Source organism: Amphibalanus amphitrite, unplaced genomic scaffold (genome assembly GCF_019059575.1).
Source record: "Amphibalanus amphitrite isolate SeventyFive unplaced genomic scaffold, NRLGWU_Aamphi_draft 001670F_arrow, whole genome shotgun sequence".
Taxonomy (NCBI): domain Eukaryota; kingdom Metazoa; phylum Arthropoda; class Thecostraca; order Balanomorpha; family Balanidae; genus Amphibalanus; species Amphibalanus amphitrite.
The window spans coordinates 1-71,283 of NW_024883163.1; the positions used below are offsets into that span (position 1 = coordinate 1).

Here is a 71,283-nt window from a genome sequence, read left to right on the forward strand (position 1 = left end):
GACTGTGTGGACCGGCTGTGGCGCCCCGGCAGGACGCAGAGCGGCGCGGCCGCCGGCGACTGGGCGGTACCGCAGGCCTCGCGGCTCAAGTACACGCAGACCTTTAACCAGCACGACCGGACCAAGTCTGGCTACCTGTCGGGGCCGCAGGCGCGAAACATTCTGGTCCAGAGCGGCCTGCCCAACAACGTGCTGGCCCAGATCTGGTGAGCACGCGCCGCGCCGCGCCGCGCCGGCACCGGGCGGGGCGGGACGGCAACTCTGTCCGATCGGTGGACAATCCGCTTGTTAACTGGGCGGCTGTAGCTGGGCATGATCTGCTCACTGAACTATCCTGCGGCTCTGTGCTGCCTCACCTTTTGCTGTAATGAATTCTAGTAACGGCGGCGTATGCTAGTTTCTGCGGCGTGCCTCTGTTCTGCGAGGAGTATTGTCACGGTCGGTGTTGGTTGTAACGTGTCATTCAAGTGGGACCACTCGGGATACACTGCATAAACAATACGGGGAACGCTCGTGTGCATTGGCGTATGAAAGGCGTGTCGCTGATTTGTCTACGTCCCTGTCCACGACCCGTGTTTGATCTGACCAGGTGACGTTTATCGTCACCCTCTCACTGTTCAACGCTGTACAGGACATTCCTTTCAGCATCGATAACATGAATCATGTCATATCATGTCAATCATGATTCATGATAATTCATTCATCTTATCCATTCTACTAGCTATCTGTCTAACACTGAGCTAGCCACCTCACTTAGGACGCTCGCTGATGGCGTCACGCCTCCTTACCGTGGACTGGTGTCAGCAGGTCGCTGTGTGACGGGGACCGGTGTCTCTGTGTGACGGGGACCGGTGTCCTTGTGTGACGGGGACCGGTGTCTCTGTGTGACGGGGACCGGTGTCTCTGTGTGACGGGGTCCGGTGTCTCCGTGTGACGTATACCAGTCTCTGTGTGACGTGGACCGGTGTCTCTGTGTGACGGGGACCCGTGTCTCTGTGTGACGGGGACCGGCGTCTCTGTGTGACGTATACCGGTGTCTCTGTGTGACGGGGACCGGTGTCTCTGTGTGACGGGGACCGGTGTCGCTGTGTGACGGGGGCCGGTGTCTCTGTGTGACGTATACCGGTGTCTGTGTGACGGGGACCGGTGTCTGTGTGACGGGGACCGGTGTCTCTGTGTGACGGGGACCGGTGTCTCTGTGTGACGGGGACCGGTGTCTCTGTGTGACGGGGACCGGTGTCTCTGTGTGACGGGGGCCGGTGTCTCTGTGTGACGGGGACCGGTGTCTCTGTGTGACGTATACCGGTGTCTGTGTGACGGGGACCGGTGTCTCTGTGTGACGGGGACCGGTGTCTCTGTGTGACTGACCGGTGTCTCTGTGTGACGGGGACCGGTGTCTCTGTGTGACGGGGACCGGTGTCTGTGTGACGGGGACTGGTGTCTCTGTGTGACGGGGACCGGTGTCTGTGTGACGGGGACCGGTGTCTCAGTGTGACGGGGACCGGTGTCTCTGTGTGACGGGGACCGGTGTCTCTGTGTGACGGGGACCGGCGCCGGCAGGTCTCTGTGCGATGTGGACCAGGACGGCCGGCTGTCGTGCGACGAGTTCGTGCTGGCGCTGCACCTCTGCGAGCGCACGCGGCTCGGCGATAAGCTGTCCAACACGCTGCCGCCGGAGCTGGTGCCGCCCAGTTTCCGTCGGGTGGCGCGTAGCCGCACCATCAGCACGGGCTCACAGCCGGGCGACGCCGAGCCGGTGCTGTCCCCGTCACAGCAGGGTGAGCCGCAAGACACTCTTCCCCTCCAGGCACACCGCCGGACCCCGGCCCGTACCACCGCTGAAACCCCTCCGACTCGCCTCCATATCCGGCCCCTTCTGCGCCCGTCCCGATGAGCGGGCTGTGACGCTAAATGTATCCGATATTCATTTCCTCCCTGCTAGTGCTCTAACGGACCTCTCGGTTCCCCGGGCAACCTTTGTGTTGCGCCTCCCGTCTCCCCCGTCAGTCACACCTCCCGTCCCCTCTCAGTCACACCTCCCGTCCCCTCTCAGTCACACCTCCCGTCTCCCCTCTCAGTCACACCTCCCGTCTCCCTGTTAGTGTCACACCTCCCGTCTCCCTGTTAGTGTCACACCTCCCGTCTCCCTGTTAGTGTCACACCTCCCGTCTCCCTGTTAGTGTCACACCTCCCGTCTCCCTGTCAGTCACACCTCCCGTCTCCCTGTCAGTCACACCTCCCGTCTCCCTGTCAGTCACACCTCCCGTCTCCCTGTTAGTGTCACACCTCCCGTCTCCCTGTTAGTGTCACACCTCCCGTCTCCCTGTTAGTGTCACACCTCCCGTCTCCCTGTTAGTCACACCTCCCGTCTCCCTGTTAGTGTCACACCTCCCGTCTCCCTGTCAGTCACACCTCCCGTCTCCCTGTCAGTCACACCTCCCGTCTGCTGTCAGTCACACCCCCTCCGTCTCCCCTGTCAGTCACCCCCTGTCCCCTCTCAGTCGCGCCTCCCGTCTCCAGTCAGTCACACCTCCCGTCTCCCCTCTCAGTCACACCTCCCCCCCCCCGTCCTGTCAGTCACACCTCCCCTGTGTGCCGTCAGCCTCGTTCGAGGACCGCCGCCGGGAGAACTACAACAAGGGCCAGGCCGAGCTGGAGCGCCGCAGAAAGGTGCTCGAGGACCAGCAGCGACGCGAGCAGGAGGAGCGCGCCCGCAAGGAGCGCGAGGAGCAGGAGCGGCTGGAGCGCGCCCGCCTGGAGCAGGAGCAGCGCCGCCGGGAGGAGCTGGAGCGCCAGCTGGAGCGGCAGCGCGAGCTGGAGCAGCAGCAGCAGGAGGCGCGTCGCCGAGAGCTGGAGACCAGGGAAGCGGCGCGCAGGTCCGTCACCCGACCCGCCGGCCGGCAGTGCTGTCAGGGATCCGACCGGTCTAACAGTTGATGATTGTCTTTCCCACAACGCAGGCTGTTGCAATACTAAGATATTGAAATACTCTGGATAACGGAATAGTAACGAGCTGGAGTTAAGTTAATCCTGAGCGTTAATTCGAAGGAGGTGAAACGCCTACCTTCTTTGCCCTTATTGTGTTATTGTCTATTTGGATCCAAGCCAGCCGATCAGGGGCCTCGGTAGGATCAGCTAGTAGGATCTCGGCTGTACCCCTCTCCGATGGCCACCCCGCCAACTGGATGTGTGTTGCTGCTGGATCCGGGGCCCCTGAGACTACTGACTGGCCCTTAAGACCACTGACGGACTCCTGATCCCACTGGTGCACCCACCCCTGAGACCGCCGGCGGGCCCCTGGGACCACTGACGGGCCCCTGATTCCACTGGTGCGCCGCTGAGACCCCCGGCGGACCCTGAGACCACTGACAGGACCCTGGGACCACTGACGGGCCCCTGATTCCACTGGTGCGCCGCTGAGACCCCCGGCGGACCCTGAGACCACTGACAGGACCCTGAGACCACTGACGGGCCCCTGATTCCACTGGTGGACCGCTGAGACCGCCGGCGGGTCTCTGAGACCCCGGCCTGGGACCGCCGGCGGGCCCCTGATTCCACTGGTGGACCACTGGGACCACTGACTGGCCCCTGATTCCACTGGTGCGCCGCTGAGACCGCCGGCTCTCGGCAGGGAGTTGGAGCGTAAGCGTCAGGAGGAGTGGGAGAACCAGAAACGTCAGGAGTTGGAGTCTCAGCGGCAGCGCCAGCAGGAGACGGTGCTGCGGCTCAAGGCGCAGAACACGCAGCTCATGGTGCAGCTCAGCTCGGCGGTGAGCCAAAACACCGGCGGGGGGCAGCGACTGTGTGCGTGCTCCAGCGCTGGCACACGGCAGCTGAGGGGTCATGCGGCGCTGATATTGCTAAAAATATGCCACCAGAGGCTTGGTTGAAACTTTGCTGCAGGAAAGTCTTGTTGATTAGAGGGTTCTGCGACAACTGAGCGAACGTCATTTCAGCGAACGACATTTGAGCGAAACATTTTCAGCGATTATCAATTTAAGCGATTGGCTTTTTCAGCGATTGTCAAGTCGGCGAATTCAATCACAGCGATTATCAACTTTAGCGAGGACCAGAATCAGCGAAACCAGATTGAGCGAACATATGGTGGTCAGTGGGAGACCAGTTGAGCGATGCAGTTACAGCGAATGACCGAACGCGACGAAAGTCAATCGTTTGCTACTTTTCGGAAATTATTGCACCTCTTCACGTAATTTGAATTTTGAAGAAACATATGTACATCGGACGACCAACAAGGGGTGCATGGGAGGCCGAGGGGAAGGAGGCGGGCAAAATTTGAATTGAAAATGTGGAACGTGAGAGAAAGGGCGACGGAAGGAATGCCAAGGACCAATAACAAACTAGAGAGATGGCACAGGGGAATCCAGTCTATGTTTCAGGGACCTCACCCAAATATCTGGAAAGTCGTACGGTGCTTGGGGCAAGAACAAATTTTACAACATGGGGAACTGATCCAACTTCAAGCGGGGCAATTTCGCGAAAAAAGCACAAGCAATATTGATCTCTGAACAAACGTTTGGTCACCATTATTGACAAAGAGCAGGGTGGGTTAGGGGGGGGGGGGTGAAATTGAACCGTTGGAATTTTTGACAAATGTAGCATTAAAATTGGAGCTCAATGCCTGACCTTTGAACGCGCGACATCCGCCATCCAGTACAGGATAACCATGAGATATTCCGGAAACATTCGTACGCATACGCTCGCAAAAGAAAAAAAATCCACCGTTACAGGACGATGAAATGTTTCGCTGAACTGACAGTCGCTCAAATTGTAGTCGACGAAATATATGTCGCTGAAACATAGCTTTCGCTAAAATTGATAATCGCTATATTTGATAATCGATGAACTTGATAATCGCTGAATTGCCATTCGCTGAAAATGGTTCGCTCAAATGACGTTCGCTCAAATGATACTCGCTTAAGTCGCTCGCACCGGATTAGAGACCTGATAATTATGCTTTTTATGTCATCCTACTTTCTGAAAGTAATATTCAGCTGGTCATGTCGATCACTGGTGTCGGCGCAGCGCCTATTTACAGTGGGGCGGACCGTTGTGCTGGGCTGACGGAGCTCAGTCCGCCGGAGCGCAGTCGGTGGTGTGACTCGCGCGACGCTGTGTGGCCCTGTGTGACCCCGTGTGGCCCTATATAACCCTGTGTAACCCGTGTGACCCTGTATAGTGTATAACCCTGTATAACCCTGTGTTACCCTGTATAACCCTGTATAACCCTGTGTAACCCGTGTGACCCTGTGTAACTCTGACCGGTGCGCCCCTCGTGCGGCCAGTCGGACCGCGTCAAGGAGCTGACTCAGAACATCAGCGACACGCGCGCCGGCGTCACCGACGTCAAGTCGACCATCGACGGCATGCGGGCCACCCGCGACAGTCACATGGCCCAGCTGACCGCGCTGAAGGCGCAGCTGCGCGAGCAAAACAACCGGCTGCTGCAGGTCAACCAGGTGAGCGGCTGGCGGCACATCGGGAGCGGCCCGGGCGCACGGGGCGGGACTGCGGATCAGAACAGTGTGGCCGGACCGCGGCGCACGGGGAGCAGCTGCTGTAGGTCGGGCTGGTCATACGGCGGGACAGGGGCCTCAGAAGTCGACCTACGAGTATGACCGTCGGCCGTGGCGTGGCTGGCGATGTCTGGATAGTTCGTGCTGCCATCACTTAGTTACGCCTAGTTATAGTAACTTGTGGGGTGGTCCGTGCTGTTGACAAACAAGCGATTTTGCCTATCCGATGTTCGTTTGTTTACTAGCGAACCGAGCAGGCCCCCACAGCGCCTGTGACATATCCCGGACAACACTTGACCTCACCTGACCTGATCCGATCCGACCTCGGCTAATTTGAGCCTGTGTTGACCTGAACTGCTCTGACCTGCTACCTCAGGAGCGGGCCAAGCTGGAGGCGCGCAACAAGCTGAACGACGCCAACAACCCAGTGCAGGCGGGCCTGGAGAGCGTGGCCATGAACTACGACAGCAAGCGACACATCATCGAGCAGCTGCGCCGGCGCCTGGAGGCGGCGCAGGACCAGGTCGGTGGCGCCGGGGGGGGGGGGGGGGGGCTCTGCAGCTGTGGGTTGTTGGCTGAGCCGCCGCGCTGTGCGGCCGCTGCCGCTGGTGCCGCCGCGCGGCTGACCCGCCCACCCCGACCGTGCGGCGCCGGCAGTGCTCGGAGAAGGAGTCGGAGCTGGAGGGCCGCCTGCACGACCTGAAGGAGGCCAAGGACGTGCTCAACTCGCTGGTGGCCAGCTGCCAGGAGGTGAACACCCAGCTGGAGCTGAAGCGGCAGGCGGTGCTGCAGCGCCGCCAGGGCCAGCGGACGCCGGACGCCGCCCCCGCCCCCGCCACCGGTGAGTCCCGCGCCCTGTCCGGCCCGACTGATGTGTGCCTGCAGCCTGTCCGCGCACCGCCGTGGCACCCAGACAGAGGGACTGGTCGTCCGCGGCGCGGCAGCACCGGCCCGCTGCCCGCCCGTCCCACCCTGTAGAGCCGGCGCCCGGCGGCGCTCCGTCTGAACGCTCCCTCCCGCGGCGGGCGGTCCGCTGCTCACCGAGTCCATAGTGCGCCGAGTAGCTGCCGGTCCGCGGTCCCCCGAGTCGCCGCACCGAGTAGCTGCCGGTCCGCGGTCCCCCGAGTCCCGACTGCACCGAGTAGATGCCTGTCGTGTTGTCCGCGGTCCCCGTGTCCTGACTGCGCCGATTGGCTAGCTGTCCCCTAGTCCCGACTGCACTGAGTAGATGCCTGTCTGCGGTCGTCCCTGCTGCACCGAGTAGGTGGCCGTCCGGTGGCGGCCTGCACCCGTCTGTAGTGTGTCTGTGTGTCTGTGTGTGAGGTGGGCCGGCCGCCGCTCACCGGCGCGCCGTCCCCAGGCGCCTCCTGGGCCACCTCTCCTCCGGCGCAGCAGCAGCAGCAGCAGCAGGGCTGGGCGGCCGACTTTGGCGCGCCGGCCTGGAGTTCCAGCACACAGCCGGCCGCCTCCTCCGGCGCCGACTTCGGCTCCTCGGCGTGGGCGCCGGCCGCCACCGACTGGAGCGCGCCCTGGGACTCGAACAAGAGCGCCGGCGGCGGCGGCGGCGGCGGTGGCGGCGCCGCGGACCCGTGGGGAGAGGCGCCCACCGGCGCCCCGGCGGCCAGCGGCGGTAAGACGGCGGCCCGGCCCGGTGGGGGCGCCCGCTCAGACCCCCTGCATGTGCCCGCTGTGTGCTGTAGTCAGCTCGGAATGGTGTGGTTAGTTGGCGGCGCCAGCCGCTGCACCCCGCAGGCCGGCGCAGAGCGATCACTCGGCGCGCAGAGTTCCGAGTGGCGCCGAGTGACCAGTCGGAACTCTGCGCCGACCGGTCACCAGGACCAGTCGGCGCAGAGGTCCCGGTGACCGTTCGGTGGCCGTTCGGTCAGTCGGGGCCGGCATTAATCTGGAGCTCACTCTGCTTACTTGCGAATGGTGACCAGTGGCGAACTAATGGGAATAACTAACATGTTTTTAGCCGACTAATCGAGTGATTGGCTGGTCGAAAGCTGCAGGTATAGTTCCGGGAAATTCGGTCCACTAACACTGATAGATGCTATTTTGAAGCTACATTATTTATGCATAACGCCTTGTTTTGCATCTTTGAATTGCGTAACATTGGCGCAACACCTAACTCATTCTAACATGGGTTGTTTTTGTGTGTGATGTTTTTTCACTTATCTCTAACCGGCTTTAAGCAGGACGACTTTGTGCTGATTATAATCGATGCTGAACTTAAGGATCCAAAATGTCTGTAATAACATTCACCTGTTCACAAGACGTGTTCTTGTTGTACGTATACCTTTTGGCTGTAGGAGTCCGTCTGTCTGACCGTCTGACCGTCTGACCGTCTGACCGTCTGTCCGCCGTCAGACGGCCCCCGCAAGGTGCCGTATACGGCTCTGTACGCCTTCGAGGGCCGCTCTGCCGACGAGGTGTCCTTCCAGCCGGGCGACACGGTCCTGGTGAGTGACTGAGAGGGACAGGGAATGGGACCGTTAGGCTGGCCGGGCGACACGGTCCTGGTGAGTGGGGACGAGTCGTTAGGCTGGCCGGGAGACACGGTCCTGGTGAGTGGGGACGGCAGGGGCCGCGGCTGGGGACGTGTCGGTGTCCTTCCAGCCGGGCGACACGGTCCTGGTGAGTGGGAACGGCAGGGAGTCGCAACTGGGGATGCGTCGGTGTACGTACACACGGTGTAATGGCGGGGGCGGACACGTGAGGCGTCTTCGGCTCAACGCAGATACTGCTGTATAACCAGTGTTCTAAGTCTAGTATATGGACGTTTATTCAGTCCTGTTTGGTTGCCAATACAAGCATGTTTTTTACAGAGCAAGTGTGATTTTAGCACAGATGATTGGAGTGGAAACCCTTTCACAATATGTGCGCTATGCTGCTCGCTGTCGCGCTGGTTTGTCTGTATTGGGGGCTGCCCGCTTCCACGGCTGACGGCTGTCCGTCTGTACGGACAGATAAACCTGGACGCCAACCCGGAGCCCAGCTGGCTGGAGGGCGAGGTCAACGGCCGCGTCGGCTGGCTGCCCGAGTCGTACGTCGCGCCGGCCGACGCCAGGTCAGTGTGCACCGTGTACACCGGCCGCCGCGCCCGGTAGTACTGCGGGAGTCCCTCCGTGTATCAGAGCGCGCTCACTACCCCTCCGTGTATCAGAGCGCCCTCCCCCCCCCCCCGTGTGGTGTATCAGAGCGCCCCCCCCCCCGTGTGGTGTATCAGAGCGCTCCCCCCTCCGTGTATCAGAGCGCGCTCACCCTCATTGTATCAGAGCGCCCCCCCCCCGTGTATCAGATCACGCTCACCCACGGCCCCTCCGTGTTTGGCAGCGTCGGTGTCGCTGCGGACGGCTCGTCGGCGGTGAACGGCACCTCCAGCGCCGCCCAGGTGAGTGGACGGGGGGTGCTCCGGCTGCCCGCTCCGTCCGTGTGAGCGCCCCGCCCGGCGGCCGGACCACCGCCACTGACCACCGCCACCGGCTGGCCTCACGGCGGGTGCTAGCTGATTTAGAGGGAAGGTGGCTTTATTGCTGTGTGGCAGAATTGGGGCTCATTATCTGCTGGGCTGCTTGACAAATATATTCCGTCTCACCAATTGGGCTCAGTGTGGCTTTGATGGAGCTGGGTAAAATGATAAAGACGATGTAGCTTTCACGTCCGTCCATTTGGCATGCTGCTCAACCCAAACGCACCATAATTCACGTCACCAGACTTCCTCAGTATAGAATAGACTTCTCGTAAAGCGTTTGGTTTGAAACACAATGAGCAAACGACCCAAAACTGCATGGCATAGCCGTGTTTGTTGGGCCTTCTAATGTATCTAAAGCTCTAACGTGTTTGCTGAGAATCAGCATTTATTTTCCACATCCTTGTTTCAAAGCTCAGCTCGCTTTCCGCACTAGTACGCACCTCGCTGCAGTCCAACTGTCCGCGTGCTGTCCTTGTGGCGTGTGCCGTCTTCGTGTGCCGTGCCGTGCCGTGTCCCCGTGTGCCGTGTCTGACGCGGCTGGCTCGGCCCGCCGGCAGTCGGAGCAGGAGCCGCCGGCCGCCGAGCAGCCGCCAGCTGCCGACGGAGCCGCCACGGAGCCGGTGTCAGCGGCGCCACAACAGGTACTAACGGGGAGCACACAGTGTCCCCCCTCCCTCCCCTCCCACAGGTACTAACGGGGAGCACACAGTGTCCCTCCTCCCCCTCCGTCAGGTACTAACGGGGAGCACACAGTGTCCCATCCCTCCCATCCGTCAGGTACTAACGGGGAGCACACAGTGTCCCCTCCCTCCCCTCCAACAGGTACTGACGGGGAGCACACAGTGTCCCATCCCTCCCCTCCGTCAGGTACTAACGGGGAGCAGACAGTGTCCCCTCCCTCCCTCCCTCCCCTCGACCAGGTACTAACGGGGAGCACACAGTCCGTGTCCCTCCCTCCCCCATCAGGTACTAGCGGGGAGCAGTGTCCCCTCCCTCTCCCCCGCCAGGTACTAACGGGGAACTCGGTCCCACAGTCTCCCCTCCCCTCCAACATGTATCGACTGTATCGACTGGGAATTCATACTACTCTTCCTTCTCCCCACCCCTGTCTTCTACGAGCCGCACAAAATATGCTAATGGTTGACTCCCATCCCTAATTCATCCCTCCGTCTCTCCCTCCCCCTCCCTCTCTCTCTCTCTCTCTCTCTCTCTCTCTCTCTCTCTCTCTCTCTCTCTCTCTCTCTCTCTCTCTCTCTCTCTCTCTCTCTCTCTCTCTCGACCTTCTTTCGTCTACGCTGTTCCCTGGACGTTACTGGGACGATGCGTATGGTGTGGTGTCCATTCTACTTTCGGCTTGTTAATTAATTTGTAATCAGCGTAATGCTATTTATTTGAGTGCTTTCTGCATGCCGCACTATGTAATTGTACATACAATACGTCGCCTATTATTTGTTTTTGTTGACGTCACTTTTTTAATAGACCATATTTATTCTTGTAAATGTATACTAAGGAGTAAAGTGCAACATTTATTTAATTTTCTAGTTGTATTTAAGCATATGATAGATAAGCATATAAATTTTAACTTTGTTTTATGTATGATAAAGATGCCCTCAACAGCCTAATCATTGTTCAACAAACCCTGGACGATACCAGTTATCGTAGAGAGCGCCATTGGACGCCTTCCAGTCACGGTTCGCACACATTGTTAGTGATGCCTGTCCTGTGGCCGGTTTGCGTCTGCCGGCGACTTTATGGAGAGAATCGCACTGTGCAATGCAAGACTACATTGACGCTGACTGATGCGTCTGTCATTGACTGTCAGTGACTCCAGTGACTCTGTCAGTAACAGTCTGCCAGTGACTCGGTCAGTGACTGCCAGTGACTCTGTCAGTGACAGTCTGTCAGTGACTACCAGTGACTGTCGGTGACTGTGTGTGTCCGGTGTTTCAGACGGCGAGTCCGGCGGTAACATCAGGAGGTGAGCAGACCGGGACCTGGGCGTCCACTGTCCACTGGCCACTGGCCACCGTCCACCGGGGTCAGACGTTCACTGTCCACCGGAACCGGGCGTCCACCGGGACCGGGACCGGGGAGTCCTCTATCCACTGTCCACCGGGACCGGGGCGTCCACTGTCCACTGGCCACCGTCCACCGGGGTCAGACGTCCACCTTCCACCGGGGTCGGCGGCCACTGTCCACTGTCCACCGGGACCGGGCGACCACTGTCCACTTGTTCACCGGAACTGGACGTCTACTGTCCACTGTCCACCGGGACCGGGCGACCACTGTCCACTGTCCACCGTCCACTGGGACCGGGTGTCCACTGTCCAGTGTATCTACTATCCACCGGGACCGGGCGTCCACTGTCCACCGGTACCGGGCGACCACTGTTCTCCGGGACCACTGAAGGTACCCTCCCCGCACCTGCGGAGGGTGCGCGGTGCGCAGCCCCGTCTCTGCCGCCCCCGCAGACTGTGACGCCCGCTCCGTTACAGAGCGGTACGTGGCGCTGTACACGTACGAGTCGTCCGAGCCCGGCGACCTGGTGTTCCAGCAGGGCGACACCATCCTGGTGACGGAGAAACACGGCGAGTGGTGGACGGGCACGCTGGGCGCCGCCACCGGCATCTTCCCTTCCAACTACGTCCAGCTGCTCGAGGTGAGGCCGCGCGCCCGGACTGACAGTGTGCCGTGGGGAGACACCGACTAACTGCAGTGTGCCGTGGGGTAGCACTGACCGTCTAACAGCAGTGTGCCGTTAGGATGGCACGGGGTAACAACAGTGCGCTTTGGGCTGATAGCAATGTGCCGTGTACTGAAACTGACAGCAATGTGCCGTGGGCTGAGACTGAGACTGAGACTGACGACAGTGTGCCGTGGGCTGAGACTTATGACAGTGTGCCGTGAACTGAGACTGACTGTGACTGACGACAGTGTGTCGTGGGCTGAGACTGAGACTGACTGACGACAGTGTGCCGTGGGCTGAGACTGACGACAGTGTGCCGTGGGCTGAGACTTATGACAGTGTGCCGTGAACTGAGACTGACTGACGACAGTGTGCCGTGGGCTGAGACTTATGACAGTGTGCCGTGAACTGAGACTGACTGTGACTGACGACAGTGTGTCGTGGGCTGAGACTGAGACTGACTGACGACAGTGTGCCGTGGGCTGAGACTGAGACTGACTGACGACAGTGTGCCGTGGGCTGAGACTGACGACAGTGTGCCGTGGGCTGAGACTGACGACAGTGTGCCGTGGACTCTGAGACTGACTGACGACAGTGTGCCGTGGGCTGAGACTGACTGACGACAGTGTGCCGTGGACTCTGAGACTGACTGACGACAGTGTGCCGTCAGGGCTGAGACTGACTGACGACAGTGTGCCGTGGACTCTGAGACTGACTGACGACAGTGTGCCGTGGGCTGAGACTGACTGACGACAGTGTGCCGTGGACTAAGACTGACTGACGACAGTGGGCCGTGGGCTGAGACTGACTGACGACAGTGTGCCGTGGACTCTGAGACTGACTGACGACAGTGTGCCGTGGGCTGAGACTGAGACTGACTGACGACAGTGTGCCGTGGACTCTGAGACTGACTGACGACAGTGTGTCGTGGGCTGAGACTGACGACAGGGGGCCGTGGACTGAGACTGACTGACGACAGTGTGCCGTGGACTGAGACTGACTGACGACAGTGTGCCGTGGACTGAGACTGACTGACGACAGTGTGCCGTGGACTAAGACTGACTGACGACAGTGGGCCGTGGGCTGAGACTGACTGACGACAGTGTGTCGTGGGCTGAGACTGACGACAGGGGGCCGTGGACTGAGACTGACGACAGTGTGCCGTGGACTGAGACTGACGACAGTGTGCCGTGGACTGAGACTGACTGACTGACGACAGTGTGCCGTGGGCTGACTCTGAGACTGACGACAGTGTGCCGTGGACTGAGACTGACTGACGACAGTGTGCCGTGGGCTGAGACTGACTGACGACACCAGTGTGCCGTGGGCTGAGACTGAGACTGACTGACGACAGTGTGCCGTGGGCTGACTCTGAGACTGACGACAGTGTGCCGTGGGCTGAGACTGCCGACAGTGTGCCGTGGGCTGAGACTGACTGACGACAGTGTGCCGTGGACTGAGACTGACTGACGACAGTGTGCCGTGGACTGAGACTGACTGACGACAGTGTGCCGTGGACTGAGACAGACTGACGACAGTGTGCCGTGGACTGAGACTGACTGACGACAGTGTGCCGTGGACTGAGACTGGCTGACTTATGATAGTGTGTGCCTGCGCGCGAGTGTGTGTGCGTGGGTGGGTGTACGTGCGCGGACGCGCTGAGCCTCGAGTGCCGTTGCCCCGCCGCTCCGCCGCGCTAACCGGTCGGCTGTGCCGCCGTGAGGCTCACTGACAGCACGGAGCCGGCGGCCTAACGCTGCACTGCGACCCTAACGCTCGGCCCGCCGGGTAGCCAGCTTGTGCGCGCAGTCGGGGCGCCGCCTGCAATCGGAGCGGCCGGCCAGGTAGGTGCCCGCTGACCGCTAACCGCTGACCGCTGACCGCTGACCGCGCCGGCTGGTGCCGCTGACTGCAGGAGCAGCCGGAGCCGGAGCCACCGGCCGCGGCGCCCCAGCCCAGCGAGCCGACCACCGAGCAGAGCCAGCCGGCAGACCGGCAGGTGGGTGCGGCGGCGGACGGACGGCGGGGACAGTGGGGCGCCGGGAGAGTCGGGGGAAGGGGGGACGGAGACAGTCGAGCGCCGGGAGAGTCAGCGGTGGGACGGACGCTCGAGGTCGGCTGGAGCGTCCGTCCCATTAGTCGGCTTATACAAGTGCAGACGGATGGGGGACAGGGACAGTCGGGGGAGGGGACAGCTGCCGGGGCAGTGGGGAGACGGGACGGGCAGTGGGGCGGGCGGCGGTGATGGGCTATTCCTGGGGACGGTGGTGCTGGTGCTGGTCGGCTCTGGCCTGTACCTGACCCGCCGTTGGGTGACGGCGCGGGCGAGATTTCGGCGCGTGTGTGCTGCTCGCGGGGCGCGGCGGCGCGTCCACTCGGCTGCGGCTCACGTCTGACCGGGCTCGTTTCTAGGGTGGCGGCGCGGCGCCGGGCCTGCTGCCCGTGCCCGAGCGCAGAGACAAGGAAAGTAGTGCTCTGCGGACCGGCGGCGCGTGCACGGCCGGCCGCCGCCGCCGCTGCCGCTGTCCCTGTCTGTGGCTGCTGTACTTAGGCGGGCCGTGACTGTGGACTGCGCTCTATGGGCCGGGCCGACCTCTCAGCCTCTACCCTCTCCGGGAGAGACGGGCCCTCAACTGACGACCCCCTGCGTCCCCCCCCCCCCGCCCCGGCTCCGCTCTCTCCAGCTGTCGCCCTCTCTGCTGTCACTCACTGTCTCTCTCTCTCCCTCGCCTCTGCTGCTCGCTTAGCGCACGGAATCGGCTGGCCACAGTGCCAGGCCGCTGGGCGTGGGACGCGCGCCCAGTGTCAAGGTACGGTGGGAGCGGTGCACCCCACTGCCGCCTCGCTCAGCACCGCATGTCTGTGTGTCGCAGCGGGCCGGTAGCATGTCGCAGGACTGGGTGGGGGAGCGGGCGTCTCGGCCAGCGCCGCCAGCGCTGCACGGGCCTCCGAGGGTGCTCAGCTCCGGCCCCACACGGCTCCGGCAATGGCTGCTCTGGCTCAGGCGCTTATTGCAGTCATTACGTGCATTGTTTTACTTTGTTATATCATTCAACTAGCAAACGAGAGCACTTGCGCACGTGGTCAAGCACATTCCTCTGTTTTAATTTCATTGTAAAAAGCACACACTCATTAAGCGTTCATTTAACGTTTAGTTTGTTTCCGGGTATTTGTCTTGTATTTTGTATTTCGGTGGTCTCCCATTACGTGTATTTTTCTCGACTTCCGTCCGGTGGCTGCGCCCGGCCTGCCTGAGATAATCAGATACCGTGCGGAGTCGTCGTGTGGCTGACTGGTTAGCTCTCGCCGCCTACGCCGTGCATGGTTCCTGCGCATCGTTGGACGCAAATATCATTTGTGTTCGAATGGAATGGACGGGTGCCCTTCGGTGGGGGTCTTACTTAGTCAAGTTTACATACCTTTTATTGGATAACGATGTAAACATAAGTTACTAATTACTATGGCTCAATAGTCTACAAGTATCATACAACTTAATTTTATATCTTCACAACATTTTTTCGTTGACGCTATCGCATCGACCGGTATGCATCACATTAGGTGTAGTATTCTGGTGATAAGATGTTGCTACTCGAGAAATGCCATTCTGTGTATGTGTTTGCCGGTGTATGCCGGTCATCTGTCAGTCGTCAAATGTGACCCGTGTGTGACCCGTGTGTGACCGTGTGTGACCCGAGTGTGACCGTGTGTGACCGAGTGTGACCGTGTGTGACCCGTATGGGACCGAGTGTGACCGGGTGTGCTGTCGGCCCTCAGAAGCGGAAGGGTGAGGTGGCGGTGGCGATCGCGCCCTACGAGGCCACCAGCTCTGAACAGCTCTCCCTCTGTCGCGGCCAGCTGGTGATGGTCCGCAAAAAGTCCGAAACCGGCTGGTGGGAGGGCGAGATTCAGGTACGTACCGACACGCTGATGGGAGAGGGCGAGATTCAGGTACGTACTGACACGCTGATGGGAGGGGGAGGGCGAGTTCCGCATTGGTATCGTGATTTTTCTCGCTGGGTGTCCCACCTTAATTTTTGTTTTCCGCGGTGGACGTTGACCCATCTGCGCTGATGTGCTGCCGGCGCGGCTCTGCCCCCCCCCCCCGCTCCACTGACGTGTCCCCCCTCTCCCCAGATGCGTGGCAAGCAGCGCCAGCTCGGCTGGTTCCCGGCCTCGTTCGTCAAGCTGAAGACCTCGCGGCGCATGTCGATCCCGGACGAGGCGGAGCCGCCCATGCCAGACGCCCAGTGCCCCGGCGACGCGCCCGCGCCCGATCCCGGCGCACCCAAAGGTACGACACTGAACCCGGCGCACCTAAAGGTACAACTCCGGGCCCCGGCGTCCCCATAGGTACGACACTGGACTCTGGCGCCCCCAAAGGTACTGGACCGGACCATATCCGAGATCCCATTACAGATTGGATCCCGGGAATCGAAACGTGCGTTACTTATACAGCATTGCACCATTGTGCCCCAATAAGGACCACCGAGGACCTCTGCGCCCTACAGAGGGCCCCGGCGCCCCACCGAGGGCCTCGGCGCCCTCAAATGTAGCCCCAGAGCCAAACATCGCCTAGCCTCTCCTAGGGTCCTTTTTCTTTGTTCAGAGCGTCTCCACATATCCGCCTAACCGCCCGGTCCGTGTTCAGACCTCGCCCACCACTTGTCTCAGGGGTGTTCTGCAGCTCTCCCCTCTGCCCCGCTCTCCCCTCTGCCCTGCTCTCCCCTCTGCCCTGCTCTCCACTCTGCCCCGCTCTCCCCTCTGCCCTGCTCTCCACTCTGCCCCGCTCTCCCCTCTGCCCCGCTCTCCCCTCTGCCCCGCTCTCCCTTTGCCCTGCTCTCCCCTGTACCCGCTTCCCGCGGCTCTGCCGTGCGCCCGCCGACTGGCTGCCCGCTGACAGTGTGCGTCTCGCCGCAGAGCGCGTGGTGGCGCAGTTCCCCTACTCGGCGCAAAACGACGACGAGCTCACATTCCAGGCCGATGACGTCATCACTGTGGTGAACAAGGTTAGTGGGCGGCGCTACCTGAGAGGGGTGGGGCAGGGGTCATATGTGGGGAACTGGGTGGGCTGGGTGACGTCACAGGGCGAGATGTGTACCAAAGTGAGCTGTCTGCTGCCGCTCCTCGGTGTAACAGTTCTGTGTGTCGCGACTGCGCTAGGTGCCGCGCTAGGGCACGCTGTGCCGTCTACAGAAGCGTGCAGTTATTGCTGGGTCGGTGCTGCAGCCTGCTGGTCGGATCGGGTCGGGTCGGCTCTGAGTGTGTGGCCTTCATTCAGTCCGGTGTGACCTGCCGGTGTCGGGACCGGGGACGTCACTGTACCGGCCCCTCTGACCCCCTATCTCGTCCCCAGTATCGTATGCCGACCCCTCTGACCTCGCTCCTCCCCCTGTACCGTGTAGTGGCCCCTCTGACCAGTGGCCCGCTCCCAGTACCGTGTACCGGCCCCCTCTGACCCCCCCCCCCCCGCCCGCCCGCCAGGACGACACGGCCTGGTGGAAGGGCGAGCTGCACGGCGTGGTGGGCCTGTTCCCGTCCAACTACGTGGCTCCCCAGTGTGAGTACTGACCGTCACCGCGGCACCCAGTCAGCCGGGGCCCCGGCCGCGCGCACACACACACCGGGCCGCCGACGCTGGCGGTCGGTCCCGTCCGCTGTCCACTCTGTGCTTTGGCACGCATTGTTTGTGATACCGGAGACACCCACAGCAGAGTACCGAACTGGGCGGTCCAGTAGGGACGGTAACGTTCCGGTGTGACGTCTTGCACGCTGCTTGGCCGTCCCGCGACTGTTGTCGTCTCGCCTGTCCTGCCTGTGTGTCTGTGTGTCTGTGTGTTTTGTCTAGCTGGTAGTGTCGGCGACATCCCCCGCCCCGACTGGACCCAGGACAGCACCGATTTGACCCAGGACGGCGCTGACTGCATGGACGGCCGACGAGGGGATATTGGGGACGGAACGAACGGGACGAGACGAGCTCAGGACACGGCCGGCTGGCTGCGTGGACGGGGGGGGGGGGGCGAGACGGGATGGGAACAGGACGGGACGGGCCGTGGCGTGTCGGGCTCAGGAGAGTACTGACTCCACGGACGGGACGGGACGAACGGACCCATGACAGGATGGGACGGACGGACCCAGGACGGAATGAAACGGGATGGGACGGGACGAACGTAATGGGACGGGACGGGACGAACGTAATGGGACAGGACGGGATTGGACGAACCCAAGACGGGACGGGACGGGGCAAACGGTATGGAACGGGACGGGACGGGCCCAGGATAGGATGGGACGGGACAGACCCAGGACGGGCCCAGGACGGGACGGGACGGACAGGACGGAATGGAACGGAACTGGACGGGACGAACGGAATTGGACGGGACGGGACGGGACGGGACGGACCCAGGACGGGACGGGACGGGACAAACCGGATGGGACGGACCCAGGACGTGATTGGGTGGGACGGACCCAGGACGGGACGGGACAAACGGGATGGGACGGGACGGGACGGGACGGTTCGAACCCAGGACGGCACTGACTGCATGGGCGGAGGACGGGGGGGGGGGGGGGGTAGACGGGGCGGGAGGGGGACGGACGCCGCCGCCAGTCTCTGCGCATGGTGGATCGCCCGAACTAGCTAGACGGACTGATTTTTAGCTTTTTTAGTCTCCCTTTTTCTGTGATTAATATGCGAAAACCGTCTAAACACGTGGCAGCTTTGGTGATTTGCTGGTTATTACCTACCACAGTAGCTTAGCTTGGCAAGCTTGCGTTTTTGGAAAATATACTTGTAACCAGTGGATGTTGAATAGAATGTGTGATCTAGTGTCCAATTTTAGCGCAGCTAAACCAAGTTGCTGATAATGCTAGTCTGGCAGGTTGACGTGCAATGAATATATCTTGGAATAGACTGCTACATTGTTTATGTAACGCTGAGCGTAGAACTTAAATGATTTAACCCGGCGGCCGCTGGGCCTCCGCGCCACCCGCCGGCCGCTGGGGGGGGGCATAAAGTTGCCCCCCCCCTTTACTTCTGCGACGATATCGTCGCAACGCGAAGAGACAGAGAAACGAAACTTAGCACACATCTCCCTGAATACCTAGCCGAGGTTGTGTCCAAATTTGGTGTTGATCCCATTTGAAATGACGTCACAGTGACGTCATAAGTGAAATTATAGATTTGCGATTCTCATATTCCTCACGATACATCACATATATGGGACCGAATATAAAGGGCCGATTATTGGTCAGAAACTAGATGGAAGTGTAGTAAGATGTTTTAGGATGACAGCAGGTGCTGTCTAGTTCATTTACAGTCGAGTTTCATGCTCAGCGTAATCAGAAACGGTCCATATCGGAAAACGACAAAACTTTATGACGTCACTGTGACGTCATCTTAGGTGCTACAACCACCAAACTTTCCTCAAACATTGCCTAGGTGTTCATTTGAAGCTATGCCAAGTTCCACGTGCGTAGCTCATCAGGTTTCGGAGATATTTCACAAAACGTAAAGGGGGGGGGCAACTTTATGCCCCCCCCCCCCAGCGGCTCGTGGGTTAATAATAATTCTAATACTGCAACTATTTCAAAACCCCGTGCACTCCGCTGTTGTTGAAAACCAGTGCACTTGTTATTCGAAAACCTACCGGAAGTGGAAGACACTTCGTGGTGTTTAGTTGTAAGTGGGCGGGAAAAGTAACGTTTCTGCTCCATTACTCGTTTCGATTGCACCGTCGTGCGTTGGTGCATGCTCGGCCAGCAACCCTAACCATTGAGAGGGAGCTGCACCTCCCCCTGACCGCCGGGAGGGCGGGGACTGAGGGTGGCTGGGGAGGAAATTGAGGGCGTCTGCGGAGGGGGCTGAGGGCGGCTGCGGAGGGGACTGAGGGCGCCGCTGCGGCGGGGGCCGAGGGTGAGCGCTGGGGCGACCGAGCTCCGCTGGGGAGCCGGACGGCCGGACCGTGGTCTGACGCGCCGCCGCCCCGCTGCCGGCAGGAGCGGCCCGGCCGCCGCGACTGGACTGGACGCGACTGGACCCGACTGGACTGGACCGCCCGTCTCCCCGTCGCCGTCCGTCCGTCCGTCTGTCGTCTCTCGTCTGCCGTCGGCCGCCGCCGCCGCGCGGCCAGCGCCGCCCCCTCGCGCCTCGTCTTGGCTAGTCGTCCGTCTGTCTGTCTGTCTGTTGGTGTCTGTCCGTCTCTCCGTCTGTCTGGTGTGCCGCTGTACTCCAGAGTTTCGTTTCGGTTGACCCGGGCTATGTAGTGCCAGCGGTATGCCGCTGGGTTCTGCCGTCTGTCGGTAAGACTAGGAGGACGCCCCGGCTGTGTGCTGGGAGCTGCCGCGGCGCACTGTGGTACTGTGGTGGCGGCCGGGCGGCCAGTTCCCCTCACACCAGCAGTCAGTGGCGGCCGGCCGGTGCCGGGGTGCGGGTCCGCCGTCTGCCAGGTCTGCCGAACGGTCGACCCCCCCCCCCCCCCCCGACCGACTGGCGGCAGGTGGCACCAGCGCGGCGGTCATCTCGAGCGCGTGATAAAAACATTATTCCATATGTTTGTTATTTGCTGACTTTAATGCATTAGTTGTTTAAAGTTTGTTTAAAGTATATTATATGTGAAGAGAGCTCTTCAGGTACCAAGCAGTAGCCAAGCTACTGCTTGGTAGCTCTACCAAGCAGTATATGGATATTCGGGTCGTGGTTGCTATTTTATTGTACGGGAGTCGGGAATGCGGTGATCCAGTATATTGTTTAGGTCCTTATATGGGATGCTGACATCTTATTATGTTGATATGAAACCCAGTCTGGAATGGATTAGTAGCTATGGCGTGCCGCGCCTACCGGCCTAGGTCTCTCGCTCTCCCTTGTGTGTGTCAGCTGGCCCACTGTGCGGCGTGCGTGGTCTAACGGAGGTAGTGTGTGTGAAGCACTAGAGCGAGGTCCGAATGGTCACCGAACAGCTTCTAGAAGCGGCCCGTGCCGGCGCGAGACGATACCGGGCGAGGGCCGGTGTGGGGTCCCTCCCCCTCCCCCCTCCCTCCCCCTCCCTCCCTCCCTCCCTCCCTCCCTCCCTCCCTCCCTCCTTCCCTCCGCCCGTCCCGCGCCGAGAGCTCGGAGTCTGTGCGGGGTCATCCACACCCACGGCTTCGTCCCGCGGCGCGCGGCCACTCGTGGCATGAATCTCGGCCCGCCGGCAGTGGTCACTGGCCAGCCGGTAGTGGCCCGCCGGCAGCGGTCACTGGTTCCTTGTCAGGTGTCACTGGTCGGCCGGCAGTGGTCACTGGCTCCCTGTCAGGTGTCAGCGCTCTGTACTGGTCTCGGCGGCGTCGCCCTGCGGTTCGCGCGACACCCTCAGAGCCGGGCGGAGCGGCCCACCGACACTCCACCCACCGACCCACACACACACATCGCCGTGCGCCTCTCCCCTCTTCTCCTTCCCCTCTATTTCACTCCATCTCTCTCCCTCTCTTCCCGACCCCGTCTCTCTCTCTCCTACCCTGTGCCCTCTCTCGGCTATCGTCACAGCCGCACGGCCTGCCGTGGCGTCTGTTCGTTCCAGCCGCACGGCCTACCGTGGCGTCTGTGGGCCGCGGACTCCGGCGGGGTGTGCTGGGCTAGATATTAATGTCGCGTTATTCACTGACTGCGTGTGGCTGGTGTAACCGAGCTATCTATTTATTTCCGCGTGACGCTGCGGCTGCCGCGGGGTGGAGGGGCGGCAGTGCGCTGCTCCTCCCCTCCCCTCTCTCTCTCCGCCGCTCTGCCGTCGTGGCCGTCTCAGCGGACGTAGCAGCGGCTACATCGCTTCTCCATGTATCCCGCCCCTACTTGGTGTTAGTGTAATACAGGGCCGTCTGCACCTACGCCGGAGTTTGTCGAGGAGCGGCACGCGGCGGGGCGTAACGTGGAACCGCTCAGACGGGTGTGACAGACGGGTAACAGCTCAGTTCAGTCGGCGCATGGGCGTCCGACTCAAAGCAGTCATTTGGCCAACTCTGGACAAATCCACAGCTAGGTACGTAGTACGTCCTTTCTACTTCTGGACATTTGTAAAGAACGCTGCCATACCTGAAAGAATTTGCAAGCTACACTTAATCACAACTGGATTATTACGGAGCGAGCGAAGCGAGCGTAGTCTTTCCTTCGTCGCGCGAAATTTCTGAGTATGAGCGGCCGGCCGGCCGGCCGTGGTCACGCTTTTGCGAGGCGTATATCTCAGCAACCACTTGACCGATTTACACGCGGTAATTTTTGTAGGGTAGCTTCATTCCTTCTACCAAGTATTGGACCATTCCTGATGCATGTGGGTGACCCCTTACGCACGTGCCACGTGCAAAACGAAGAGATGTCCGTTTTGTAATTGTTGCAATATCTCGGTAACTACTTGGCCGATTGCGCTGAAAGTTGGCATGTAGGTAGGCACCCACTAGGCACTGCATATCCATGTGCCAGAATTGGGGCGCTGCTGCACGTGCGCACGTGCAGGGGTCGTTTCCAGATCTCGAGAACGGCTCGACCGATTGCGCTCAAATTTGGTACACAGTTAGGGACCGGTTAGTAGGGTGCCGTGCACAAGTCAGTTGGGACCCACTCTGCACGTGCGCACGTGCAAGGTGCCGCTTCCAGATCTCGAGAACGGCTGGGCCGATTGTGCCCAAATTTGGCACATCGCTAGAGACCGGTTAGTAGGGTGCCGTGCACAAGTCAGTTGGAGGTACCCCTCGCAATTTCGCACGTGCAAGGCCCACCCTGTCGCTCGCTCCGTTTGTCGCCCCAAAAGGCGTTATACAGAAACTCTCGTTAGACCATCTCACCGAGACGGCTGTCCCTGCTGCCCCTCTCCCCGTCGGCAGATGATGACGGCGCCGCCACGACGTACGACAGACAGCACTCGTACGGGTACAGCCCCCCGGCGGACGGGTACGACCCCCCGGCGGACGGGTACGACCCCCCGGCGGACGGGTTCGACCCCGCGGCGGACGGGTACGGCCCCGCGGCGGACGGGTCGGACGGGGCCGGCCGGCAGCCGCAGCCGGACGGCGTCTGGGAGGACAGCTGGTCCAGCTCGGAGGAGGGCGCCGCCCCGTACGAGGAGGCGCCCGCCGTCGGCCCGCCGGTGACCACAGAGCAGGACAGGCAGCGCCAGGAGGCCATCGCGGAGCTCATCGACAGCGAGCGCAGCTACTTGGCCAGCATGGCGCTGGTCACCGAGGTCAGTCGGGTCTAAAGAGGTCATAGACAGGTCACAGAGGGGTCACAGAGGTCACAGAGAGGTCATATAGGGGCCAGGGAGATCACAGAGGTCAGCCCAGTCACAGTGAGGTCACAGAGAGGTCACAGGGGTAACTACTGCTCAGTGAAGACCTTTTCTGACTCCCGTCCTGTGCCGCCTGAAGTCTATCTAGACTTGCACCACCCTGAGCTCTGGTCCGACCCGCGCCCCGCCCCGCCCCGCGCCGTGCCGTGCAGGTGTTCCGCCGCCCGCTGGCGGCCGCCGGCCTGCTGACGCGCGAGGAGTCGCACGCGCTGTTCGTCAACTGGTCGGACCTGGTCAAGACCAGCCGCAAGCTGGTCGTGTCGCTCAAGGTGCGCCGGAAGATGTCGGCCGGCGGCGTCATCCAGCTCATCGGAGACATCATGTGTGAAAACGTGAGTCACTGTCGACGGCGGGAGGGGGCGGGGAACGGAGGGAGAGGGTAGGGAGAAAGACAAAGGGTAGAGAGACATAGGGTCTGTTCCAGTCGTACTTCCTAACACCTCTAAACTCCTCCAAGATTGTTTCCCTGTTCCAGTAGCAGCTCTAGCCCCCACAAAGCCAAGGAGCGCCCTGCTCCAACCTGCTCTATCTTGCTCTTGGAGAAGTTTAGAGGCGTTGAGAAGTGCGACTGGAACAGACACATAGAGAGACGTGGGATATACGTGATTGCTTGTGATCTATAAATACCCCATCAATTCAGGTTATTATTACATGGTTCACTGTATCTGACGGGAACGTGTCAGTCCGGTCAGTATCCCGTCCCATGCTGCTATTTTGGCCGGCCGTGTCTGGCCCGGTCTGTAGTAGCCCTGTGTCAGTGTTCCGTGTCGCTGTATACGGCCGGCCGTGTCTGGTCCGGTCTGTAGTAGCCCTGTGTCAGTGTCCCGTTCCGTGCCGCTGTATACGGCCGGTCGTGTCTGGCCCGGTCTGTACGGTCGCTGCTCTGTCCGCTGCAGCTGCCGCACATGGAGTGCTACATGCGCTTCTGCAGCTGCCAGCTGCGCGCCGCCACGCTGCTGCAGAAAAAGGTGCAGCAGCCGCGGTTCGACGAGGCGGTGCGCCGGTGTCAGAGTGACCCGCGCGCCGGTGGGATGCCGCTCAGCAGCTTCCTGCTGAAACCCACCCAGCGCGTCACCAAGTACCCGCTGCTCATCAAACAGGTCAGAGCCGAGCCGACACGGAGACACGGGGAGTCACCACTGAGACAAGGGGAGCCGTCTCTGAGATAAAGGGAGCCGCCGCGGGGAGCTGCCAGGGGCTGGGGGCTGACGGTCCAAGTTATGCTCGGTGCTCTGTTCCAATGGGCTGGTAGCCGTATAGTGGAGCTGTTTGAGAGTGTCTAATGACTGGTGGCTGACGCGGCGGCGGTGCGGGCGGCGTGTGGGACCGTGTCGGTGGGGTGAGACCCCGCCCGCGGGCCCGTGTTCCGCCAGTCACCGCGTGTGCCGGTCTGCCGGCAGATACTGAAACACACGGCTGCCGACCACCCGGACCGAGCCAACCTCGAGGAGGCGCTCAACCGCGCCGAGGAGCTCTGCAGACAGGTAACCGACGCCGACAGGGGTGTAACACTGACTCCCCGGGACAGGTAACGACGCCGACACCTGGGTGTAACACTGACTCCCCGGGACAGTAACCGACGCCGACAGGGGTGTAACACTGACTCCCCGGGACAGGTAACCGACGCCGACAGGGGTGTAACCAGTAACACTGACTCCCCGGGACAGTAGTCGCCGACAGGGGTGTAACACTGACTCCCCGGTACATTAACGCCGCCGACAGGGTGTAACACTGACTCCCCGGAACAGGTAACCGACGCCGACACCTGGGTGTAACCGCACTCCCCGGGACAGGTAGCCGACGCCGACAGGGTGTAACAGACTCCCCGGGACAGTAACCGCCGCCGACAGGGGTGTAACAGACTCCCCGGGACAGGTAACCGCCGACAGGGGTGTAACCGCACTCCCCGGGACATTAACGCCGCCGACAGGTGTAACACTGACTCCCCGGGACAGGTAACCGACGCCGACAGGGGTGTAACACTCCCCGGGACAGGTAACCGACGCCGACAGGGGTGTAACAGACTCCCCGGGACATTAACCGACGCCGACAGGGGTGTAACAGACTCCCCGGGACATTAACCGACGCCGACACCTGGGTGTAACCGCACTCCCCGGTACAGGTAACCGACGCTGACAGGGGTGTAACCGCACTCCCCGGGACAGGTAACCGCAGCTGACAGGGGTGTAACACTGACTCCCCGGGACATTAACCGACGCCGACAGGGGTGTAACCGCACTCCCCGGGACAGGTAACCGACGCCGACACCTGGGTGTAACACTGACTCCCGGGACAGGTAGCTGACGCTAACAGGGGTGTTACTGACTCCCTGGGACAGGTAACCGCCGCCGACAGGGGTGTTACAGACTCCCCGGGACAGGTAACCGCCGACAGGGGTGTAATTGACTCCCCGGGACAACCGACAGGTAACCGCACTCCCCGGGACAGGTAACCGCTGCACCGACAGGGGTGTAACACTGACTCACCGGGACATTAACGCCGCCGACAGGGGTGTTACTGACTCACCGGGACAGGTAACCGCAGCTGATATGTAGTCTGTAGTAGCCGCTGTCAGGGGGCTACAGACTCCTCGATACAGGGGTGCTACAGACTCCCCGATACAGGGGTGCTGTCGAGGGTGCTGCAGAGTCCGTGTGACAGGCACTTGTTACAACACCACTGGGCCACTGTATACCGGGAGAAGCGAGCGACTGTTCACCAGTCGGCCGGTATGGATCCCACACCCTCCTTGTTGTCCACGTCTTGCCGACACGGCCACGGCGGCAAATTTCACCCCCCCCCCCCCTGCCAACTGACCGCCCCCCCCCCTCCGTCAGCTGAACGAGGGTGTGCGCGAGCAGCAGAACACGGACCGCCTGGAGTGGATGCAGGAGCACGTGGACTGCTCTGAGCTGCCTGAGCGGATCGTCTTCAACTCGATGACCAACTCGGCCGGGCCGCGGCGCCTGCTCCACTTCGGCCTCCTGAAAAAGGTACCCGGGCGCGGCTGCCGAGGGCGTGGTCCCGGGAAGCTGATTGGAACTATTGTGTGAGCGTGAGGGGTTCATTTGCATTATTGAAGCACCACCGACGCCGCACCGATGGGGTGCTACATGGGAGGCAGCTAATAGCCGTCACGAAGTGTTGTACTGACGTCTGATAGTGCTGTTTTATGTCTTCGGAGGTAGCTGGGAGCCGTTTCGAAGCATTGTAATAATAGTGCTGTGTTATGTGTACAGGAGCCATTACGACTTAGTGTTGTACTGTTGGTGCTGTGTTATGTCTGCAGGAGCCGTTACGCGCGTTTTAATGACTGTGCCGTGTTATGCGTGCAGACGAAGAGCGGTCGGGAGGTGGTCGTGTTCCTGTTCAACGACTTTGTGCTGCTGACGACTCCCAGCCGGCCTCTGGGAAACGTCAGTCAGCTGGAGTTCGACCGTAACCTCTCCAACCTCCGGTTCAAACTGTACAAAAAGGTGGGTCTCCGCGGACAACCAGCCAGCCCGGCTGGGCTGGCCGACCTGTCGCAGGAACGGCGACTGCCGGCCGCGGTACAAATCAAAAACGGACTAGTCGATCCGCGACACGTAGGTGGGCCTCCATATTTTTAAGAGTAATGCCGATATCGCCACCAAACTTTCAGTACCTTTTCCGACAACAGCTATAACTGTGCCGACCGGACAGCTCGACCGGGTGTGATAGGTCGGTCGGCAATGATCGTCAGGGTGACGCCATGTTCTGCCATCACAGACGGCAGGAACTCTGCGGAACTAGTGTCACACAAGCATAACAACGACTAAGCTAGAAAAGGTGAAGAATTGGGGGCTGACAAAATCCTATTGCTGGTTCTTTTATGTGTGTGAAAGAAAGAGGAAATTTCGAACCTCTTACAAAAAAGTCGTCAAAAATATGCAATACGAATTTCATTGCAAAATATCAAAGAACCAAATGACAATCGTCCAGTTTACCAAATTTAGCTGAATATCTCAATTTTAACGCACCGATGGTGCCAAAGAATATACCCGAAATTGATGGCGTCTTTAGCTCGGCTGGCAGCCGCTCTGTAGCGACTCCCACTGACTGCTGGCGGCCCCTCTGTCCGACAGCCGCTCTGTAGCGGCTCTCATTGACTGCTGGCGGCCCCTCTGTCCACTGACTGCAGTGACTGGCGGCCCCTCCTGTGTCCGGCAGCCGCTGTGTAGCGGCTCCCACTGACTGCACTGGTGGTCCCTCTGTCCGGCAGCCGCTGTTCCTGGCCGAGCTGGAGGTGAGCGTGCCTCCGGAGTCGACTGACGCTCTGCTGCTGACCGGCGCCGGTCTGGTGGTCTCGCTGACAGCCGGCGGCGGTGTGGCGCGCGACCTGTGGCTGCGCCAGCTGCGTGCCGCCCAGGAGTCGTACCGCGCCCTGGAGCGGACCCAGCTGCAGCGACAGCACTCGCGTACGTACCGCCGGCAGACACTGCACAGCGCCCGCTGCCGACCACAGCCTGTCAGCGCGGCCCGGGGTAGTGGCTCTACGGGTGGTTTTTGAAGCCGCCCTCACGGATAGGGTCACCATTGCTATTAAGCACGGCACGCGCGGCTGAGAGCCGATTCAAATGACTCAGCCGCCGTGTACGCTGTTCAGAGTCTTGGAGGGCATCACGTACCGCAGCTCGTATATGTATTGTGTGCTTACCGTTTTTGATCGCAAACTCTCCGATCACTTAACGTCTATTAACTATTACGTTAGCAATTGTTTGTATCAGCCATGAGCATACACTGTTAGGGCCGCCACTCGAGCTATTCCTCTCAGAATTGAGTACCTTTACATTGCTGGGTGGGGGGAGGAGGGGTGTTAAAAGGGGACTCCGTTGTCGGAGTTAGAGCGATCGTACATTGTGAACCCCGCAGCCCTGGACTCGCTGTGTAGCTGGTGTCTGTGCTGGGTTATTACCACGTGGCCCGGACATTGGGAGCTCGTTTGTGCTCCGTACGTACCGTTCTTCATCTCAGGGGGTTCTCTCTGCTGTGGTGCGTTACGGGGTCCGTGTGTCCCTGTACATCTCCCTGACGCCGCTGACCCGGGCGGGGTCCCTTTACATACCTCTGACCCGCCGTATCCGTGTACGCGCCGCTCTGACCCGGGCGGGGTCCCTGTACCTCCGACCCGGCGGTACCCTGTACGTTCCAGTCTGGCCCGGCGGTACCCTGTATATACACGCCGCTCTGACCCGGCGGTACCCTGTACGTCCCCCTGACCCGGTGGGGGTCCCTGTACGCGCCGCTCTGACCCGGTGGGGGTCCGTGTACCTCCCTCTGACCCGGCGGTATCTGTGTAGTGTGTACGCGCCGCTGACCCGGGCGGGGTCCCTGTACCTCTTATCCGGCGGTACCCTGTACGTTCCTCTTATCCGGCAGTACCCTGTACGTTCCTCTTATCCGGCGGTACCCCTGTACCTCTGACCCGGCGGTACCCTGTACACGCCGCTCTGACCCGGCGGTATCCTTGTACACCCCGCTGACCCGGCGGTACCCTGTACGCGCCGCTCTGACCCGGCGATACCCTGTACGTCCCGCTGACCCAACGGTATTCGTGTACGCGCCGCTGTGACCCCGACAGGCGAGGCCAAGTTCGCGGCGTGCGGCCGTCTGCTGGTGGTGATTATGTCGGCTAACCGGCTGGTGGCCGCCTCTGCTGACGGTGAGCTCCGCCACCACCCGGGCTCGGCACGGCAGAGCACGGGCACGGCACGGCTGAGCACGACACGGCTGAGCACGGGCACGGCTGAGCACGGCACGGCTGAGCACGGGCATGGTGTGACCGCAATGCGGGCTCGGCTGAGCTGTTCGCACTGCGTGTGTGTGTGTGCGCGCGTGTGGCCCGTTTGCAGGTGTCGGTGAGGCGAGCTGCATGCGGCGGGGGACGGTGGCGGGGACGGAGGGGGAGGGGAGGGGAGGGCTCACGCGCCGCCTGCTGACCGCATGTTCTCTCCCTAGTGCGTGCCAGGCCGAAGGGACGCTTGCTAGTCACTGTGTTTCGCGCCCTGCGGCTGGAGGCTACGGACAGAAACGGTAACTACTGCCCACTGGCTGCTCTGCACTGGCTGATACGGGCCGCAGCTTTCTCTATTCGCTGGCCTTGTGCACTCGGAGCTCTACGTGCCGCCTGCTGGTCGATCACTACGCTAATTCTTACATCATGAAAGATATATTGGTACCTGGGGCATTCCACGATAGATCGTACCAGGCCCGTCACCCTCATCTCTCAGATTTTAATAAAAATCGGTCCTAGGGGTAATCATAGGCCCCAAAGACGCCTGGCAAAATATCAGACTTCTCAGATCAAAACTTTTTGAGTTATATTGCATTACATTTTTTTAACTTCGGTTTGTAACGGTGAGTCTGATGGCCTATAACTCAAGAACGGGTTATGCAACCAACAAACGGGAAACAACACTAAGCTTGCGATGAACCAAAAATTGATGTTACTTTTTCAAAAATTCTTCAGAAAATTTTTTATTGTTGAACAAAAACCTTAATCTTTTTTCATTTGCCTGTAATGACTTTTGGGACCAAAATTTTTCACATTTTTATTTTTTCAAAATAAACTTAATGTCATTGCAAATCGACATGCAAAAAATTAGAAAGATGTTCTTTCTATAAAATCCTCATTTTCCCGCAAACAAAATGGGCTTCGGAGGGGTTGATACGACCCCAGCACGCCGTTTTGCTTCTAATAGAGGTAGAGCCTCGCGGAAAAAAAACGAACGTGTGTGCCGATACAAGTCGCAGCGATTGGTACCCAATTTTAAGGTCTCAGTTTAACCGGTAGCGTCTGAGGTCAGGTCAAGTGACTGAAGTTACGGGTTCGGTTTTTAGTAAATAACTTCGCAAAAAAATGGCCGCAGAGCCGCGATTTTGGCATCATTGTGTTCGCCTAGCTCAGGTGCGTCGAATGGTATACTTTTTGTTTGGGTGAGGTCAACTTAAGTAGTTGACCTCGGGTCAAGGTCAGGTCAGAGCCCCTCAGGTCACGAAGCTGGGCAAAGGGTATCATATGGCATATCATTCGATTCGGAAGGTCTTCCCGAGTCCATTGGTGGCTTTCCCGACTCTCTAGCTCAATTTGATCGGGAGTTATTGACGAAAAACTCGTACGACCCTAGTGACGTCATAAATGACGTCACGCAAGGTGCAAAAGTGAAGCATTGGACTTTGCAAGGAGTGCATGAAATCACGATACCATGTACGTGAGATAGTTTTAGATCATTATCGGCGCCAAAATAACAGATTTTATCTTTTCCCATTGACTGATAACAGTGATATCACGTGACTCATGTGACCTTCAAAAATTCCCAGATATATAAGTTGTGAGACCTCTGGAGGACACCATGTATGCGTCCTGTAACTTTTATCTCGGACAGCTATGGTCATTGGCGTCCAAAACAATGTCAGAACCAAGCAGCTTTTTTCACTCTCGCGCTTATAGGAAAGAGGGTTGGATGAACCCTCTTTTCATTTTTTTTTCAGATGACTAAGACTTCAATTGAAATTTCAGTAACCCGTGATGTCACTAGGCAGCTTTACCACGCCATTTGTAAGCTCCCATCCGAAAATCACTATTCGAAACCGTTATCGTGACGTAAAATAAATACATTTATAGAAAGAACACCTTCCTAATTTTTTGCACAATGAGCTAAATATCTTTTAAAGAAATAAAAATTCAAAAAATTTGGTCCCAAAGTCCAAAAAATACAAATGAAAGAAAACTCGATATGTCATATATCAAAAATAGCGTATTTTTTGAAATTTCAAAAATACATATTAATCTCTGTTTCATTGCAAGTTCAATGTTATCTAACATTTGGCATTTGTATAATCCGTCTTAGAGTTACAGCCCGCCAAACTTAGCGCTGCAAAGCAAGATCCAAAAAATGTTATACGCCATAACTCAAAAAATACTTATCTGATAAGCCTGAAATTGTTACAGGTAGATTCAGAGCCCCTGATTACCCCTGAGACCAATTTTCGTCAAATTTCGAGAGATGAGGGTGTCAAATTGGAAAAAAAGTGGTACGATCTATCGTGGAATGCCCCACCTGTCAAAAAAAAGTGCTGCGAGAGGGGCATAGAGTCAAATAAGGTCGTTCTTGAATATAATAGTACTATTCTAGTTTTTCGATAAATGAATCATGGACGAAGTTTCTGTGCATGCATGAGTAGTCGGTGTTTCATACGTGGTGTCGGTGAGGGGTTGTACACAATGGACCAGACTAGTAAGTAACGTTTTTTTTTTCTGCCCTACGATAAAAGTCAGGACGCCGCTGACTATCAGACCGCCCGGCGGTACCGCTGCCCAGTGATCACTGACCAGTACCGGTACGGGTACAGCCGGGCGGGGGTGTATGTACCGGCCGGACCGCCCGGCAGTAGGGTGAAGTCGTATAAGAGTACGCACTTAGTGGATTTCTTGTTCTCATTTGTTTAATATTTGAAAGAAAGAAATCGCAAATAGTGAATATTGAAGTTCATTGAATTAGCCATCAACCCATGGGGCAACGATCCTTCAGCGTAAATGGAAGTGGTCTAAAACTGACATTTTCTGAACCGCTGCAGTTGCGTACTCTTACCATATGGGGTGTGTAAGAGTACGCACGCCAGGCGGGTGGAGTACGCAAGCATATGAACATACACCTATGCAGCTGGTACTGTCCAAATGCTTAGCTTCAAACTCAGAAGGCATTTATTTTAATTCTAGTATCCAAAAAGAAAAACATAGAATAAATCTTTCAAGTCTATAAATCAGGAAATAATCATGTCGTGTGTTTCTTAAAAAAAAAAATGCACAATCAAAAGGGAGAATAACTCGTATTTGGAAGAATTGGTCGCTCAATGACGTTTGTTTTGCAAGCTTTTCGTGGTTTCAAACGTTCAAACATGTGATTTGATGTTACTCCCGTGTGTGTCAAGGTCACCTGAAGGTCAGGTCAGGTCATTGACCTTTGGTGACCTCGGGTGACCTCGGGTCACTTTTTCGAGTTTTACATGTTTCTAGGCTAGTTTTTGGAGCTGAATTCGAATTTAGCAACCATTTGAACATTTACGAAGTAGTTTTGGTGACTTCGTAACATGTTACGAAGCTGTCAGAGGCGGTTGACACGTACTACGAATACCCGTCACGACGCCTACTGGTTGACCTGACCTGACCTGACCCGACCTGGTCTAAATGCGTCAAGACATCATCTTTGATCAAAACTAACACGATATTCGTGATCAGCACCCCGAAAAACCCCTTAGCAGCCACACTTTACGACTTTCTAACAGGTCCCGATTTTCCCGACTTTGGGTCATTGACCTGACCTGGAAGGTCAACCAATGACCTAGGACCTTAAAATTGGGTATCATCGGCTTCCTCTCGTCACGGGCAACACGCTCGTTTTTTCCGCGAAGCTCTAGCTCGATCAGGGGCCAAACGGCAAGGGGGGGGGGGTCCAACCGACCCCCCCCCCCCCCCTACACATTAGAAGCTGGCAAACGCCGCACACATGCGAGGGTTAATGTATAATTCTGCGTACTCTTACCCTCCTGAACAGTGCGTCCTCTTACCGTACATGCAATTCGCGCACAAAACAACCCCGAAACGTTGTGCAAAACTTCGCAAACAGAATATTGCACTGCACAGTATTTCCCCAGATAACCTCGCAAGTTTCCCACACCAATCACGGAAATGTACCTTATCTCAACTGCCAAGTATCAAAATTATTGTACCATACCATAATAATATCATAACGCTCGAAAATGATATTCATCGCCTTAAACTCAACAGCGTCGCCGCTCAACGCCCACGTTCCGTTGGTGACATGCACGCACTGGCGGCTTCATGTCACTTCATGAACTCGACAAACCCGCGTTGCTAAGCAACCGAAACAGCTGATGCGTACTCTTATCGCCCGCGTACTCTTACCCGCCCTTACCCTACCGCTGCCCGCTGAGCCCGCCCTGACGGCGCCCCCGCCCGCAGGCAAGAGCGACCCGTACTGCGAGCTGACCATGGGCAGCCAGGTGCAGCGCACGCCCGTCGTCGAGGGCACGCTCAACCCGCGCTGGAACCACAGCATGCAGTTCCTGGTCAAAGACGTGCGAGACGACGTGCTCTGCATCTCGGTGTTCGACCGCGACTACTTCTCACCGAACGGTCAGTACTTCTCACCGAACGGTCAGTACTTCTCACTGAACGGTCAGTACTTCTCACTGAACGGTGGGTAACCGGGGGACTACTCAATGAAAAGTGAGCAGGTACTTCTCACCGAACGGTGGATGGCCGCCGGCCGGAGGCCCACTTCTCATCGAACGGTCAGTACTTCTCTGTAGTTCTCACCGAACGGTTACTACTTCTCACTGAACGGTCAGTGGAATGCTCTGATGCCCCCCCCCCCCCCCGACAGAGTTCCTGTAGTATGCCCTATGACGCCAACACCCCCACCCCCACCCCCCACCCACGCATACCCGCCCCGGCAGTTCTTATGATGTCCCCTTTGACGCCCCCCGCCCCCCTCCCCCCGGCAGAGTTTCTGGGTCGGACCGAGCTGCGCGTGGCCGACGTCCACGGAGACAACCAGCGCTACCGCGGACCCATCATCAAACGCCTGCCGCTGCACGAGGTCAAACGCGGCGAGGTCGATCTCAAGCTGGACCTGCAGATTTTCGACCAGCCCCAGTAGCGCCCCTGGCGGCCGGCGGCGCAAGCTCGGCTGCGGCGCCCGCGGACCACGCTGGGTGTCTCGCGCCGCGGCGCGGGAAGGTTGGATCTTGCCACTCGGTTGTTAGCGTTGTAGCTGTGGGTGTTTTCTGATGGCAGTGTTTGTGTCTTTTTGTACCCCGGCTGCTTCTGATGCTGAGCAGACCCTCGGTTACCGGACGGCGCGACTCGTGTCTCGGTCGCTGAGAGCTCGGCGTATTGTTCCTGTATGTGAGCTTGCCTACCCATGGTTGTCATTGAGCCTTTGCTTTGGACGTTTTTCCGTAAATGGCACATCGACGATCACCTGCTACCTGATGATGACGTATTTAAGGTAGTGTTTCAGGGCTCAGGCCAAACTTTCACCGAGAATGTAGCGAGAGGAGGTCGGGCCGGGTCGGGTCGGGGAGCTAGTCAGACTGTGCGGAGGGTGTACGGGGGGGGGGGGGGGTCGACCGGAGCAGACATTCCCGCTGGAGGCGCGCCGCTCGGTGGACCACGGGCAGACACTCCGGACCGACGGATCGTCCCTCAGACGGCGGCGGCCGGCGCCGGGCATCCCCAGCGCCTCCCCGCTACCGTGCCGCCCAGCGCACCGACACGGCGCTGTGACAGCAGGAGCTGCCGGCTGGGCGGGCACCGCCGGCTCCGAATGGGCCGGGACGACTCAGAGTATGTACCGGTGTGTACGACGGGGCCGGGACGACTCAGAGTATGTACCGGTGTGTACGGGGCCGGGACGATGGCAGTGTGTACCGGTGTGTACGGGGCCGGGACGATGTCAGAGTGTGTACCGGTGTGTACGGGGCCGGGACGATGTCAGAGTGTGTACCGGTGTGTACTGGGTAGTGTGTGCGGGGCCGGGACGATGTCATGAGTCGATGTCGATGTCGATGAGTGTGTACCGGACGGGCCAGCCACGTGACGCGCTGTACCACCGGGAGCTGCAGCTTGGTTCAAAACCAGAGATTCGCTGTATGTGTATCCGAGCTATATCAATAAATGTCCCGCAAACTGTTGCGCTTTCCGTCAAGTGTATTCATTTGTGCATGAAAGCGGATGTGACTGGAAGTCCAACACCGTGAGCTCATACAAACCCTTACAGGATATAGTAAAATATGTTCTCAAACACGGTCACATGACTGTTAAGGCTGAGCATGAGTGTAAATATACGAGAACATGCGCGCTCCTAACGAAACATCTCGCTTCAGTGACTCAACGTCAGAGTATATCATTCACAGTAGGTATCCCGTGCACCATACAGGGCGGTGCGCGGTGCGCGCCGCGCCCTGACAGCAGTCCCCAGACACGTACACCCAAACTGGCCACATATTGCTCGGCCGCCCGGCGCCGGGATAGAGGACCCCGGTAGCCGGACGGGCGGTCCGGACAGCGGCCGGCCTCCGCCCAAATCCTCAGCCGCCCACTCTGTCCTCAAAGAGCTGCTCGAACGCCGTGTGCACGTGCTGCAGCATGTCGCTGGCCAGCATGCTGCGGCCGTGCCGCTCGAACGCCAGCCGGGAGGCACGCCGCGTGAGGGCGCACGCGCCGTAGGCGGCCAGCAGTCGGGCGTCCACGGCCAGCGGCTGGTTGGTGGTCTTGGTCCAGTGGAGCAGCGTGGCCAGCGCGCCGGCCAGCAGGTCGCCCTGGCCGCCGCAGCGGCGCAGACTGCCCGGCTCCGAGCACCACAGCGCCGTGTCGCCGCACACCACCGCGTCGTCGCGGCCCTTCCGCACGATGGCCACGTCGCCGAGCTCGCGCGACAGGGCGCGCACGTGCTGCTCGCCGTAGTGCGCCACGGCCAGCTCCTCGTGCAGCACGGCCTTGTAGAGGCGGCCGAACTCTGCAGCGTTGGGCGTCAGCACGGCGCTGTGGTAGCCGCGCACCAAGTCGGGCGCCTGCGCCACCAGCCACAGCGCGTCCGCGTCGAACACCATCGGCAGCTCGAGCGGCCGCAGCGCCTCCACCAGGCGCTGCACCGTGTCCAGCGTGCGCCGGTCGCGGCCCAGGCCGGGCCCCACCACCAGCGAGCACAGCCGCGGCGCCCACTCGCGTATCTGAGCCACGGCGTCGGGCGCGTCCAGCACCGGGTGCACGATCACGTCCGGACCGTACGCCTTGATGGCGGCGGCCGCGTCGCGCGGGCAGAACACGTGGGCCAGGTCGGCGCCCGTCCGCATGGCCGTGATGGCAGCGAAGTAGGGCGCGCCCGTGTACTCTGCGCTGCCGCCCAGGACGCCCACGCGCCCCGCCTGGCCCTTGTGCTGCTGGGCGCGCAGCCGCGGCACCACGGCGCGCAGCGAGCGCAGCAGCTCCCCGGCGCCGGCCATCTCTGTCGGCACGTCCGTCATAGCGCCGCGGTCACCACGGCGCACTGCCGGAGGCACCGCGCGCGCAAACACGTCACTGCGGGAGCCAAGGTACACTCACATATCACAGAAAGAGGGAGGTCACGCGCACATCACTGCGGGAGGCACGGCGGACACGTCACAGAGAGGCAGGGCACACCGGTCAGCACCACACAACATGGCAAGTGTTTCACAAGGTAAACTGAAACCCTACCGACTAGATACTGTACACAACCTGCCCACTCTGAAACCCTCTCCTGATTAGTGTGACAACCTGGTGGAACAAAACAGAGAGAAAGAGGTAACAGCCCAATAAGAACCATGAAAAATGCAATGGCAGGACAGACATCCTGCAACTATTTTCAAAAGAAACCCATGGAGTATGGAAATAGAGATGGTAAAGGTTGGTGTAGTGCACTATTGGAGCTCTACACCCTCACTCTGGATCAGGTGTGCCCACTGCCCCCCCCCCCCCCATCCCAAAATACCTTCCGCCGCCTCTGAGCCTCTGCCCTTGTGAATCCTCCCCATCATAAGGTTCGGACTAAATTTATAATAAAAAGGCATCAGGCATTGGCGTATGACTAAAAAACAAATAAATTCCGTCACTTAACAATGCTTTAAGATTAATTAATCAAAGGAGCATTGCGACCATTGGTATATGTCAAGTTTACGTCCTAAGCACATATCAATGATGATTGTTTCACATTCCTACGTATTTTGACGTGCTGAATCCAAAAATCATACTTACATGTCTCGCAAGAACAAAATTATCACCAATACACTAAGCAATTACACCTTCCGACAACACACGATCAAAACAAATCGAGAGGAAATTGAAAGTGTCCAGCGTTGCCATTTGCGAAAAATATTTTGTCTTTTTTAATTTCGTGAAATAAAAACATTCAATATATTATAAAAATAAAAAGGAAATATGTAAAAAATATTTATTTAAAAAGAAATATTATTATTAGAAATAGAATAGCAAAACAACAAAGGGGAAATGTTGGGAACCGGGGTTATTGGGTGGGGGGGGGAGGAAAGGAAAATCCTGAGAACTGGGGGGCGATTACTTGTGCAAAGTTGGCCAAAATCAAGAATGATATCTAACAGTTGCTATTCAACTGTGAATAATGACGTCATAATATTTCTCGCGGCGAAGCAGCGCAGTGCCGAAGGCAATGCCTTAGGAGAGATTACAGGCAAGAGTAAATCAAATATTTTTAGGTTAAGTGGTTATGTATCTGGCTTCAGGCCGAAGGCCTGAAGCCTGATGCATGACCACTTAACCTAAAAATATTTGATTTACTCTTGCCTGCAATCTATTCCTGCAAGCAACTTTTTCCTTATCCCCGGTAGGCAAAAATCAGTAGGTTAGGTTAGGTTAGGTTAGGTTAGGTTAGGTTAGGTTAGGTTAGGTTAGGTTAGGTTAGGTTAGGTTAGGTTAGGTTAGGTTAGGTTAGGTTAGGTTAGGTTAGGTTAGGTTAGGTTAGGTTAGTTTAGGTTAGTTTAGGTTAGGTTAGGTTAGGTTAGGTCAGGTCAGGTTAGGTTAGGTAACAACTAGATTTGAGGCAAGAACCCTGATTCCTAAAATTTCCCAAATATTGTAGCCATTCTTATCGTATTTTTCTCCATCCCCCTCACCACAAACTCCGGTTCCCGACATTTCCCTATGACGTCATTTTCATTTTTTCTCTCCCCCACCCATGAACCCCGATTCCCAACATTTCCCTGTTTTTCTAGCCCTCCCCACCCAATAACCCCGGTTCCCAACATTTCCCCTTTGTTGTTTTGCTATTTAATTTCTTATATTTTTTAAAATAAATATTTTTTACATATTTCTTTTTTATTTTTATCATATATTGATTGTTTTTATTTCTGGACAGGAAATATTTTTCATCAATGGCAACGCTGCATACTTTCGATTTCCTCTTGACGTGTTTTGATCGTGCGGTGTCCGAAGGTGTAATTGCTTAGTGTATTGGTGATGATTTTGTTCTTGCGAGACATGTAAGTATGATTTTTGGATTCAGCATGTCAAAATATGTAAGATTATGAAAGAAATATCATTGAAATGTGCTTAGGACGTAAACTTGACATTTACCCGACCATTTACCGACGGAACAATAAAAATACTAAATTCAAGACAATTGCCATAAACCATTGAAAATTTGCAGAGCACCCACCTAACTCCCCACACCGGCACCAGGTAGGCCGCCTTGGGTTAGGCAGAGGGTTAGGAGGTCGTTAGGCCCGTTAGGCCTTGCGTTAGGCATCCAGTTTGGGGAGCAACGGGAGCAAGGCCCACAGTTTGACCACGTTGAGTTGTGTTTGTTGTACTGCAATGTAATTGTGAGCTGCGACGTCATTGATAGCCTTGGTCATTGGTACTCGAAGGTGGAATGACGCAGTAATTTTTAGACTCAAAGTAATTAGATTGAAAAATCGTAAGTTAGGAATATTCAATTGACCACGTGGCCTTTTTTGAAGGGCAGCGGTGCATAGAGAGATCCGTACCTACATAAGATCTCTAATCTCTATGCAGCGGTGTGCTTCAATAGATAAATCTGAAGACGTCATTTGTAAGATATTTTCCTTTCACTTGTAAATTTGAGCCCGAATCATTCGCTGTTTTACGAGCAGTCTGCTGATTCTGCCACTGGTATATGTTGGCATCTCATTGGCGAATAGCAAACATTGTGTTAGCTCCAACGTTAATTCCACCAAGAGAAGCCGAAACCGGTAGCGTGCTGATTGAAGAAAATAGTCACTAAGCAGCGCTCCATATTTGATTTTTGGGGTGCGGCGATCGAGGTACGTGCGATTTTCATCGATATTTTCAAGATATTTTATGAATTTGTCGCTGTTAAGTGCTTTTTTACTGTATTAATAGTATGCAGTGCGTTTTGTATTCATTTATTGTATTTACACCCAGTTGTGTGTCCTACAAGGAGCTGGACAAGCTATCGGTAAAGCTGGCGCGTCAAGTTTAAGTCCTAAGCAGATTTCATGGATAATTTTTTCATATTCTTACGTTATTTGACATCCTGAATCCAAAAATAATACTTATATGTCTCGCAAATAAAAGAAAAAACATAATCAAACCTGACCTACAACCTAACAACCTAAAACCTACAAACCTACCTACCTACAACCTACAAACCTACAACCTAACCTAACCTAAAACCTAAAATTTTTGCTGTAACATATTTGCGCCACGATTGTAGTTAGGACCTAAACTTAACATATACCGCTAGCGTCACCGTCCTGTCGGCGGTAGGTAGGTAGGTTGGGTTGTAGGATGGTAGGCTGTAGGGGTCGGAGAGGCACCTGACGGCTACGCGCCCTAATCCACGAAGAAGAAGAAGAAGGTGTAGGGGTTTATACAGCCTTGGCTGTTGGCTTGTAGGTAAGGTTAGGCGAGGTTAGATTGTGTTTTTTACTCGTGACTTCATTTACACATTAACGGTTAGCAGCGGCCAGCGATGGTGACCCCAGCTTTACCGATACCGACAAGCCAAAGTGCAACAATGAAAATTGAAATGTGTGTGGCATGATGGGACATAACTGTGGTTATTGTGGGGGAAATTAGGGTATTAGTATATATTAGGTCCGAGTGGCGAACCGATTATGAAAAGCACACTATATGATGTATTTTGACCTCCTGATTTCATATCTGATAGTTATTCATTCTGGAATCAAGCATCAAAGCACCTATGAACAGTGCTGGAAATGAGGCCGCTTTCTGGTCCCGGCGTTTTATTCTCCGGGTGAGTTAGCCCCGTCTAGCGCTTAGCCGTGTGCAATGAAATGGCTGTGCTAGACATGCTTCAGCCTCTGCATACTAATGCAAAATGTTGGCTCTGCAGGAAGATTTGTATTTTTCATGAAGCTACCTCTCCTTACACATTTCGCCACTGGCTTATACATATTTCCTGTTCGCTCATCGCTGATTGTATTTGTATTTGTATTTGTAAAGGCACGAACTATCCACACGGATGTGGTTTTTACAGTTCTTAGTCATATGAGGTACATAAAGCGAGGGTAAAACGCGACACATACAAATAAAAAACAAAAACACATACATACGCGCCTATTCCTACTAAAATCAGCTTCAAGTGACCTGAGAGAGGAGCCGCCGCTGCAGCTGTCTCTTAAACTTCCCGACTGACATATTCTCGAAGCCGTATGGAAGTCCGTTCATTTCCAGAGCTGCGCGGTACGCGAAACGCCTCTTCCCGGTTTCCGTTCTGACTCTTGGTAGAGATAAAAGATTGTCCTGTCTGGTGTGTCGCAAACGATCGGGAATGTCGCGGTTTGTGGTAAAAAGGTCGGCAAGACTCTCCGGCCCACTGGTGCGGCGGACCTTGTGGAGAAGGTTGAGGGTCTGGAAAAGGAAGAGGTCAGGAGCGTCAAACCATCCCAGCGCCTCCCGCTCACTTGAAACGTGGTCGAATTTACGTTTTCCGGAAACAATTCGAGCCGCAAAGTTGATGAGTTTTTGAAGGCGGTGCAGGTTTCCGGCTGCGCCAGAACCGTACACGACAAGGCAGTAGCGGATGTGCGAGAACACTAGGGATGTGATGATTTGAGGAAGGATTTCAGGCGGGAGGTAGTGACGTATGTGGGAAAGGCTGACAAGGATACCGCAGCACTTTCGGGAGACGGCAGACACGTGAGCGTCCCAGGTCAGTTGCTGGTCAAAGATAACTCCCAAGTTTCGCGCCTCAGGACGAGGGGTCAGGGAGGTGTCGCGAAACTTGACAGTGAATTTTGGGAGTGAGCGCAGATTTTGTCGTGAGCCAATGGTAAGAAGTTCAAACTTGGTTACGTTAACTTTTAAACCGTTGCTAAGAAAATAATCTCCAAGTGAGGCAAGAGCGGATTCCATGCGAACGATAAGTGATTCCATGCGCTGTTGAAAAAAATAGCTTTGTTATGCAAATACAGAAGCAACGTGTACCAATCCAAATCCAATCGCCTTTTTTCTTCCACCCGTATTATCGCATAGGAGATGAACTGAGTCGGAGCCGGAGCCGCCGGAGCCGGACCATTTTACTCGGAGTTGGAGAGGATTTTTCCTCCGGAGCCGGAGCCGTCTGCAATTTCCACGGCTCCGCATCCCTGGTTCTAACCTTTTGAATGGAAGGATTCACAAGGACAGAGCCCCCGCTAGGCGAGGCTTGTTGCGTTGACCCTGCCCTCTACCCTCCGATCGCGCATTCCGACTCTATGACAGAATTTGGAATCCAAAGTTTAATGGGCGCACATAGCCGCGCACGGCCGGTCCCCTCACTGACTTCGCCTGGCTACGACCTGCCACCAACGGCATCCATACCTGTCAGGAGGCTCATAAACGTCATGCGCCCATCGTGCTTTGAACCCGGGTCCCGGACTGTTATAACCGGGAACGCGTACTCTCACCACGCGGAGTCCAACGCTCTACCGACTGAGCTACGGGACCGGCTGGGATGATGTTGAATGTTGATGTATCTCCTCAGAAAGTGGAAGGAAAGCTGGTGTCCCTCAAGGCTACCAGCTCGCCAGGGCCTGACGCCATACACCCACGAATCCTTCACGAGTCGGCACAGGCCCTCTCCACCCCTCTGAGCATACTGTACTGTAAGTCTTTGGACTCTGGGTCGCTTCCGTTGGACTGGAAGACAGGTGAGATCACCCCAATCTTCAAGAAGGAAGACCGCCAACGCCACTCGAGCTATCGACCAATCACTCTTGACTGCCATCCCTGTCAAAGTCCTTGAATCTATTGTCCCAGACGCTCTCCTCCAACATTTCCGCGAAAACAGCCTGTTCACCAGCGCCCAGCACGACTTCCTCTCAAAGAGGTCGTGTACGACGCAACTGATGGAGGCAGTCGAGGGCTGCAGCACCGCCATCGAAAACGGAGACAACATCGACATCATCTACCAGGACTTCGCCAAGCCTTTGACTCTGTGCCACACCAACGTTTGATCTGCAAGCTGTTCGCATACGGCATCCAGGGCCCGCTTCTCAACTGGATCGCAGCCTGTCTGATCGATCGCCGACAGAGGGCTGAAGTCCATGGATGCAAGTCTTCATGGCCCCCGTGACCAGTGGCGTTCGACAGGAATCGGTTCTCGGACCTGTGCTGTTCACGGTCTTCGCTACCGATCTCCCTCGGAAGTCATCGGATCGGTCTAACTGTTTGCCGAGTGCCGACGACACCAAACTATACCGCCGCGTCAGGGCAGTAGCAATGACCTCCAGGCTGACATTGATGCACTCACTGGTTGGCCGTTGGTCTGAGAAGTGGCTGCTCCCTTTCAACGCCCAAAAATGCAAGGCGATGCACCTCGGCCCCCGAAACCCCGAGCACGCTTACTACTTAAACGGCTTCCTGATCCAGAACGCTGAAGAGGAGAAAGACCTCAGCATCGAAATCGACAACCAGCTCAAATTCCATAAGCAGACCGCGTCAGCCGTCGCAAAAGCCTCACATATTCTGGCCGTTGTGACTTGTGAGAGCTCATTCGTCAACATTGACGAACACACGGTGCCGCTTCTCTACAAGACCATGGTTCCGCCCCTCCCAGAATATGGCAACACAATCTTGGAACCGCTTGGGAAAGAGGACCAGAAAAGACTCGAACGCGTGCAACGACGTGCAACGAGAATGGTCGCCCAAATCAAGCACCTCCCGTACCCTGAAAGACTCCGTCGATTGGGACCGCCATCACGTCTACCGGAGACGCAGAGGCGACATGGTGACCGTATATCAGCTGCTGCACGGAGGGTTGGCCATGTCGCCAGAAGCCTTCCTGGCCCGGAACAACTCAACTCGAACCAGGGGCCACGAGTGGATGCTCGAGAAACCCAGGGCCACCAAACTCGTGCGCAGAAATGCGTTCAGCTTCTGGGTCATAAACGACTGGAACTCCTTTCCGAGTGCAGTGGTCATGGCACAGTCCGTCAACCAGCTCTAGGCCCGGCTGGACAAACATTGGGGCGGCATGATGTTCGACGCCCCTGTTCCCTGAGAGCCCAGTCTGTGTCCCGATACGAGCTCGATGAGAGCGGAATCCCCAGGCCAAGTGGCCTTTTTCAATCCCGATCACCACAAAGGTAAGGTAAGGTACCGTGATTACTGGATATTTGGATGCGTTAAAATCAGTTATTCATTACAGAGGCTGGAAAGTCTAGGTACAGGATTTCAGGTGTCGGGGCATAAACTTGTGTAAGGAGAACAAAATTTTTTGGACCCGACTGCGACCAGCAAAGGGTGGCAGGGTCTCATTTCCCCAATATTGGGTCAAACACCCCCCCCCCCCCGGTCCGGTGCGAGTGGCGCCGGCGCGCGTGAACGGTGTTTTTCTCTCATTTTCAGAATCGAAAGTTTCATCCGCGTTCACTTTTTGAGATTTCATGGAATGATGGACGAAGAATGCAAAGAAGCAGCCGACGCAGCCATCATACCAATATTGCCTGCGTGCTGCTTGATCTGTAATTCTCCAGATGCAACAACTAATGTGAACAACACCGTTATACAGGCCACAGGTATGTATTACTAGCGACATAGCACATCTTTTTTGGCAACCAGGTATGCGAGTGCCTACTGCCCATATGATTTTATTTCACAATATTTATACTGACACCTGGGAAATGTAACGTTTTTTTTCTGTTAATTGGTGTTGATCATTTATTTTGCGGTGATATTGGAATTCTAATCACACCCTATATTGTCATCGTGTTCTCACCAGCTGACCGGGTGCTGGTTCCTCTGAGGTAGGTAGTGTTTGCGCTATCCGGCCGTGTGCTGACCGGCAGGGTCTGCCCTCGCTGAGCTGGTGCGGCTGCTGGTGCCCGACGGACGCGACGAGCTGCAGCTGCTGCCCGCCATCTGCGCCAGCTGTACCGCCTTCGTCACCGAGTATGACGAGCTCCGCTCCCGGCAGCGCGACATTGAGCTCTACGTACGTCAACAGTACGCGGCCAGCCAGGCGGCGCGGGCGGCGCTGGACGTGGTCATAGAGCTGGGCGACAACCGCGTGTCGGTGCCGTACGGCGTGTACCGCGAGCACCGCGCCGCCGCCGCCGAGCAGCCGCCGCCGGCCGAGGCCGCCGCGGCGCCGGAGCAGCCGCCGGCCGCCGCCACCGCCGCCGAAACACCGCCGCCACCGGTCACACCGCCCCCGGCCGCACCGCGGCTGGAGCAGCAGCTGACTGAGCTGGACCTCGAGATCCACGTGGAGAGCGGCCGACAGTGCCACGTTTGTGATGCGAGGTTCCAGCTGTTCGGAGAGCTCGCTGTCCATCTGCGCGACGTGCACCACCTGAGCGGCAGCGAGATCCGCGCCGTGCGCAGCCGCTCCTCGGCGGCGCCGGCCGCCGCGCCGGCCCGGCCCGTGCCCTGCCCACTGTGCGCCGACCGCCAGTTCAGCTCGGCGGAGCGGGCGCGCGCGCACCTGGTGCAGCGGCACCGGCGCCAGCTGGAGGCCGGCGTACAGCTGCCGGCCGAGCTGGCCGTGCACCTTTGCCGCCACTGTGGCGCCGCCTTCCGCCGCGCAGACATGTGCCGCAAACACGAGGCCACGCACCGCGCCAGAGCCAGCGCGCACGCCTGCGAGCTGTGCGGCAAGACACTGCGCTACCGGCACGGTCTGAAACGGCATCTGCAGAGTCAGCACGGCCTGCCGGCCGAGCACCCGGCCGTGGCGCGCGCCGCCGCGCCGGCCGACCGGCACCCGTGCGACCGCTGCCCGCGCGTGTTCGCCGACTTCGGTCAGTACCTGTTCCACTGCCGCAGCGAGCACCTGGACGAGCCGGACGTCGGCTTCACGTGCGAGCTGTGCGACCGTCGGTTCGAGAAGCGCTCCGAGCTGCGGCTGCACCGCGACGCCCACCGCGAGACCAGCTACTCGTGCGTCACTTGCGAGAAACACTTTCGCACGCGACTGGCCTACCAGAAACACATGCGCACGCACGAGGGCGGCGGCGTAGCGTGCCAGCACTGCGGCAAGGTGTTCGACACCCGCTCCAACCTGGCCACCCACCTGCAGACGCACTCTGCGCGCCGCCAGCACGTGTGCGCTGACTGCGGCGCCGCCTTCAAGTTCGGCCAGACGCTGGCGCGCCACCGGGCCGTGCGCCACGGCAGCGGCACGCCGCGCTTCGTCTGCGACATCTGCGGCAAGGCGTTCCCGCTGGAGCACAGTCTGAACCTGCACCGCAGCCGGCACGGGCCGGCCACGCTGCCGTGCCCGCGCTGTCCGGCCCAGTTCACCAACCGGCCCGACCTGCGCCGCCACGTGCGCCGGCTGCACACGGCGGCGGCGGCCGACCCGCTGCAGCGCGCGCTGCTGGCGCTCACCGAGGACGAGACCGGCACGGACGCGGCGGCCGGCGGCCGGCCGCTCTGACAGCGCGCCAACACGACCGCCAGAGCAGCCGGCGCTTCCCTTTCTCACCGGTCAGGTCAGTTGGCTCTTATAATTATCTCCATTGTGATCGGTGTCTTTCATTTGTTCAGACTTTTTAAACGGGGCAAAATTATTCGAACAACCAAAATGGCCACTTCTAGCACCAAATCATACATCCCTTCCACCAGATTTGACGGCAAGCCAGATTGGACTGGTACATCTCCAAAAAGGACAATCTGCCACCAAAACGACGACCCACCACCAGAGATGCCAGATCAGATCTAGTATGCCATAATAAACTAAAAGCACCAAAGATTAGATCGAGGCCGCTAAAAACGAAGTATTTACAAAACATTGGTGAAAGAGACGATGAATGGCGTGCTTGATCATTAGTCGCGTTTACATAACATTTTTGACGAGGCTCTATAGCTCATTTATTTTGCGATAATTTCGAAGCAGTTATGTTCGTATATTTACTATTTAGAGGGGATAATTTTGTAAATTGTAAAGCACCATTGGCATCTTTTGCAACATGACGCAGTAGCGGCGGAACATTCTCAATTAACCCTATTCCTGGCGGGCTCCGCCGGGACAAGAAACTGGCGTGGGGGGGGGGGGCGATTCGGCCCCCCCTTCAGATCTCAAAAACTACACATCGCAGCGACAAACGGCAAACGGCGTTTGATAGGTCGTTTAAAGATCTACAACTTTTACATAAAACATTTTCAGGTCAGGTCAATATTGAGGTCACCAGAGGTCATCAACGATAAAATGTTTTGGAATTAGTTACCTATATAACTTTTAAACTAAGAAACATAGAGACATAAAACCAGTACATTTTTTGTTGCTCTCGCCGAGGCGATGCGAAATAAGTATGTGATGAGTGATGACCTTCACGGGTCAATTTGAAATTTGACCTGAGGTCAAGGTCAGGTCATCCATCAATGAGGTTGTGGGGTATGGTCATGCTGCATACCAAACGACGCGCCTTGACCAGGCGAGCAGCTTGGTACCACTTACAAGTCTTTAGCACCATCATGTCGTGATTTATTGACAGAAAAACGATTTATGACGTCACATGACCTCATATGACCTTTGCCGGTGCCCCTGTCAATTAGCGGCACCAGGATCATCACCGATGAGATAATCTTCCATAATACTGAAATAATTGGGTGGTTTTGACTCGTTTTACACGAAGCAGGAGGCGTTTCAATATTTTCCCATAGGCTTGTAATGTAAAGGTCACGAGTCTGGCCTGACCTCAGGTCACAGATATGAAAATTCTGTGATATACAAATTGCACATACTGGTACCCTAACTAAAACCTGAAGAGAAGAAATTGATCGGTCAAAAACTCTAGCTCTGGCGTGATTGCAAACTTTTCTGAGGTGGGGTCACCAAACCGCCTCTGGTGACCTGACCTGACCTGACCCGGCAGCTTTTTTGTCAAAATGTGCGCAATGAATGTTTAGAAAAAGTCACCGAGTATGAGCTTTAGTCTTGCGGCGTTTGGCAATGGCACAAGAAAAACCTGAAGGGGGGGGGGGCCGCCAGGAATAGGGTTAACGATAGGCGTTATCACAAGTGTATTCGCGGCCATTGGGGCGACGTAAGAAAAGAAGAAAACAACTGGCCCCAAGAACTTTAAATTATCAGTTAGCATGCACATTTTCCTTGATATGTAGAGGATTTACCATTAATTGTTAGAGAAAATTGCATTTAAAATCTTCCATTTATGCTTTTTTTCATCGTTTGCACAGTATGTTCTTTTACCACGGAATATATAGTCTACGACATGGAATGGACAAGATCGAGATTTCCTGTAACTGCCGAGTTTTTGGCGACCTGATGATTTAGTCGTGCGGATTCGCTGTGGTTACTTCCTTTACGAGGATGAAAGTATAGTTGCCAGACCTATAACTAATAGGGGAAGGTGGGGCATAACGGGGTACCGGGGCAATATGAGAAGGTGCATTTTATCTAATCAGGTGTTGCTGTCTGGAATCACTTCTGACCATTTAAACTTCGCTCGTTTGCCGCCCTTTTCCGGTGGACGCCGGCGGGAGGCGGCGTTGCTGAGGATGGTGGGTAAGGTTTTTTCATGGTGCTGATGTATTTTTCAACATTCGTTTGGTAACTTCCTAGGTGAAAATCCGTTCGAGTAGGTTTGTCATAGTCAGTGAAAGCAATGACTCTCGTCCTAGTCAACCTTTCGCTGCGATAGAAAGTTGCCGGCTGTTTTGATAAACATGAACGATCCTGCTCAATTGCCAATGTCCTTCGGGGGTTAAAACGGGTTTCCGGTAGAGGCGATATGGGGTGGTGGATTTTACCACATTTTACCACATTTACCCCATTTACGTGCCCAGAAGTGCTTTTTTGTTACAGTTAAAACTAGTTGCCTTTATTGGCCCACTCACGTTTCATAAATGCATTTAGAGGAGGGGTTGTGTTAAACGTTTCAAACGTTGTCATAATGTTTCTTCATTATAAGTAGGTACACAGGCACCGTGTATGTGCCTAATATATATTTTTGCCGAGATAAACTTTCATTTTCAGTAGCTTGGATCTTGGTTTAAGCGGCGAGTGCACAGGAACGTGCACCCAGCAGCCTGACACAAGTCCCAGATTTTCACCACGCCTTTTATCGTTTGTCGCAGTCCTCGAATGGAGTCGATGCTGGCGCCGCCACCGACCGTCCACCGCTGCAGCCAGGCGTCGCTCTCCTGAAGAAACTGCAAGTGTTCTCCCGCCGTTGCTGGATGGAGGCTGGATATCGCGCGTCGCTTTGAGCAGGGGTCGAACCGGTCGGAAGAGTTTAGCACATCGAGCAGGTCGTTGAGGCGCAGCAGGAGAGTAGCAGTCGGGAGTGCAGTGCGCGGGAGCTTGCCGTGGGTCGCATGCAATGTGATTGCTGCTGCTACTGTCCGGCTCATCACCTGTAGGGCATAGCTGACTTTCATTTTTCAAAGCTGTTTGGCCTGATGTGTTTCTGGCTTAGTTTTGGAGCAGCCCGTGGGAAAGAAGCGCATTCCAGTGCGTAGAGTGTTTCTAAATGACTCCAAGAGGCTACTTCACCGTCTACTTCAATATCGTATTTCATTAATGCATTTCGTATGCATTTGAAGATGTGAGGCACGTCATACAGAGCAGCAACCTCGTGCCCGTCCACGGTGAACAAGCCGGTTTCCGCAGCTCCGAGCAGTCTGTAGGTCGCCTGGTTGTTCTTTGACATGTCACAAGTTGTAGCTAGCACAGTGAATCCCGCTGTTGTTGTTACACGTTGGACACACTGTGTTAACAGCTGCTGCTGCACAACGGCCTTGGTCGTTCCGGAACTCAGAAAGAAACCGATGGGCTGTTTCCAGCGTTTGGTGACACTGACGCCCGCACCATCATGACCAAGGCGTGGTCGGCGCAGGCATTGGCGCGGCAGAGAGAGCCATGATCAGTGAAGCCCTCGATGACGTCATCACCCCGCTGGTAGGCCAACCTTGGTTTCAGCTGCATTTCGTCGAACGAAATGATGCACAGCTTGTCCTTGGCACTTGCTCCGGCGAACTTCTCTTTTATGAGAGCCAAGATAGCGTCATGAAAGCCAGCTCGCATCTGTATTTTTCCCATCTTCCTCCGCAGAGTTCGAGGATGGGGAAGGACGTACCGTTTTTGTAGGAACCGATACGCCCTGGGACCAAGGCCATATATAGTCCTGGGACCCTGAAAGTAGAGCGCGAGTGCTCGCACTTCCTCATCTTCATCAAATTTTAGACGAATTTCATCAAATTTCATTTAATTTTAGACCAATGTCAAAACTCTAATGCAATGTATATGTATAAATGCTCCCGTAACAATGTGTGCTAAAAGTTTCCAATAAAATATACGGTTACCATTTCGAAGTCACAGTCACAACTTGGGCCTTTAAGTTGAAGACGAATCATTCGACGATTGTTAAGAAAAAATGTATGAAATGTTAAGAAAATATATGAAAATGTACACCCACGTGGAAAGAAATTCATCCGCATCCTCCGGATCTCCGGATATTCATCCGGCAAAATCCTTGATTTTTGGTTACACACGTGGCAATGCTAATCGAAGCTCCTGTCCATTCCATGTCGTAGACTATATATTCCGTGCTTTTACTAAGCTAGAAACACTAATTAGAAATAGTTCCCGCATCATCAAGAACAATAGGGAAGGCTTGAAGTGAATACAATAATCTAAACGGTTTTGTAATCCATGTGAAGACACTTCTAAAAATGCCTGTAGAAATATTAAAGGCAAAAGTTCAACTTTTTCACAAGACGGATGGCTATAAACCTATTCAACGTGTGACAACTCAGCCGGTATTTCGTCGCCTAAAGCCCAGCTTTCCCTAGTGACCGATAGAGGCGCTGCTATCGATGTCCGCCCGTGCCGCCTAACGAAGGGGGGGAGGGCACTGCCGACTTAAGGTCCCATTCTTTCCATGCAACGCCCATAGGGCTAATGTTAAAATGCCAAAATTAAAGGGGGGCACGGTGCCCCGGTGCCCTCCCCGTTCCGCCGCGTATGACATGACGGAAGGAGCTATAAGCTTGCTACAATCCCTATTTAAACGGGGCTATTGTAGTCAGTCCAAGGCCGTATATAGAAGGTAAAATCGTCCGGCGATTTGTTTACTTTTGCTCAGCTGACGAAATGACGTCATTCGTCGTCACCGTAAAACGCGATACGCTTCCATGCAGGCGCCAGGTCGCTATGTTATTAGCGCATCGATAGAGAATGACTCGTGTAAGTTATTTACGTACTTTTTCAATCTTTTTTTTTGTCGTTTCCAAGGAATTCCTGTCTATAATTTGGGAATTGTCGCAAATAATGTCGCCGTTTCGGTTCCGCTCCCACAGCATGTTCCGGTCCCGCTGGGCGCTGCTATGTCGTACAGTGCCGGTCTCTCCTGTGTCCCGTGTCTGCAGTTAAATCCTGCTCCTAGTCTCCCCGCATTGGCGGGGCACTTGTAGTGTCGCGCCGGACACCATGAAGGTGTCACCGATCCGGTCCCATTCGTTGTCACTTGTCAGTCCCGGTCCAAATGCCGCTGGTTCCGCTCAAGGCCGTGCGCAGTACAATATTCGGCGTTTCTGGGAATTGCGACGACTTTAGCGATATTGAACGATTAGATTATGTTGTTCCAGCTTCCATAAACCTGGTAAACCGGTTTGTGTTAATGTGGTGCCACAAACAATAATATAGAAGGAGCTTACATTAATGCATTATCGGGTGGAAACACCTCGACTCAGACGGCAATTGACTGAGCAAACATTGACCAACGCTTGGTTGTGGGTCAACATCGTTGCTAGAATGTCGTAAGTTACGTGGATTTGGACTACTTGCTTTGGTTACAAGCTTGCCTCACAATTTGCATTAAAGCCATACGAGGCTTTGCTCACACCAGTTGTACCGGCATGTCGATTGTTGATGGTCCGGCCGGGGCACCGGAGCGCCGAAACTGAAGCGTGAACGGTGGCCTGAGACAGGAGCGATCTAATAAGACATGTCAGAGCCAGAAGGGTGATAGGAATCGGCCGAGGGGAGAGACATTGGTCCGGGTGGCCACCCCGGTGAGCCGCCGGGACTGATCCCACCACGATGACATATCCACTGTTCAGACCATCCAGCCGCGATCAGGCCACCTCACCGCACGTAAACATTCCTATCAGAATTAAATCACGTCTGATGAAGGCGACCGTATAACCCTGATCAGGGGGTCTGAGACATGAAGGATTTGTGTCCTGAGAGTGGAATAGAGGGAACGATTTTGAACTTTCTGTCCTTTTACTTTTGTAATGAAATAACGTTTTTTCGTTGAATATCATCTCTTCGGGAACTCAGTCATTTTAATGACAAGTTGAAGTGGCTGATACAATTCGTCACCTCGCTGTGACTTCCACGTCCCTTTGATCAAGCCAACAAGAAAGCACACAAGGCGAGAGGTGTACAAAGTCTAATTACAGCGATCGCAGTCGACATCAAGCACAACAGTGCGCGGATCAAGGGGAACATACCTTCTGCGGGAAAACGAAAGGAAATTTAGGACCAGATCACTGCACACGACACTACACACGCATGCGACTCTTTCTTCAGACACCTGCAGATCTCCGTCAGTCCAATGTGCATGCAATGCAGCGGATCGGGAGAGTCAACGACACTTACACAAATATCAGTTCACGCAGAAACATAAATACACAAATACACACAAACGGCATCCAAAACGTTCGAACTTTCACCCGGAATTGTCATCGCCGAGACTGTACCGTGTTGCCTAAGTCCTGCTCCTCGCGTGTTGCGCTGTTTTACGGACACGGTACCGCTCGGCTTCTGCTTCGGCACGGGCGGTGTTAAGCCACCGGAGGCGCAGGTGGAGTCGCGTGCTGGCGAGCTTTCGTGCGACTCGCTCGTCCAGCTCCGGTGCCTTGGCCAGCACACAGGCGACTAGTCGCTTGACGATCCCCGGCGCTACGTCAGCAGTCGAGCCCATCACATCACAGAACCTGGTGTTGAAGTCCTCGACCACCTCCATCCACCACTCACTGGGAACGTAGAGGTTTCCGCGGCTAATTGTCTGCAGCCACCGGCTCGGCACGAACGCTGACGCCGGAGAGCAGGAGCTTGGCTGACCCAGACCGCTGCACAGGTGGCGGCACTTGGAGGCCACGTAGCCTGCCACAAAGGCAAGCGCCTCGCGGTCGACCCCCAGTTCGTCCGTCACCGGCGCGGCGGCGGCCGCTCCCTCCGCAGCCGGCAGAGGGTCGTCGTCATCGCCCGTGGCGGGCGGTAGCGGCGGCTGGTCCATGGCGGACTGATAGGCAGCCTCCCAGTTCTCTCGCTGCTCGGAGGCCTCGGCGTCTGCTGGGTCAATGAGCTGAAACAAGATAGCAAAGTTTGTTACTTAAAGGGAGATTATGACCTTTTTCCACAAAATCTGAGTTAGGACCATTTTCTGACAAAACACAACAAGTTATAATGTAAATTAAAACCATTTTGCTCAATTCGGTACCTTGCCGCAAATATCTCAACTTGAAGTCACGTTAGCGGGGAGCGCTGAAAATGACCGTTGAATAAGTACTTACATCACTTTTTGGTACTTGCATGTAATTTTGTAAAATGAGCGTATTCATTACATTTGATCTTCATCACATCTAGTTAGTTAATGGTCGTCTATAGTGCCTTCAAAAGATATTCATGGTTTGGGGGTGGTTTATGTCTAAATTTACGCAACTATTTTTCCTGTTCATCATCTGTGGCCATATGCTGCTATTTTAGTAGCAACGACTCAATTTTGAATCGGTCCCGCCGACTGCACAATAAAAGAAGATAGATACAACACTTTTGCGGCATCACTGAAAAACTTATGCAGTACTGTTATCAAAATTCTCATAACACCGTTCGACAAACCTGAAGTCTTTTTGAAATAAATATGCTTGTATTTTCGCTTCAGGCTCTGAGGCCAAAATAATGAATTTCGTAGTCGCAATCGCAAGATTTGGCTGCGTTTCTGGCGCATGCCGTTCATTTGTGGCGCAAAATAATGCTTGGAAACAAAGAAGCGTAGGCACTGTGTACCCCCGAATTAGAATCTAATTAATTCTAAAGCGAATTAACTCTAATTCAAATTAGAATCCTTACAACCAAGCAACGACAAGGCGATAACATAAACAAAAACCCAAGCGTCGCTGTTTGAAACAAAAGCGCCATATACTGCGACTTTTTTTTTTATAGAGAAGGACAACACATTTCGGTGGGTGTTACAAGTACTGCAAGTACTGCTTCTTTTTTGCAAAAATAAAAGCCTTTTTCACATACGAAAATGTGCTAGGAAATTTTCATATTTTATAGAAACTACAGTAGAAATAGTATAGATGTCGAGTAATTTTTATTTAAGAAAAAAGAAAGCTCATTATCTCCCTTTAATTTGGATTTATTTCCGATGGAGTCTTGAATTTGCATGCGTGAGGCTTGAATGAGGATCACGCATGATTTATATTCGTCCTGGACGTAGATGAAGGGGGAGGAGGGGGGGGGGGGGTGATTGTAAGAAAATGTTTTATAGTGCAATGGATACGATAAGTCAATCTTGGGCTACATACTTGTATCAAACGTAATAAGCACCTGGGAAAGCAAATGCAAGGTCAGAAATGAGTTAGGAATTACTAGCATGCGATATTGCGGCTACGCAAAACCACACACACACAAAAAGACAACATGCCCAGAGCTTTTTTTGAAATAAGCCTTTCAAATGTGTCTGCCGGCGACTCACTACCTTGAATTTGCCATTTGTCTTAGCAATGCTTCGTCTCCCGTTAGCTCGTAACATAATTATAACATATGTAGTAGGGATGTTAAGCCTCGAGTGAAACAAGAAGAAGCCTTTAAGAATTTATAGAAGCCAATAAATTTACTTCCTACGAAAGACGAAATCAACTATTCTTCAGCTATGTTCATTGTTCATACCTCTACGTCCAGACCTTCATAGGCAGCGTTTGTGACGTTGTTGGGCGTCAGCGGCTGAGCACAGGTGCTGAGGAAGTCTGTATCTCCCTCCACCTGCACTGGGAGACTCCGGCTCTGCACAGCGGCCAGCGGCGACGGCGCCATCAGCATAATCCTCAGACGTATGCGGGACTCCACCGCGTCTGGAGTGGTGTTCCGACCGCACATGCCCCGGAGCTGGGAGAACGCGTTCTCGACGCAATCTTGATTAACATGAGAGGTCATGATGTATCCCAGCCCGGGGCACGCGGTTTGCGCGTCCAGGTAGAGGCCGCGCAGGGATGCGTTCGTGCGGAGGACGCCGTGCTGAAACGGCAGGAGGGTAGCTCGGCCAAGAGGCTGCTTGGACGTCGCCTTGCGCGCCCCGCGCACGAGCTCATCCATGGCCGCCAGGGCCTGGTCTTGGCGTGCCTTGATCTCGGCGGTGATCCCGTAGCCGCAGCGCTCTTCTGATCGTACGGCGAGCGGCTATTGACGACGTCGAACCAGGCGTCAACAACTTTCACCGCTCGGGCCTGTACCGCTCGACGCGGTACGTATGTTTCCATCGCGCAGGTCACCGTGCTCGAGAACGTCCGAGTAGCGAGGTGGACCCGTTGGCTGACCTGCCCCTTCGCCTGAAACAATGAGACAATTGGATAGTCAGCAGGACATCCTCAGTTGGCTACCAACCTAGTCTCATTCTTAATATGTCTTTGTGCAACACTGTTACCAACATACATTTTTACGCCTGCGACAGACAGACCGACAGACAGACAGACAGACAGACAGACAGACAGACAGACAGACAGACAGACAGACAGACAGACAGACAGACAGACAGACAGACAGACAGACAGACAGACAGACAGACAGACAGACAGACAGACAGACAGACAGACAGACAGACAGACAGACAGACAGACAGACAGACAGACAGACAGACAGACAGACAGACAGACAGACAGACAGACAGACAGACAGACAGACAGACAGACAGACAGACAGACAGACAGACAGACAGACAGACAGACAGACAGACAGACAGACAGACAGACAGACAGACAGACAGACAGACAGACAGACAGACAGACAGACAGACAGACAGACAGACAGACAGACAGACAGACAGACAGACAGACAGACAGACAGACAGACAGACAGACAGACAGACAGACAGACAGACAGACAGACAGACAGACAGACAGACAGACAGACAGACAGACAGACAGACAGACAGACAGACAGACAGACAGACAGACAGACAGACAGACACAGACAGACAGACAGACAGACAGACAGACAGACAGACAGACAGACAGACAGACAGACAGACAGACAGACAGACAGACAGACAGACAGACAGACAGACAGACAGACAGACAGACAGACAGACAGACAGACAGACAGACAGACAGACAGACAGACAGACAGACAGACAGACAGACAGACAGACAGACAGACAGACAGACAGACAGACAGACAGACAGACAGACAGACAGACAGACAGACAGACAGACAGACAGACAGACAGACAGACAGACAGACAGACAGACAGACAGACAGACAGACAGACAGACAGACAGACAGACAGACAGACAGACAGACAGACAGACAGACAGACAGACAGACAGACAGACAGACAGACAGACAGACAGACAGACAGACAGACAGACAGACAGACAGACAGACAGACAGACAGACAGACAGACAGACAGACAGACAGACAGACAGACAGACAGACAGACAGACAGACAGACAGACAGACAGACAGACAGACAGACAGACAGACAGACAGACAGACAGACAGACAGACAGACAGACAGACAGACAGACAGACAGACAGACAGACAGACAGACAGACAGACAGACAGACAGACAGACAGACAGACAGACAGACAGACAGACAGACAGACAGACAGACAGACAGACAGACAGACAGACAGACAGACAGACAGACAGACAGACAGACAGACAGACAGACAGACAGACAGACAGACAGACAGACAGACAGACAGACAGACAGACAGACAGACAGACAGACAGACAGACAGACAGACAGACAGACAGACAGACAGACAGACAGACAGACAGACAGACAGACAGACAGACAGACAGACAGACAGACAGACAGACAGACAGACAGACAGACAGACAGACAGACAGACAGACAGACAGACAGACAGACAGACAGACAGACAGACAGACAGACAGACAGACAGACAGACAGACAGACAGACAGACAGACAGACAGACAGACAGACAGACAGACAGACAGACAGACAGACAGACAGACAGACAGACAGACAGACAGACAGACAGACAGACAGACAGACAGACAGACAGACAGACAGACAGACAGACAGACAGACAGACAGACAGACAGACAGACAGACAGACAGACAGACAGACAGACAGACAGACAGACAGACAGACAGACAGACAGACAGACAGACAGACAGACAGACAGACAGACAGACAGACAGACAGACAGACAGACAGACAGACAGACAGACAGACAGACAGACAGACAGACAGACAGACAGACAGACAGACAGACAGACAGACAGACAGACAGACAGACAGACAGACAGACAGACAGACAGACAGACAGACAGACAGACAGACAGACAGACAGACAGACAGACAGACAGACAGACAGACAGACAGACAGACAGACAGACAGACAGACAGACAGACAGACAGACAGACAGACAGACAGACAGACAGACAGACAGACAGACAGACAGACAGACAGACAGACAGACAGACAGACAGACAGACAGACAGACAGACAGACAGACAGACAGACAGACAGACAGACAGACAGACAGACAGACAGACAGACAGACAGACAGACAGACAGACAGACAGACAGACAGACAGACAGACAGACAGACAGACAGACAGACAGACAGACAGACAGACAGACAGACAGACAGACAGACAGACAGACAGACAGACAGACAGACAGACAGACAGACAGACAGACAGACAGACAGACAGACAGACAGACAGACAGACAGACAGACAGACAGACAGACAGACAGACAGACAGACAGACAGACAGACAGACAGACAGACAGACAGACAGACAGACAGACAGACAGACAGACAGACAGACAGACAGACAGACAGACAGACAGACAGACAGACAGACAGACAGACAGACAGACAGACAGACAGACAGACAGACAGACAGACAGACAGACAGACAGACAGACAGACAGACAGACAGACAGACAGACAGACAGACAGACAGACAGACAGACAGACAGACAGACAGACAGACAGACAGACAGACAGACAGACAGACAGACAGACAGACAGACAGACAGACAGACAGACAGACAGACAGACAGACAGACAGACAGACAGACAGACAGACAGACAGACAGACAGACAGACAGACAGACAGACAGACAGACAGACAGACAGACAGACAGACAGACAGACAGACAGACAGACAGACAGACAGACAGACAGACAGACAGACAGACAGACAGACAGACAGACAGACAGACAGACAGACAGACAGACAGACAGACAGACAGACAGACAGACAGACAGACAGACAGACTCATCAGTCCTGACCTGAATAATTTTGTAAGCTTATACCATTTTTCCGTTTCTGTCGTATTTTCTAGACACATTCAGTATCAACAGTCTACGATCGATGTCGCCTTTTCTTGTGAGTGCTCCAAACCTTCTACCATCCGATCCTTAGCGCTATAGCTAGGCAGATGTCGCAATGAGCTCATTTCAGCTTTGCTGCTAAACCTGACTAACCCATGATAGTCTATATTCTATACATGAAATGCCCGAATCTCACAGCCGAAAAGTGGAAAGGTGATGATTTTGCAAAGATTACAGAAATCATTACGGAAATTACAGGAATTACAGTTGCTAACAAGATATTTATAACTAGGTTGGAAATGTGGACACTTACTTCGACACATAGGTCGGTCAGCTTCGGACACAGGCGCAGCTCGCCAGCGTCATGGGCTAGCAGCTCCTTGAAACTGCCGCGACCAAGGAGCGACAAGCCACCTCGCCCGTTTGGGATGAGGAGACCACCATTCTCCTCCATGACGTGAGTACGCAGGAGTTTTATTAGGTGGGGTGCGTCTGCGAACACCCACAGCCTCCTAGGAAAGGAAAAGGTTTGGAATCGGATAAAGGTAGAACATGGAATAAGGACACACAACAGAGCATGGATGGATATGTAAGACACCTCAGTCTTCAGAATGTAAGACACCTCAGTCTTCAGATACAGCCTCCGGTCTTACTGCATGTCTCTGTATTCCTGTGTTCTCAGCTTGACCGAACACACAACACACAACCAGCCGCGCCTCCGGCCGCGCTCCACACACACCCTCTGCCCAGCGCTCTGCTCCGCTCTGCTCGCGCGCCGACGCGCGACCGCTTCCCGCCACAGCCGGGAACACGATTTAGCCGTGCATCCTTCACGGATCTCGGCCACTAAATAATATTATACCTACTTACACTCCTCCCCTCCTATTGAACAATATGCCAACGACAGTCACAACAAACGCTTAATCAAAAGACCAGTGAGCAGGGTCGAACCGTTTCGGGGGGCGTACCTCACGCTCGAAACGGGTGACAGTTCGCGGCCGCTGATCCACATCCCGCGGCGGCTCGGCATCGAACGGCGGCGGCGGGGACGGCGGTGGAACATGTGGTATCTCCGGCCGGTGCGGCACAGCGTCATGGAGCAGTACAGGGTCAGGTGGCGGCACACAGTCAGGTCGCATCTCGGGCAGACGCGGCATCGGCACGTGCGGCAAAACAACAGGTTGCGGTACATAGCGGCCAGCTGTGACACCTTGGGGCGGAAATACAATTGGCGCCCCACCCATACCAGGCACACTATGGGGCCGGGCAATGGGCGTTTCCGGCACATCTCGCCAGAGAGACAACCCATGCGCTCTTGTCGCGGTCCTGTGCCCCTCACTCACAGCCGGCGGGCGCTCCACTGTGTTGTCCGGCTTCAAGCGGTTGTGGTGCACCACCAGACTGCGCCGCTTTCCCTCCTCGCGCACTCGATAGTTCACTGGTCCACATTGTTCTATGATCTCAGCCGCACGCCAAGGCCTCACAAACTTATGATATTCACCGCGCTTCGGTACATTGCGAAACAAGAACACTTTGTCACCCGGGCGATACGACCACTCGTTCATTCTGCGCTCATACAAAGCTTTGTTGCGGTCATGGGACAGCTGATCGCGCTTAACCACATCCTTAAAAGTAAGTCGGAGTGTCTCTCTCAAATCGTCTATGTACTGGGGGAAGGTTGGGGCCCGATCCACAACCGGCCGATCACCCAGCGAGGCTTCCACCGGCAGGCGGGGCTCTCGCCCAAACATCAAGGCGAACGGAGAGTATCCCGTGCTGTCGTGCACCTGACTCCGGTAGGCGAGCATGAGCATCGGAAGATGCTTATCCCACTCCGTGTGCTGCTCAACAAACTTGGCCAGCATGTTCAAAATGGTGCGATTGGCTCGCTCAGTCATCCCGTTGCCCATAGGGTGATAACTGGATGTCTGAGACTGCTGAATGCCGAGCAGTTCGCTCACAGCTTTCATCACCGCACCGACAAAGTTCCGACCTTGGTCCGAGTGCACACGTTTCATGACGCCAAAACGAGAAATAAACTCATTTACAAGAACATTCGCAATCGTAGTAGCCTTTTCATCCGCGAGGGGATACGCTTCAACCCAGCGTGTGAAGTGATCAGTGATCACTAGCAGGTGTTTGTAGCCTCGAGCGGTTTCCGGCAGGTTGGTCACAAGGTCCATGGACACCAGCTCCATCGGCTCGGACGCAGACAACTGCCCCATACTCGCACATGGGCGGGGAGTCGGAGAGTTTCGCGAGGCACAGCGGCGGCACTGTTCGCAAAACTCAGTCACCGTACGCTCCAGGAGCGGCCACCAAAACCTGAGTCGCGCGACTTTCGCCAGCTTTGAAGCGTTGAAGTGCCCACCCGACGGACCATCATGAAGCGACCCCAGCACCACAGGCACGAGCTGGGGTGGGACTACCAGCTGCAGCTGGTCGTGCCCCCTCGGCCCAGCCCGGAACACTCTGTACAGAACATTATCAATCAAACGCAGACGTGACCACTGCCTCCAGTACGGCAGAGCGCCCTTTGACACGGAGGACTGGGAGGGCCGCTGTGTGCTCCCAGCAAGCTGCCTCTCCCTCAAAATCAGCATCATCGACATGGCCGGGGATCACAACTTCACAGTTTGGGGGTATAGCGTACGTTTCCTGTACAGACACCCTGCACACACGAGTCGTCGGTCGCTCAGGCAACACCGTGGCGACCGGCTGACGGTTCACCTGGTTTGCAGGTGTCAGCTGCTTCGTCGATAAGTCAAGAACAAACGGGTAGTGCGCGAAAAAATCCATGCCCAGGAGGCAGTCGATGGGACCGATTTCGTCGGATACAAACACAGAGAGCGGGTATGACACATTATCGATAACAAAATGCACTGCACACCGACCGAGCAGACGCAACGGCTGTTGAGTTGCAGTTTTAGCGGTGACGTCACAACATTGTAGCTGGGGACGCGCTGAAATCTGATCATAAATCCGCCTGTGAACTATTGTTATAGCACTTCCTGTATCCACAACAAGCTGCGCTGGCACCTTACTAACCTTTGCCTTGACCGTAATGTCCGACGCCGATGCAGCGCAGTTATTCAAAACTCTCGGTCCCGGCGGCCGAGTGACCGGGGAGCGCGCGCGCCGCCCTGAGCGCCCTCCCCTCCGGCGTTTCCCGAGAGGCGGCACGTGCGCTGAACATGGCCCACCTTCCCACAGGCAAAGCACCTGGCTAGACGGAAACGACAATCTGGTTTCCCGTGACCCGTCTCCCCACAACACAGACATATGGGCATTGACACGTCACACTCCTGTCGTCCCCGGGCCCGGTCATGCCTCATCTGTCCCATCCGGTTAGTAGCAGCCAGCTGCAACTCCAGCTGCCCAATGCGGCGCAGAATTTGCTCCAGCACTGATGGTTCTGCAGCCTCGCCTCCCACTTTACGCACCCCCGGTCGCTCTGAGTCCGATCCGGCCGGCCCAGCCTCCGCCTGGTCGAGGGCGGGCTCGGACCGGGCGCCATCGCCGCCCACTGCACACACGCGCTGTCCCTGGCCCACCGGTCCCCGAGACAGACGATCAGCAGCCAGCACGTTTTGCACACTTTTTACGGCTGCATCAAAGGTCACAGATCCCAAAGACACCACTGCATGAGCCAACCGCTGAGGCAAGGCGGCCAGGAGGAAATAGTGAAAGAGATGCGTATCAGGCGAGTGGGCGCCAAACACGGCAGTGACCAGGCCGCGCAGCTGAACAATGAAGGTGTCCAGTGACTGAGCCGTCGGGTCGAATTTGAGCGCCTGCAGCGCGCTGTGGCAGTCCAAGGCGCTAGCGTCCGGGAACACGGCTCCGAGACGGTCTAGCAGAGTGTCGATTGAGCCGTCAGCAGGACGCTCAAACGTGTCGAACGCCTCTCGGGCCGCTCCATCCAGACACAGCGGCAAACAGTTCAGAGTCGCCTCACCCGTGAACGACTGCACGGCACAAAAACTCTTAAAATCCTCTCGGAAACGACGAAATGACCCCCGACCGTCATACCTGGGTGGCGCGAAGTGAGCCATTTCCTCTTGAGATAATCACGACGTCGTCGTAAATCACTGCGTATCACTTGGGGCGTGAAAAAATCAAATGTTTATATAACAGCTGGGGCATTCCACGATAGATCGTACCAGGCTCGTCACCCTCATCTCTCAGATTTTAATGAAAATCGGTCCTAGGGGTAATCATAGTCCCCAAAGACGCCTGGCAAAATATCAGACTTCTCAGATCAAAACTTTTTGAGTTGTATTGCATTATATTTTTTTAACTTCGGTATGTAACGGTGAGTTTGATGGCCTATAGCTCAAAAACGGGTTAAGCAACCAACAAAAAGTAAACAACACTAAGCTTGCGATGAATCAAAAATTAATATTACTATTTAAAAATTCCAAAGAAAAAAATTCATTGTTGAGCAAAAACCTTAATCTTTTTTCATTTGCCTCTAATGACTTTTGGGACCAAAATTTTTCACATTTTTATTTTTTCAAAATAAACTTCATGTCATTGCAAATCGACATGCAAAAAAATTAGAAAGGTGTTCTTTCTATAAGTTCCTCATTTTCCCGCAAACAAAATGGGTTTCGGAGGGGTTGATACGACCCCAGCACGCCCCGCAGGGGGCTGACCGTGGTCAGAGCTGCTGCTTAGCCGGGGTCATCTGGCTCCGGCTGTGCGGCGGCTGTGACTTCGGCCAGTAAGGGGAGTAGCGCCCCCTCGGCCCCAGCTTGACGCGCGTTTTGACCTGGACTTGCCTTGCTTACTGGATGGATTGTCTGCAGGATTGGCCCCGCAGGGGGTTGGCAGTGGCCGGGGTCGCTGTCGGACTGGGTTCCTTGGGCCTTTGCCCCGCGGCGGCCTTGGCCTCGGCCAGCAAGGGGAGTAGCACCCCCTCGGCCCCAGCTTGACCCATGCTTGCTTGCGACTTGCTTTGATCGCTGGTTGGACAGATGGTACGGCCCGACTCTTCTTGGTTTTCGTGGTTTTGTTTCTCTTGAGCGGTCTCTGTTTGCTTTTGCTTTGCTTTTCACCGGATGTCCGCGTTTCTTTCGATCACAGCTTTCTGATTCTTTTCCTACCTTTTTCGTTGTTTTTGCACCCGCAGGAACACAGCCGAGTTGGGCTAGTGTAAGGGGAGTGGCGTCCCCTCGGGTACCAGCCGGTTTTACTAGGCTAGGCGAGCCGACCCGTACCCCAGGACAACGGGATCCTGGAGGTTGAGCCCCCCACCGTGCGGAGCCAGTCGCGGTGGCTGGGCAACACGCCTCTTTGGCCCTGAGTTCTGTAAGGGCGGGACACTCAGTGGGGCGCCGCACTTGAGGAGCCATTCCCAGTCGTGACGCCGCCGGGGGTGGTGTCTGAGAGGTGTCGCCGGCGGGGTTCGGGCACTTGTGCTCGTCCTCCGTCGGTGGGACTGATCTGTCGCTGCCCCTGGCGGTGACTCGGCTAGGCGTCAAGGGAGGAGGCGGTATCCGACCGTGGGGGGTGGTGAGTCTCTCTCTCCCCCGCGGAAGGTGCCGCCAAGTCCCGTACAGTCAGCTCGGCCGTCCCAGGCCTTGTAGCGGCGCCGTTGCGGAGCGTCGGCGGCCGAGCTGGCGGAGACCAAGCACACTCCATGGATAACTCGACCAACCCCCCTTCCCCCACTCTTACCAATCCTTCGGCCTCGGCCGATCCTCGCCCGTTGGCCTCGGCCGACAGGCGAACGGTGCTTGAAAAAGGTCCACGATCTCCTAAGATCCTCATCTTCCGGAGCGCAGACAGGGAGCTGAGCTCTCTGTCGCCCTTCCAGCGGAAGGATGGCTGCGACCGGTTCGGTTCGATAGTTCGTTGTGACCGGATGCGTGATGGCGCGCTGGAGGTCGAGTTCAGGAAAAGCGAGGAGGCGGCGAAAGCATTGGACGCTACTCGCTTCGTGTTCTCCGAGGGACGGGCATCCGGCCGGAGGCTCGTTTCCATCCCGCTTACAGTGGAGCCCCACCGTTCTAAGAACTCCTCACGAGGGGTCATTAACTGTTTCGATTTGAGGGGAGTGAGCGACGAGGATATTGCGGACGGGCTCGCCGATTTCGGCGTGACAGCGGCTCGCCGCATCATGACGAAGAGAGGCACGGTCTCGACCAACAACATCATTCTGACATTTGACTCTACCGACTTGCCGAGTGAGATTCGCGTGGGCTACGTGAAGGTTCGCGTGCGGCCTTTCGTCCCAGCGCCCATGCGCTGCTTCCGCTGCCAACGTTTCGGCCACACAAAGGACAACTGCCGAGGAAGACCCACGTGCTCCAAGTGTGCTTCGCAGGACCACACTGACGAAACCTGTGACTCGGAGACCCCCCGATGCGTCAACTGCGGAGAGGGGCAGACGCCGCACTCCGCGTATGATAGGTCTTGCCCTGCATACGTCAAGGAGAAAGAGATCATGACCATCAAGGCTACCAGAAATCTGTCTTTCAAAGAGGCCCGGGAGGTGTACAACCAGAGTCACCCGAAGACCTCGTATGCCCAGAAGGTGAGAGTCACAAACTCTACCGATGCCTCCCAGATGAGCGTAGCACAGCTCGTGCAGCTTCTCAAACGATTCGGCCTCACCGTCGTAGCCACTGGTGACTCAGCGGACAACACGGCGCCTCGTGCGCCGCCGAGCAACACAGAGCAGGCTGCTCAAGAGCAGGGTTGTATACCAATCAAGTCGATTGAATTGATTGATTTGTTTCAACGCGTATTTTGAGTTGATTGGATTGAGTCGATTGACTTTTCGAGATGACTGGTTGACTGACTCGTTTGACTTTAGCGACTGGTTGACTGATTTGATTCCCGAAAATTAGAGTGACTCGTATGATTGAGTCGATTGAATGGAAAGTTCAAATAAGTTTTAGTTGACGAAAAATAATGACACCAATTGATGACACCATAGATCACAAAACTACACTGAAAACTGCTTGTCATCACAACTGCAATATGGGGTAGATGGCCAAATAAAGAACAGGGCCTAAACAACATGAACAGCCAACGTTGACTTTCAACTGCAATAACTGCTCCAATCCTGGTGATAGAACCGGGCGATGCACCTACCTTCCTTTCTGCACTCAGCAGGAAACGTTTTTTTTTTTTAAATCCAGATGATAAAGTGCAAGGCCCTATATACTAATAAAGTGTGATTAATTAATAATTCACATCTCCACATCTCCTCAGAAACAACCCACTGAGCTCTATAAATATCTGACACTGAAACCCCTACAAAAATAACTGAAACAAAAGCGCCGTTTTCGTCTCGCTGATTACGTTTACGTACAATTAATAGCTAATTTGCTGCATTGTTTAATTTGCAGCAGAACATTTGTTGATCCTTTTCTCCTGAGAACCTAAGCATAACATATTTAATATATTTCATTTTCCTTAAAATATTTTACAGAACATTATTAAGTGTTTTTATTTCAAATGAAATAATAATTAAAACGAAATTGGTGCTGTACAACCGATTTATTTTATGATGATCTACCATACTACATGATAATCAATGACGTCATCTCACCAAAAAGTCAAAAGAAGTAGAATAAGGATTTATAAAAGCTTAGCATACTTATTGGCAAAACCAAACGTTTTCGTTGTTTCGCAGTCGCGCCGTGCCGTTTTCCCAGAGTCCCCGTCCTCTCCATTTCCTTTTAATTTTCAATCCTCATCCCTATCCCCCAGTCCTAACAGTTTCAAATTGTATTGCAATAAAATGTTTTGAATTCTTCACATAGGTACCTAACATTATATGCCACGTCCAGAATCGTGGACCGCTAAATACTTCAAATCTCTTCCTTCCCAATCTGACAACATCCCATGTCTCAAATGCATATTGTGTGGAATGATTTTTCAGGCTGCCCGTCAGTCTCTGTCTAACCGAAACCGTCACATGCATGATGCAGGTAAGATATTTGTTTCTATTTGCCTATGGTTAATATGTTATTGATGCATATTATCCATTAAAATAGACATGGTGTAGGGTAAATGGCCAAATCACGAACACTGCCAAAATCCGAGCAGCCAACTTTCAACTGCAATATTTGATATTTAGTGTAAATGGAGTTGGAACATGGCCAAAATTAAATTGACAACTTTTAGGTGAAAGATGGTGATTTGGGTTAAGGGGCGAGTCAACTACTGGGTCATTTTGCACCCATTAAATGAAACTTCTGCTCCAATTCTACCCATTGATGATTGAACCTCAATATCATGATCCACCTGTCCATCACTAGGTATCCTTCCTTATTACATAGAAACTTTGAATGGCATGGTAATTTATAATTTTAAATGACAATATTTTTATGTTTCTTCTGTAGGTAGGTAGGTAGTTAGGTAGGTACACCAGACCGCTATGGACACTTTTCCAAGTTGGTGGGGCAAAAAACCTAATGTACAGGGTGTCCGGAAAGTCCTGGCGCTTCTTTTGGACGCCGTGTAACGCGCGCTGTGATTATTGGACATTCAGCCAATCATCACAGACATGACCCCTCGTTGATTGATTAGCCAGAGGTCGTGTAAATATGACCTTGAAATCGTTTTCAGTGATGGGTAGATGGGCGAAGATGCGCCTTGTCGCTGAATGCCTGCGCGCGGCGGCCGGGTGCGACTTGAACGAGGCTCGAGCTGCAGCGCGATGCGGCGTTTTTCGATGAATGGTTTAGCAGGTAAAGGTTTATTTCGGCTCGGGAATTCCTTAGAAAATATCCTCAGACCGTTTCGAACGCGATATGGGAACGGAGCAGCATTTCAGCGCGGCAATCGAAGAAAGTGCGGGGGTCTGATGGACAAAAATGTCCCATCATCTTCGTCAATGTCGAATAAATGAATAACAGGCTGGCCCACGAGGGGTTCCTGGACAGCCACATCAACCCGAGGGTCAAGACGACATGCCCTAAGGGTCACTTCGCATTTCAACAGCACAGAGCACCCTCCAACAACGCCGCTGCCATTCAAGCTAAACTGACAGAGGAGCTTGCCGGGCCAGATCACCGTGGCGAAATGAGATCAGGCCGCCTTATTCTCCTAACCTGACCCGCTCGACTAAGGCGTGCTACGCGTTTTGTAGAACAGGATCTAGGCCATTTCTCACCCCAACCTGGAGTCGCTGAAGACTCGCATCATGACAGCATGGGAGGACCTGGAAATGCCCCGCATCGTCAAAACCCGCAGACGCTTCCTCCCCTACGTCGAGGCCGTCGTCGGCGCCGGCGATGGTTACATTGAATGAGCACGTAGCGGAAGCATGTGGCTTGGTGTCCCTGGTCATTGTTTTGATCCATTGATTAGTATCTATGAACCAATGGCATTTGTTTTAGAAAATGTTGAAAAGCGCCAGAACTATCCGGACACCCTGTATGTCTTGGTTTGAGTCGTTTGATTGAGTTGATTGATTCCTTTCATTGTCGCGTTTGAGTCGATTGAATCAATTCCCGAAAACTGCTCTGACTTGATTGATTTGATTGGTTTCCCAAATTTGTCGTGATTGAATTGATTGCTATTGATTGAGTCGTATACAACCCTGGTTGGATGAGCCCTCTTTTCACTTTTTTCAGATGACTCAGACTTAAATTGAAATTTCAGTAACCCGTGATGTCACTAGGCAGCTTTACCACGCCATTTGTAAGCTCCCCTCCCGAAATCACTATTCGAAACCGTTATCGTGACGTAAAATAAATACTTTTATAGAAAGAACACCTTCCTAATTTTTTGCATACTTTTTAACAATGAGCCAAATATTTTTTTAAAGAAATAAAAATTCAAAAAAAAAATGGTCCCAAAGTCCAAAAAATACAAATGAAAGAAAACTCGATATGTCATATATCAAAAAAAGCGTATTTTTCGAAATTTAAAAAATACATATTAATCTCTGTTTCATTGCAAGTTCAATGCTATATAGCATTTGGCATTTGAATAATCCGTCTTAGCCCTATTCCTGGCGGGCTCCGCCGGGACAAGAAACTGGCGGGGGGGGGGGGCCGATTCGGCCCCCCCCCCTGAGATCTCGAGAACGAAGCAAGATAGCGACAAGCGGTAAACGGCATCGGATACGCACGGCCAAGATCTACAATTTTTACTAAGGTCATTTTCAGGTCAGGTCAAAGATGACGTCACAGGGGTCGAAAAAGTCAAAATGGCGGCGCTAGATATGGAGAGAGTTTTTCTCGAATAACTTTCGAATTAGTCAAGATAGGAACAAACTAAGGGCATCATCGTGATCCTCTCGTCAATCCGCATCGAATGATATATATGTTGACCTCGAAAGGTCAAGGTCAAAGGTTGACCTCAGGTCACGTGACCTCGAGGTCATCATGCATATCATTCGATGCGTCTTGACGAGCTGAACACAATGAGACCATCCACGCGTCTGTATCTTGTTCCTGTACGGAGTTATTGGCCAAAAACCTTTGGTGACCTTTGATGACGTCACATGACCTCACAGCTGCCCAACAGCAAAACAGACCTCAAGGTAGTGAAGGTTGATCGTATATGAACTCATGTATGGTATATGGGGCCATTCCGACCCGTTTTAGTGGTAAAAACAGGGAGTTGATTTTTCCCCCATTGACTTATAATGGGGAGGTCGCGAAATTGACCTGACCTTAGGTCACCGATATCAAAATTCCGAGATATACAAATTGCACATACTGGTACCCTAACTAAACCCTGAAGAGAAGAAATTGATCGGTCAAAAACTCTAGCTCTGGCGTGATTGCAAACTTTTCTGAGGTAGGGTCACCAAACCGCCTCTGGTGACCTGACCTGAGGTCAGATCAACTCAAAATTTTCAGACATGTTGCGTAGAAGCCTTTTAGGAAAAGTCAGAAAATTTGAGCTTCCTAGCTCAACGCGTTTGGGAGAAATAACCAAAAAACCTCAGGGGGGGGCTCCTGAGGCCCCCCCCCCCCGCCAGGAATAGGGTTAGAGTTACAGCCCGCCAAACTTAGCGCTGCAAAGCAAGATCCAAAAAATGTTATACACCATAACTCAAAAAATACTTATCTGATAAGCCTGAAAATGTTACAGGTGGATTCAGAGCCCCTGATTACCCCTGAGACCAATTCTCATCAAATTCCGAGAGATGAGGGTGTCAAATTGGAAAAAAAGTGGTACGATCTATCGTGGAATGCCCCAGCTCGCAGCTGATCGGTTCCGTGTCAAACAATTTATCAGGCCAAGACTGTGTTAGGCCAACACAACCCGGTTCGCAACCACAACCACCGCTGCCACCAATGTAAGACACCTCAGTCTGCAGATACAGCCTCCGGTCTTACTGCATGTCTCTGTATTCCTGTGTTCTCAGCTTGACCGAACACACAACACACAACCAGCCGCGCCTCCGGCCGCGCTCCACACACACACCCTCTGCCCAGCGCTCTGCTCTGCTCTGCTCGCGCGCCGACGCGCGACCGCTTCCCGCCACAGCCGGGAACACGATTTAGCCGTGCATCCTTCACGGCTTTCGGCCACTAAATAATATTATACCTACTTACAGATATAAGCTTAATAAAAGGACATGTGCACAAATAGCGGCATATGAGTTAATGCACAATACTATTAGGATGATCGCCATTCACCAACAGAGCGGGAGCATTTAAGTTATGGAAAAAATAAACAATTATTATTCCGGCAAATACCTTTTTAAGAATAATTAACACAGCAGTCCACAAAAAAAAAAAAATCTAGAGGTGACGCATTGACCGCCAATAAAAATATGGATATGGATTTAGGAATGATATGGATTCGATTTACTTTTAAAGGTCCCTGCCACTTAATACGATTTTGGATGAATAAGGCCTTGTCGTACCTGGCGTGATCGGCTGGGTTAGGGATCCAGGTCTTGGCGTCAGAGACGCCGGCTCCTCGCCACATCTTCTCGTTCGTGGGCCCCATGTCACTGACGCAGGCAACGACCCGCAGGCCGGCCGCCTCGAGACTGACGACCACCTCGGTCAGCGTCTCGACGGTCATCGGTGCGTCCAGCTCATAATAGTAGGGCTGCTTCCAAGCGGCGGTCAGCCCACGCACCATCAGCAGCTGGAGCTTGCTGGCAGACAGCACCTGGTCCGACATTTGGTCCATGCACAATCTACCGTTCAACGCCACCTCGTCGAAGGCGATGACGCACAGGCGCTCCATGGGCGTCATCCCCTGGACTGCGGCGTCCAACACAGTCTTGGCTCCGTCGATGATGCCTGGAGACATACGGAAGCCGCGGGTTCTAAGCGACAGCGTGCTCACGGATGGCATCGGGAACTTGATGAGTCGATGACCTTCTGTAGGTAGTGGTAAGCCTTGCGGCTGATGCACCTCAGCCCGACGGCAACAGCGACCTCCTTTACAGTCCAATGCGCACACGCTTGCCAGTGGCCAAACGCCGCACTTGCTGGCTGCTGAGGGTTCCTGACTCTTGCAGCTTCGTCGCAGCCACCGCCTTGTGGTCCAGCTTCCGGAGTTTGGCCAGGAGCAGGGCCTTTTCTCGGCGCCAACGCAGTCTTCGGGATTCCATCAGCGCCTTCTGACGCGCCAGCTTCTTCTCCAGCGACCGCAGCTTGTCAGCGGCTTGGCAGCACCCTCCTCCAGGATTACTGAAACCAAGGACGGCCATTACAAAGATATAAATAATATACCATTGAGAAGTCACCAATAACTATTAATGAAAAACAAAACGTCTGAAAACTCGACAAAAGGATGGTTCCAGGCTCAGATACTACGTGTCCGGGGGGGGGGGGGGGAGGATAGGTGGTAGGGTGGTAGTGGGCAGTTCGAGTTTCTTACGGCTATACAAGCCTATGGTAACGTCATATAACCCGCGCCGTGCCGGGTGAGGGTGTTATCACACAGCCGCTTCAGGTTTTTCGCGAATATGTGGAAAACGGTGGCGCGCAGCCCCGGCGTTTTTGGCATACCATATCTCACATCTTGATCTTTTCCGCACATCTTTTGAAATTTCAGACCCCTGGCTTCAAAGGTCAGGTCACCATGTCAGGTAAAGTGACCTTACCTCCAAAGAAAATCAAAGCTATACCAAATATAGACCGGTTAAGCAACTGATATGAAACTTTCAGAAATTGATAAGAATAACGTAACCCTTAAAAAAGTATATGGGAGGAATTTCAAATCTATATTACTATTTGTGGTGACGTAGTTTCTGTCTATTACGAAGGTCGCGACATGGTGCTACGTAGCGCGGGTTACAGGTCACACCATTGCACCTACCGCGCTGAAATTTGCGCTACTTATAGATCAAGGATGGACAACGTGCCTTTGGGGGGTCTCAGCTCGATCGGGTCGATAGCGAGCGCGTGGCGCGGGCCCGAAAAGTGCAAATTCGCGTCATAGACTTTACATGTATAAATCGGCTTGCAAAAACGGGCGAAAATGGCTAAATTTGCCCGACACAGGTCCGTTCCCCATGCAATATCTCGGTAGCCGTGCGCCCGATCGGCACGGGGAAAACAGTAGGTATCGTGTAGAGAATCGAATGGGCAATCGAATGGTGTGCGATGCGGAGGATGGCACGCGCCACGTGCACGTGTGAGGGCAATTTCATTTCAAAAAGTGTCGTTTTAAACGGATTTTGGATTCTATTTTATTTTCCCGTGACCGTCAGACTGAGAGAGTTAAAACAACG

The 71,283-nt window shown here is 54.8% G+C and overlaps 3 protein-coding genes across 8 annotated transcripts; 2 read left to right on the forward strand and 1 right to left on the reverse strand.

The window, feature by feature from the left end:
• Positions 1-6: 6 nt before the first annotated feature.
• Positions 7-34,754, forward strand: LOC122374552 (intersectin-1-like; the record flags this gene model as incomplete). Its single annotated transcript, XM_043353359.1, has 30 exons — positions 7-206; positions 1,561-1,778; positions 2,603-2,876; positions 3,632-3,770; positions 5,304-5,477; positions 5,911-6,057; positions 6,192-6,375; positions 6,895-7,164; positions 7,905-7,996; positions 8,504-8,604; positions 8,871-8,928; positions 9,567-9,650; positions 10,960-10,987; positions 11,505-11,668; positions 13,611-13,694; positions 14,443-14,505; positions 15,470-15,604; positions 15,830-15,986; positions 16,613-16,701; positions 17,177-17,252; positions 22,538-22,896; positions 23,154-23,333; positions 23,898-24,101; positions 24,402-24,485; positions 25,839-25,994; positions 26,337-26,477; positions 27,245-27,440; positions 28,604-28,684; positions 33,005-33,178; positions 33,550-34,754. Coding segments are annotated over 30 exons (4,467 nt in total), but the record flags the coding sequence as incomplete, so codon positions are not given.
• Positions 34,739-38,458, reverse strand: LOC122374554 (ATP-dependent (S)-NAD(P)H-hydrate dehydratase-like). 6 transcript variants are annotated; one of them, XM_043353366.1, is made up of 2 exons: positions 38,256-38,458; positions 34,739-36,053 (listed from the first exon to the last, which is right to left on the reverse strand). In XM_043353366.1, exon 2 carries the CDS (start codon positions 36,049-36,051, stop codon positions 35,137-35,139), a length of 915 nt encoding a protein of 304 aa, XP_043209301.1. In that variant the 5' UTR covers positions 36,052-36,053; positions 38,256-38,458; the 3' UTR covers positions 34,739-35,136. The 6 variants fall into 6 exon arrangements, with proteins under 6 accessions (XP_043209301.1, XP_043209297.1, XP_043209299.1 ...); XM_043353362.1 differs by having other exon boundaries at positions 34,739-36,095; positions 38,256-38,349; XM_043353364.1 differs by having other exon boundaries at positions 34,739-36,127; positions 38,256-38,339.
• LOC122374553 (zinc finger protein 672-like) lies at positions 37,983-45,467 on the forward strand. Its single transcript, XM_043353360.1, has 3 exons — positions 37,983-38,079; positions 43,436-43,605; positions 43,876-45,467. Exons 1-3 carry the CDS (start codon positions 38,057-38,059, stop codon positions 45,465-45,467), a joined length of 1,785 nt encoding a protein of 594 aa, XP_043209295.1. The 5' UTR covers positions 37,983-38,056.
• The last annotated feature ends 25,816 nt before the right edge of the window (positions 45,468-71,283 follow it).

Coding starts and splice junctions, on each gene's coding strand:
- LOC122374554 (XM_043353362.1), bottom strand. CDS start 36,072: ATGACGGACGTGCCGACAGAGATGGCCGGCGCCGGGGAGCTGCTGCGC.
- LOC122374553 (XM_043353360.1), top strand. CDS start 38,057: ATGATTTTGTTCTTGCGAGACAT. Junction 38,080..43,435: donor ATTTTGTTCTTGCGAGACAT/GTAAGTATGATT, acceptor TCTCATTTTCAG/AATCGAAAGTTTCATCCGCG. Junction 43,606..43,875: donor CACCGTTATACAGGCCACAG/GTATGTATTACT, acceptor GCTGACCGGCAG/GGTCTGCCCTCGCTGAGCTG.